The following is a 72,089-nucleotide window of genomic DNA, read 5'->3' on the forward strand; positions in this document are numbered from 1 at the left end:
TGATTTCCAGTAGCCTTACAAAATATATGCATTTTAAATTTTTATTTACTTTATGTAATAAACAGATATGGCTGCTCATCTCATATGCATGGCTCTAGGCAACTAACAGTTAAAACAGAATAAAAACAAAGTAAAAACAACCCAGATTAAAACAACATAAATAATACAAAATTGCATAGCAGCCAAGAACGTTTGTGACATCTCATCAATATAATCATGAGCAAGAAATGGTCTCACCTTGTAAATGCCTTGTAAATGCCATTGTTCCTATTGAATTATGTTATAACTCCTTATTAAGTATACCATATTTACATAAAGTATAAAGTTGCAATTTTCAGCGGTGATCATTGTTAACTAAAGCAGTAAAGATTGAATGCATAATATCTATATTCAGTAACATTCATATAGAACATCTATAAGTCATAATTCTATTCCCCCATAGATACTCAATGAACATTTAAACAATATATAACACCAATTCAGACAATATGATTTACTCAGTGGGAGCAAAGATTCATCAATGAAAAATTAAGTCAGATCTCAGTAACATTTACTGTATATTTGTCAAGAGAGTGAAAAAATTATGTCAAGAAAAGAGATTTGAATAAATACAAAGTTGTGTCCTAATGGATGGTCCCTCACTTTATTTCTGATCACATTGATCACATATTCTGCCTATTTTTTAGCAAACTTTCAACCCATATCCATATGTGGCTTATCCTCTTTTTTGCTCTTCTCCCTCTGTTCTATTTAATCAACAAAATCAGCTCACCACACCACTCTAGGTCTATTGATTTTTGTAACATATTTCACGACAACCTGCAAAAAGAAGCCAAAAATGTGCTGCCTTTTTATTCTTTGAGTGATACTTTCTTTTACCATAGATGACAAAGTGATAGATGTACTTAGTTAACTTCCTACAAAATCATTAATGCCACCCTTACCAGCTGGCTGCCCAGGTATTGGTTAAATCGCTGTCATGCATTTTGTTACATGAAACTCTGCAATACTGAGTAAGCAGACCATTGATTTGCTTTCCGGGGCCATAAAGAATAATAGATATGAAATGTCACAACTAAAGTGGAATGACTGTCCATGTACTGTATTGTATCAGACATTTTACTTATTTGCCATCAGAAGGGAATGAAACAGTAAATTATTACCTTTTTGAGGGCAAGGGCAAGACATGAAAATATGACATTAACCCGTTTTTAATGAAAATCTCCTTGCATTAGAATAGGGCAGGGGAAAAAATACAACTAAGATTCTGCAGATGTAGGAATCTTTGGTCCATATTGCAAATATTTGCAGGAGTGCCATGAAACTATGCAGCTATGAAGGACCCTTGCTTTTTGAAGTCAAATCTTTTCTGCTTCAAAAAGCTGGATCTGTTCCATCAGCTGGCTCAATCTTGCTTCCACTTACTTCCTTATTCTACTGCTCATTTTCTGCTCCATTTAATAACAATACTGACTGAAGACTCAAAGATTTAATACCAGCACTTCACTACATGTGATTAAAAACTTCACAAAGGCTGCCTGTCCCTCTGCCAAGTTGAGTATCTGACACTGCAGTCAGAAGAAAAGGAGCTGGAAAGAAGGGTATGAAGCTTAGGAAAATCTGCTTCCAGATGTTGGACAACCTCGGATGCAAAGTTGAGAGGACTAGGTTCTTCAATCTCCTCACTGATTTTGCTAATGCCCATTTACCTGCTGTTCCTAGCTCTCAATTAGCACTCAAGCACTCAAGACAGAAAAGGGTTATTGATCTTTTTTCTTGGTCTTCTCACTCCTCATTCTGGACACTTCCACAGGAGAATCATACACCTACTGGATTCCCTGACCTCACAGCAGTCATGAGTTGAACTGATTTATTTCTGTCTCCATCCATTTGAAACTGCAGCAAAACTAGCATTGTATTTTCTTTGGTGAGGTTTTAAAATGTTGAGACTGGATGCAAATCTGCCAATTTTTACATTGGTAAAAATTCCTGCCTCATCCCTACTGACTTCTCAATTTTACCCTTCACTTAATTCACCTGGGTTATGCTACACTGAGAAGAGTTCCAAAGATCTGCAGACATTCAGACTAGCTTGAATTAGTAATGGCTATATTTTTCCTTACACTTACTGCAATTTGCTGCTGCTGCTGCAAAAAAAAAAAAAAAACTCTAAAAAGCATATCACTGAAATATTAAAGGTATTGCACAAAATGCCTGAGTGCAAAAACTGCCAGCATGCTCTCCTTTCAGGTTAGTAGCTTGCAGTGGCTTATAAACAAAAAAAGAAAAGAAAGAGATATTGAAATTGTCTATGTATGCATGTTTATGTACAGCATATATTTTAAAAATCTGATTCACCTGTTGCATACTTTCTTTCCTGCCACCGGCAAGAGTAACTCAAAGCTTCATCAACTCAAGACTAGATTACTGTCATGAGTTCTGCTCGGGGCTGCCTTTGAGGACAAACTTCATTCAGTGTAGAATTTAGCTGAAGGGTAAGAGCAATACAGCAATGCTATTCCTGTACTAAGATTCTGCATTGACTGCCCATGTTTCTAAGTTTAATTCAATGAACATGCTTAAACTACAAAGTTGATGGGTATATCTGTGTGTTCATGCTATATTTGATACTGTTTTTTCAAAATAATATTTGTCATTTTGTGCAATCCATCCTTGTGATGTTAGAGAGTAGGAATCAGATCTTTTCCTTTTAGTTTTAAGGAAGGTGACAAAGATTATGATCTTTGGAATCTAATGTTAATGCACAATTTTGCACTGAACTCAGTGAAAAAATTAATGCACTTAATTGTGTGTATTATTTATTGTTGATATATTTACATATATTTATTGAATTCATATGGCATACCCATGAGCATGCCGCAAGTATACATTATATTATCACACAAATGTTCTGACCAGTGCATCTGCGTCAGATGTCAATATTCAAGAGGGTAATGATGAGCTTTATGTGATGACATCAACATGCTCATGTTGCCATTTGGCATCATAAAGATTTGCTGAAACTACCTGGAGTCATTTGAATGGTATAATATAAATATAATACATATATACACCAGAGGTGGGTTTCAGCAGGTTCTGACCAGTTCTGGAAAACCGGTAGCAGACATTTTGAGTAGTTCAGAGAACCAGTAGTAAAAATTCTGACTGGCCCCGCCCCCATCTATTCTCTGCCTCCCAAATTCCAGCTGATCGGGATGAAATGGGGATTTTGCAGTAACCTTCCCCTGGATTGGGGACAGAATGAAGATTTTACAGTATTTATTTATTTATTTATTAGTTCAATTTATATGCCACCCTCCTCCGAAGACTCAGGGTGGCTTACAATGCACTTATAGCAATAGCCTTCATTCTTTTGTATATACCTGCTTATTAGGGCTTTTGGCCCCCCATAAGCAGTGTTTCTACAAAGTCATCTTATTGCCCCCACAATCCGGGTCCTCAATTTACATACCTCAGAAGGATGGAGGGCTGAGTCAACCTTGAGCCTGGTGAGATTTGAACTCACACTAATTGCAGGTAGCTGGCAGCTAAGTGCTACATAACAGCACTTAGTCTGCTGCACCACCAAGGCTCTTTTAGTATCCTTCCCCTGCCATGCCCACCATGCCACGCCCACCAAGCCATGCCACGCCCACTAAGCCATACCCACAGAACCGGTAATAAAAAATTTTGAAACCCACCACTGATACACACACACATATACAAACATACAAAGAAGGAATAGCAATTTTTGTATGTAGATGGGATGTCCTTGTAGCAACCATTCATTGTTATTGATATTGCAAATGGCTAGAGAAATATACAAAACGTGCTTTAAAATAAGGATGGTCCACTAATAGATTTTCTTTCCCTTCTAATTAGCATTGGGCAAGCATTTTGGTGTGTGTTGTTCTCTGTTTTTCTCATTTCGAAAATTTGGCTGTTTTGGAAAAACTAACTAGGGCTGTTAATAGAACTTCATGAAATTCCAGGGATATAACTAGACTTGAGAAACTGAAAAAAATATATATCCTGAAAGAAGGCAGTGGCAAATCACGTCTATATAGTTGCCAAGAAAACTACCTTGGATATCTCTATGGAGTCATCAGGGGTCAAACATGACTTGAGGGAGTCTTTTTTTTAAAAAAAAATACTGATTGACTCAATACTGTTGTCTCCAGTCTACGCTCAATATTTCCAGCTTGGCAAAAGTAAGGTCAGCTTCTAACAGCATTAGAAGGACTGGGGAATACAAGTGTAGTAGAAGTGCCCTCAAGGGAGAAGCAGATGCAATACAAAAACAGGAAGTACAGATGTGAGAATACAAAAAAAAAAAAAAACCTGTAGAAATATTGGAAAACTGACAAAAACATCAAAAGTGACAAGAATCTTAAGCAAACACAAACAAATTGGGGTGAAATTGTCCTTAATCCCCACCCTCAACAAGGTTTTACATTTTTAGTAGGCATATAGTAGGATCAATTAATAGGATATGCTAGGAATTTAGCAATAGCTCTGAGATCCATGATAGAAGCCCAACAGAACTGACCTCTGATTTGGGGTATGAAATCAAGAGAAGGCAAACAACATGGTTTTAAAAAATTATAATCACCTAAATAAATGTATAATTTTAAGGAGTTAAAGTTATCCAGTTAAAGCTGATGTTTTTTTTATTTAAAAATAACTTCCCATAACAAACACATAATTTGTATTTACCTGGCAGATGAGTGAAATTAGAGCAGATAGGAAGAGAATGGCTCCATCTGTCCATTCAAAGTCCATATTATTGAAAAGAAGGATTAATTAACCCAGAAGGAGATGTGGAAGCAAGATTAAAAATAGGATTTCCTCCCAACCAATTTTCCCATTCTGCAGTCAAACTTTTGCAGCTCCTCATTGTGCTGGGGGTGAGAAATTACAACACAAAAAGCAAGCAGTAAAAGAAGGTTCTTCATTTCATAATTGCATGCTTCTTTTGTATTTTAAATATATACTGGAGTCCTATCTTTGTTTATTATTATTATTATTATTATTATTATTATTATTATTATTAGTCATATTTCTATGCCGCCCACTCTCCAAGGACTCTGGGCAGCTCACACCAAAGACAGTATACTAAATAGCATATTGCCCCCAACAATTTGGGTCCTCATTTTACCCACCTCGGAAGGATGGAAGGCTGAGTCAACCTTGAGCCCGTGAGACTTGATCTGCTGATCTGCTGAACTAGCAGTCAGCTGAAGTAGCTGCATTTATTTGATTGTGGTGACATTGTAATAGTCGTCTGACATTTTTGCTTAGGACTGCAAGCTCAAACTTCTTACCTCAGCAGTAAACATAGCAGCACAAGCCACTGGAAATCTTTAGAAAGCTGGAAATGATCACTGTGAACTGTCCAAGTTTAGGGGGAAGTAAATTCATTAATACAAGAAGGCAATTGTTTACTATTAAAGTCTGCTTAAAATTATGGCCACAGAGGATGCTTTTGGCTGATGAACTAACATGTATTCATGGCCCACAAAGATCAGAACCTTAATTTCTTCTATAAAACAATAATCATTCATTCTGTGGTAGATCTGTGGCTACATCTGAAGCAAATGTCCCTTACTTTCATTGAGCTTTAAAAAAAATAGAAAGGGAGAAGAAAATAATCAAAAAGTGAAATAGGGATCACCTTCAAAGTGTCTCATGTAGCTAGAAATAAAATAATTTTGTTTCATGGAGTGATCTATTTTAATGCTTTATCTCCCTTCAGACTTAACAGCTTTCGGGAAAGAAATTTAAAATCTCAGTGAAAGGGGAAGAAGAGGGATGTTTGTACTCTTTCTGAATGGGGTTGAGGGAAGAGGCAATATAAGGCAAAGCCCAATAAAAAGGGAGCACAAAAGGCAAGGTATCATGGCTTATTTTGATCTTCCTCCTTCTATAATTCATCAAATATGAATCAGCCAAACAAAAAAGAGTCCCAATCCTTATTAATTTATTTATTTGTTCACCCAAACAAGTTACAGAAAAGCTTGTGGAACACCATTTTTAAAATTGTTCCTAAAAGCCAAAGGAGGCATCTGTGCTTTCTTTTATATAATGTGTTGTGTCTGTGTGGTTGTTTCTGCACTCCATATGGGTCTGACCAGAGGTGAGCGTCACATACTGTAACAACCGGTTCACCCAGCAACCAGACATGTGAGAGTGTGCGCGAACCTGCGTGCAGCATCAAAAAGCATGGCAATCTGCTCGTACTCGCCTTCCGCACATGCGTGCGGCATCAAAAACACAGCGATATAGCACGGGATTGCACCCAGGCGGGTAGGCAGCCACCCGCAGGTCGCAACTACTCGTTCACTCAAACCTGTTTGAACCGGCAGCAGCCCACCACTGACCATTTTAATTTTGTTTGTTTGTTTGACCCATTTCTAGCAGCTAAGACTCTTAGCAGCTCACTTGCTAGATATGTTGATGAGGGTCTAATGTCTTTTACTTACTTTACTTCAGGGGTGAAATCCAGCAGGTTCTGACAGATTCTGGAGAACCGGTAGTGGAAATTTTGAGTAGTTCGGAGAACCAGAAAATACCACCTCTGGCTGGCCGCAGAGTGGGGTGGGAATGGAGATTTTGCAATATCCTTCCCGCAGGAGTGGGGAGGGAATGGAGATTTTGCAGTATCCTTCCCACAGGAGCGGAGAGGGAATGGAGATTTTGCAGTATCCTTCACCTGCCATGCCCACCAAGCCACTCTCACAGAACCAGTAGTAAAAAACTTTGGATTTCACCACTGCTTTACTTGCATGCTTGGAAAGAATGGAAAGGTAAAGATATTCAAAAATTAAACTTCATTCCTGTTGACTGCATCCATGCCATTTTCTTAGCTATGTGATGAAAATGCTTCAGGGATGATGTTTGTTTTTTATTTGTTTTGTTTTAGTTCTCAATAGCCCACAACTCTAAAATTTCTGGGTGGTCTCCCATCCAAACACTAGCCTGGAATGACCTTTCTTAAGTTGCAAGTTCAGAAAAGATGAACCAGGTGCTGCCACCTGCTTGTGCCTTTTTTTACATATTTGTCTTAAATTTATTTTTTTTAAAAAAGAGTTAATTTGTCCTGCCTTTGTAACAGGATTAAGTCTTCCAGGTGACTCATAAAAGTGAATTTTAAAAAGAATACAGTACAAATAATATCCATATTTACCTAAAAGGAAAAGCAGCTTAAATTTAAATTGGCCTTACCTGAATCCCCACCCGAACTCCCAAAAACAATGCTAAACAGAAGAGAAAATGTACTTCCATTAGACAGCAAACCTAAGATCACCTTTTTGGATTAAAAATCGGTTAGACCAATTTATTGACATGGGAATCAATGGCAACATGACTGCCCCTGGGAGATTAGTGGGCTTCCCTATGCTTTTTTATTGGACAACAGACTCGTAGTTTAGATGGGCCAGGTGTTTGATCTAGCAGGACATTGCTTAGATCATTATACTCCATTTAAAAAATGGATTTATCACAAACAAATGTTCATCATTTAATATTACTGTTGTAGTAGCATGAAGCAGAATAAAATAGGAGTGAGAATTTTAAAAAAGGAAAGATTTTCATCAAGTCAAGCTTGCTTTCTGATGACAATGTGGATGTGGTGTAACCATGTTTCTTTCTTAGCAAACATGCAGAAAGAGTTTGCCTTCTTGCAGGATTTTTTTTAAACTTCCCATATAATATACAGCCCTAGTAGTCTCTCATCCAGCCCTGCTTTGATTTTCCTAGGCTGGTGAAGTTAAATCAATCCCCGTGGTTGAAACGTTGCATTTGGCAGGAGAAATTTTTAAAAAAATATCAAACTAATTTGATCTGTGGTAGCCATAGACTAGCCTGTACTTTTTACCAATCATATTCAGCATTAGTGAATTATATAGTTGCAGTCCTTAAACAACAAACTTCCAAATACTTATTGTGAACTTCTAATCTAGAATTTCTCACAATTTCTCAAGAAGAAAGAGAGATGGCTAATGGGATATACTCAGGTGGAACCGCATTGCAGTTGGATCTCAAAACCAATTTAATTTGGGGCAAAGAAATATGGAAGGACCGTAGTATTCAATTTCTCCAGTAGGAAAGAAAAGCATCATTAGAACATTTTACAGTACTAGAATCTATTTATTTCCTCTCTGCAAACTGCAGCTTCAACTATACTGGCTGCCAAACCACAATTTGCAGCTCATAGACTTTGCATTAATATTCTTAATATGAACTGTGCAGGGGTCAAATGCATCTTCTTATTTATTTATTAGATTTATTAGATTTCTATCCTACCTTTCATTCAGGAATCATGTACAAAACACTGCCGTTTTTGAAATCTGTCAAGGAAATTGAATTTAGAAGACTACTGACCCAAAAAGGGCTCAATGAGCATCTGTGGTGAAGAATCTGGGTCTTTCCACTCTTAATCCAACACCTCAACCTTCCTATCTTTGGGCTTGAAGCAACGTCCAAAGTGTTCTCTCCTCTTCTCTCCTCCAATGTCCCACACAATAACTATTCTGTTAGGTTCCCCCATTACCTGATGAATATCAGTAGCAGTGGACATACTCAGATATCAGTTTTGCAAGCACCTTAATCACTGTATCACACCGACTTATCGTTTGCAATTATCTGGCTCAAGATAGATTTTTGCCAAACTGCCAAACTACTTTGCTCTATTAAAAAGTGGATTTTTACCTAATGCAAATTTTATGGAGCTTTAAGAGCATACTGACTCCCAAATATAGCAGTAATTAAGGGAAGACTGATTGAATAGGGCAGGGGTGGGCAATTGTGGCTCTTTTACAACCTGTGGACTTCAACAGCTGTCTCAGGAATTCTGGGAGTTGAAGTCCACAGGCTGTAAAAGAGCCACAATTGCCCACCCCTGGATTAGGGGAAGACTGTGATACTATGAATGGTGGGTCCATTATTTGAAGTTTACATATATAAAAGCTTCCATCCATTTAAATCCCATATTTCCAGATTCTGTTTCAGCCTTTGATACAAAAAAGAAGCAAAACTGGAATCAGTACTTTGGTGATATAAAGGATGGCATTATTTAGGCCATCTTGCAGAGCTAAAAGGATTGATCATGGCTAGATTTGGATGGAAGGAGAAGATTTAAAGAAAAAACCTCAGAGGTTTGATCTACACTTGGAAAATCATCATCATCATTATCATCCTGGAGACAAACCTTTTCTAAATTGTTGCCAGAAAAACTAAATGGAGATGTCCTTAAACATGTCAAGAGTTGATTAGTAAGACTTGCAGAAAACTTACCTTAATGTTGCACACCTGTTAAAGTCCCCCTCTGATATAAGCACTGGAGAAGAACTAATTAGACACTTCATGTTGATTCAGCTACAGAACATCGCACAGAAAACTTGATGTTCTACAGATGTGTGAATTGTACTTTTTTAATGTTAAATTCCTCAATGTTGTGATTATCTTTGATTACTATTGATGATATGGCCTGCCTTCTCCTGCTTTTATTTGATGAGCATTATTTTCTTCGAAATAAATTCCTTCAACAGGTATTTGGTGTCTATGACAGGCTGAAAATCCTTCTTGTATGTATGTATAGTAGTAGGGGACAGTAAATTAAATTATAATAAATGATCTTAAATTCTGAGACCTCCAGTTCTAGAAGGTAATAAGTTAAGGTGCATGGACAATGACGTCAGATACTATTTTTATGTCTACATAAACATTACAAATCAGGACACAAATCCTAGAAAGCTTGCTTTTTCTTTATACTGAATACTCACTAAAAGGCTCATGAACACAAGGCCAATTTTTTTACTTAAGATTATCTATCTTTACATCTGACTATTTCTCTATAGGCATACAGTAGATGGTGCTTTTCAATTGCATCTTGTAAGAATGCTGTTGAGTTCATGGCCTTTGACATTGAGAAGCTTCATTTGTACTAGAATGTTTATTGGGTCAAACATCACTTCCTCCTCATGGAACTATTGCAGTGTAAATCCTTGTTCAGATGTCTGAATCAGCCCTACATTTTCCTCAGCTGAGCTATATACAAAACAATTTTTATGGAGTGGGATTTTAAACCTGCATTTAATGTTTGATAGAGTAGTTATCATGGCTGTTATGCTTGCTTTAGAAAATCCTCTTTTCAAATTACTCTGAATTTTCCAGAGTAATTGAAAAAAGAGTAATGGCTTAACACCATTGGATGACCTTCTCACTACAATTAGGAGAACATAAGTCAGTTCTGATAATAAGAAATAATGAACCAAATGTTCTGTTCAAAACACAAAGCAGATGTAGTCCAGCTGGGACTTATCAAAATATAAGACACACAAAGGCTTTGAATGAAAGGTTATTTTTGTTCAAAGAATAAGCAAAAATTGTTCACCCCTTTATTTAAGAATAAATTAGATTGAGATTATTTTTTGTCACACTGAGAATGGTTGTGTCAAGCATAGCTTCTTGACTACCCAAAGCTTCATATGACATTTCCAACCCACATTTTGGGACCTTTTATTTATCTTAGATGGTCTTCCTTAAACTACTCAAGTATACTACTACTCCCATAACTCTCTCCAAACTTCCTTGATTTTTCCTTCTCTTAAACTAACCTACCACTGGGTTGCCTAAGGAAATTAATACAGCTAATGGGCCATTGGGGATAGGAGGAAAGGTCAAAATTGTTCTTTCTTGTGAAGAAACAGCAGTAATAGTTTTGAAGGGAAAAACATAAGCAAAGAGAATGAAATGATGATATGCTTTTCTACAGTGTAAAGAAGTATGGTATCTGTTAAATATCAACAATACTTGATAAAGGAGGATGCTATCTGTGAGGGAAGCAGCTCATTGTGTGAAGTAAGGAGATTGGGGGGAAAGAATATTGGGACCATGCTAGATATTTTGTGGAACACATTTTTTGTAATCACATTTCACTTTTAAAAATTAAAATAGCAACTATGGACATTCTTGTTCAGAATAATAATGATACATGCGTAATTTAAACTTTAATCATGTGCTACCGTTCTGATGAAAAATGTCCACCATGGTATCGCAAAAAACAATTTCTAGAGAGCAAATTTATGAGGATCGTTTTGTGACTGGAAAGTCTAATTTCAGCCAAGGCACTAACTTTCTCTTCCCTCACTGAATATCTCTCATCATTAAGATTTTCCCCAAGGATTAGCCAAAATCTACTTCCATTAAAAGCATAGTTTTGTCTCCTGTTTTCTGGAACAACTCGAAACAATTGTACTTCATTTTCCACATGACAGCCCTTCATACTTGAAGGCTATACTGTATCATGTTATCATCATCAACCCACACTCACTTCCCTCAGGTTTTCTCTTCTCCAAGTTAAACATATGAGAAATGGTTGGAGGTGTTTTGGAATTTTTTTTCTTCCATTTTTGCCGTCCAAACTCTTTATCATCTTGATTGTCTAGGATTGCTTTAATTATTTTGTAGTAGTTTTGCACTAGTAGTTCATATCCCATGTTGAACTACCAAGAAACCCAGATCCTTACCATTAGTACTGCAGCTCACTCTGGTGTCCCCACGCCCCCATTAAACTGTTTCATTTTTCTAACCCAATGTGAGAGTTTGCAGTTGTCCTGGATGAAATTTATCTTGCTGGTTTATGCCCATTGTTCCATCTTAACTCTCCTTTAAATTGTTTGCTATTCCCTGTCTGCAAATTGTTCTAACCTTCATCCACGTTATTTATGGATATTTGAACATCCCAGGACATAGAAAAAAAGTCCTAGGTACAGTCACTCAACACTTTCCTATAGCTAGATGCAAAATCATTGACTCATAATGGTTTGGTATAATTGTTCCACCTGCTCTGGATTCAAATAACAATAGCTTAGTTTTTAATTTTGTTTATGACTATGTTATGGAGACTTTGTAAAATGTTTTGCTGAAGTCAAATGGCATTTTTATGGTCCACTAAACTAATCATTTATCAGAAAGGAAATCAGATTGCTTTGGCATGGTTTATTCTCAACAGATTCACACTAGCTTCCAATAAGCAATAGCTTCTTTACCAAGGGCTTACAAAATATATTTTTTCTAAATATTTAGTCAAATAAATCCCCATTTGTCATTTCCAATATTATAATTTAGAACTTAATTGCTACCACACGAAGCAAGTAAAAAAGAGTGTTCTCTATTATCTGTGAAGCCTCCCTTTAAATATCTGAAGATGATATCTTACTACTTTTTAATTATCTCCTCTTCAAGTTAAATGCTTCTAACTCATTCAATTTAACTTTGTAGAACTTGGTTTCCTGATCTCTTCCTTCCCCAGAACTTCTGATGAAGTTAAAAAAAACTTCAATTTTTCTGACCATCTGATTCATATGGCAAACCATTGTTTTTCAATATTAAAGTCTTACTGCAGTACCTAAATGATATAGCTATTTTATCTTCAATATAGAAAGAATAAAGAGAGCAGAACATGTTTCCCCGAGGATGCACAAATGAAGGATTTTTAAAATATCAATAGAGCCTTTGAGTTCTTATCTATAGCCCTAATACTACAATCTAAATACAAATAAATCTGACTTTTTAAGCCTCTTGAGATTAGCCAAGGATGTGTAAGTGCTGCTAGTTAAATTTGCCTACTGCAAGTAGCAGGCCAAAAATTCAGTGAAAAACATGGGCTGACATTTACCACTCATAATGCTTTTCCACTGGCTGCAAACTGGACAATATTTTATTTTCCTGCTGCTGCCCTAAAAATATTGTGCATGTAATTCAAAAGAGATATCATAGGTATATAGACAATGTTCACACGTAAGATATTTTTTTAATATTGTTTGGGTCACACAGTGTGGTTCACATGCATAATAAGCCATAAATCATGTTAAGGAATTTGCAGAGTAACCCTTGAATAGCAAGGGTGTGCACATGAAAGCGATTGAGAGTAGTTACGAATAAACACAGTCAACACACAGATACACTGAGTTGTGTTTACTTTCTGGAAATAGTAAGGCACAGTCCAATAAACAGTCCAGGTCATACAGATATAAAGCAGGAGATAGCAAAACGACAGTCCAGGGATAATCCAATAACAAAGTCTTCTTACCAGTCATCGTAGTCATTCACAATAAACAATTCTTCTGGATTTGCAAACAGTACCATACAGAGATATCAGAGAGTAAGAACAGCAAAGAGAACAAACCATGTTTCTAGCTCCCTCTTAAGGAGATTGGCTACAGAGCTAACCAATCAGGACACAGTATGATGCAATACAGCAGTCTTAGAAGTAACAGTGTTAGAAGCAACCAGTTGCACAACGCTTTCCTTTTACTTTTGATGGATAAACAGTTGGAGAAAAAAACATGGGACTTTGTCTAGTTTTGTTTCTATGTGGAAACCTCTTTTAGACTTTTTGTTAGAATGCTATATTAATTTGGAGATTTTACAATTAAAATTGTTCATGATTATAAGAATATTGTGTAACCCTGAATTTTAGATTAAAGTTTAACGCATTTCATATTTATAATTTTATTTATTTATTAATAAATATATTCCCTTTCTCCATTTGCTTCCTTTTTAATTCTTTTTTCTTTCTTGTTTTATTTTATGAGAAATTTAATAAATATATATTTTAAAAAAACTAGTCAAACCACATAATGGGTTTGTGCAATGAATGAACTTTGACACAATGTAAGATACTCAACTATACATTGTGGTATATTTGTAATAGATAATAAATTGCACAATACATTTCTCTCCTTTTATCTGGTAATGAAAAGGCATTAATTCTTCATTTCTTGTTTCAGGCAACATGGGTGTTTAATATGTCCAAGTAGAGGAGGCATATCATAAGGGCTTTTTTTTTTAATACCGTAAAGAGTTGCAAAGAAAATATACAGGTAGTCCTCAACTTACAACAGTTCATTTAGTGACCGTTCAAAGTTACAAGAGCACTGAAAAAAGTTTTCACACTTATGACCGTTGCAGTATCCCAATGGTCACATGATCAAAATTCAGATGCTTGGCAACTGACTCATATTTATGACAGTTGCAGTATCCTGGGGTTATGTGATCACCTTTTGCAACCTTCTGACAAATAAAATCAATGGGAAATCCAGATTCACTTAACTGGGTCACTACCTTAATAACTGCAGTGATTCACTTGACAACTGTGGCACGAAAGGTCATAAAATGGGACAAAATTCTCTTCACAAATGTTTCACTTAGGAACAAATATTTTGGGCTCAATTGTGGTCATAAGTCAAGGACTACCGTACTTTCCGATTTCCTAATTAATTCATGTTGTTCTGCTTGTTCTGCTTTTCATTCATTTAAATTATCCTTCTGTCTATTTCTCTCTCTCTCTCTCTCTCTCTCTCTCTCTCTCTCTCTCTCTCTCTCTCTCTCCTTTTTCTTCTCCTCCTCTTTCATTTCTAGCTAGATTTGCAGGAAATGTTTCTTTTTCATGCCTTTTTTACCAAGACCTGTCCTCTTCATTTTTTAATGGACATAAGAATCTACATTTTTGCCCTGTGAAAAAAAATCCTGAGGAAGAGTCCATTTCTACTGCTGCAAAAAAAAAAAAAAAAAAAAAAAAGTTTAGGATGGGAACCAAATCCTGGATGCAGTTATCCTGATAAGGTTTTTGCTTCATAGAATGAAAATTGTACAACTGCATAGGAGCTGGGTCTTTATCCCTTTCTTCTTTAGCTCTTAGCAATTTCTCATTCTGTAATTTGTTTCCCTTATCTTTTCCCTGCAAGCTTTAACTCACTTTCTGTAGTTTTATTTGGCTCCTTCCCCTCATCTCCATTTCCATTAGGTCTTTGAACAGTCCCTTCTGAAACCCCATATTTCACCACTAATTGATTGCACTTTCTATTTCAGTGAAACTGGCGCTTGCTACACATTAAATTAGTGCCCTTTAGGATTCTCCTGGCTGCATCAACTTCTCCCCTCTGAGAAAAGTTCTAATGAACTTAAGAAAAAGAAAAGTCTGGTCTGACTTTTGTTGACCCCTGCTTCTACTCCTGACTAGGCACATCAACTATCTTGGAAATGTGTTCTGGCTTTTGCAATTAAATCCTCTTTGAATGAAAGAATTAGTACATTCAACATACTAAATGGAAGCCACACTCTTATTGGGAAAACACAAAACACTTTCAAAAAGTATATCCCTTTCACACATACACACAAAGGGTAAGCATACAGAGAGAATACACCACTTGAATTTTCATGACAGGAGGTCTGTGTAAACAATATTAATACCTAGTTGAATGAGAATTGATTTCTTTTTTCCTTTCACAAAACAAACAGTACATTAATGTAACATTAAAAAAAAAAACAGCTAGCATACTCACAAACAACAAAGACTGTATTTTTAATGTGTTTAATCTTCCAGAAACACAATCAAAATCAGGTTCATAATGTTGTCTAACAATATAATCTTGCATCAGAAGGAGTGGTTCCTATAGATATGTATGATTTTTTTTTAATTTAAGATTTTCCTCCTCAAATATCTGTATCATTCTGTAATCTGATGGTAAAAATAAATGAGGATCCATGTTGGCATTAGCATATTCCAGACTTAAATTTATGTCATAGTCTGAAGCCACCAATATAAATGTCAATGTGAAGATGGCTTGTAAAAAACCATGTAAATTAATGAGCATCCCTTTAGGGTGATTAGCATATTTCCTTGGCCTGCTATAACTAGCTATGCTGTTATGATAGCTGTTTTGTAACTATTGCAATGTCCTTAATTCTCTAAATTCCAAAAGAACACCTAGGATAAAATGGCTGGAGATTCCTGGCCTGTAGGCCCATCTGTTCATGTGAATTGGCATGCTTGTGACCTGGATGTCCATGTTCCACCTAGATCCTGGGTGTCCATGTTCTCAAACAGAGTTTTTCTCTGTCAGTCTGTTAAATACTATTGTGTCAGATTTGACTCTTGGGGTTATGTGGATCAATGTTCACCATCTTGATATATCTTTAATCAAGATGATATACAAGGCTTCAGTATATAGAATGCATGATGGGTAAAATATCGGTTTATTTATGATTTCATTTTGATTTATTTTTAGGGAAAAATAAAAATTCTCAGGGAAAAAAGGATGAGAAGTTTAAAATCAGCATTGTCCACTGAAGCTCGTGCACATCAGAGTTCAAATTGCTGTCAGAGAACTGAGATTTTGTTTTAGAAATTTTCATAATTTTAGAAATGTCTTTGTTAATAAACAAGCGATGAAATGCCCTTGCTGAAGAGGAAAAAGCATTTTGCAATTATATTCTTGACTTATTTTATATTTTCTTTTTTGAACTGATGAATCCATCAATCATTCTTAGGAAATAACCACAATGGTTAGCTGTAATGGGAAAATTGGCAGGTTGTTACTTTCAAGTTATTAATTTTTTATTTATTTTTTATTTATTAAGCCTTTGTGTTACATTTAGTTCCCTTTTATAGTCTCTACAGGCAGTGATGACAATCTCTTACTTCTGTCATTAAGAACTACATTAATTTCAGTCAAAACATTATAAAAATGGTTTGGGGATAAAAAATCCCTAAATTTCAGTTAATGTATTTTAAAGTTGATAATTATCTTTCCCAGAGAAATATTGAAATAGATTTTAAAAGAATCAGAAATCAAATTTCCATAATTCACAAAGGCAGCGTATTTTCTCTCTCTCCTTCCAGATTGATGCTATTCATGTCTTGGGAAAAGAAGAAAAAAATCAGTGCCATTTCTTTTTTTGCAACTTAGTGAAAAAACAAAATGAGAACTACTTGATAGATCTGGTTTTCAGTGGATATTAGATAGAGATAAATATAAATATATGAATTTCTATTTATGAGATAAGGGAAAGGAAGAACCACCTTGACAGTTATGGGAAAAGGGAACAGAACAGAACAGAACAGAACAGAACAGAATAGAATAGAATAACAGAGTTGGAAGGGACCTTGGAGGTCTTCTAGTCCAACCCCCTGCTTAGGCAAGAAACCCTACACCACTTCAGACAAATGGCTACCCAACATCTTCTTAAAAATTTCCAATGTTGGAGCATTCACAACTTCTGCAGGCAGGTTGTTCAACTGATTAATTGTTCTAGCTGTCAGAAAATTCCTCCTTAGTTCTAGGTTGCTTCTCTCCTTGATTAGTTTCCACCCATTGCTTCTTGTCCTGCCTTCAGGTGCTTTGGAGAATAGCTTGACTCCCTCTTCTTTGTGGCAGCCCCTGAGATATTGGAACACTGCTATCATATCTCCCCTAGTCCTTCTCTTCATTAAACTAGACATACCCAGTTCCTGCAACTGTTCTTCATATGTTTTAGCCTCCAGTCCCCTAGTCATCTTTGTTGCTCTTTGTTGGCGTAGTGGGAGGTATAGTGGGAACCCAAGAGTGGACTACTGACAGGGATAATGGCTCTGCTTGAAAGCAGCCTACTGTTTAGCCCACAGAACCTACCTTCTACCTTCAGAACCTGGTGCGTCATCTTTGGTGATCCTGGAATAGAGATGTTGCTTTTGAATGCCAGGTCAGTGTGTTACAAAGCTGCCTTCATCCATGATTTTATCTTAGAGGAGGGCATCAGCCTTGCATGACTTACTGAGACCCTGTTGAGCCCAAGTACAGGGATTCCCCCTTTAGAAATGTAACCACTTAGATTTCAGGTTCTGCATCAGCCAAGTGCCAAGGAGACCAGGTGTAGTGACTCACTGTAGGTTTTCAGATGCTTTGCTTCACAGATAACCAGATGTGAGGCACTCTGGTTGAAGTTGGGTTAAGGGAACAGTTAGGACTGTTACTGGTCCACCCTCCGTGGAGGCAACCAGCTGATTTCTCATGTTGATTTAGCCATATAGATACCAAGATTATTGGTGGTTGGGATGTCAATGTACCACCCAGTGATGTTCAATCCAGGGCAGCTCAGAAGTACATGGCCTCTATGGACCTGCCCAAGCTATTTATGGTCCAATGAATACCAGTGGTCACAGGTTGAATCTGGGTTTTTTTTCTTGGGGTGGTTGACCTGGATGATTGGGAATCTCCATAGACCTTAATATCAGTCCATTACCAGACAGGTCACTATCTGATTGATTTTCAACTCAGTATCACATCTCTCTGCAGAGCGACAGGACCCATTTGATCAATCTACATCAAATGATTGATGGAACCAATGAGGTTCCAAAAAAAGCTTGGTTTTTTTTCCCAATGAGCAATTCAGCTGAGACACTAGTCGCTGTTTGCAATGGGAGCAAGGCTGGGGCCTTAGAGCATATTGTTCCTATGCAGCATCTTCCCCATACTGACCCCAGGTTGCCCTTTAGTTTACTGATGATCTCTGGCACATGAGTCAGAGATTCCTGGAGTGCTGTTGGAAGAGTCAAAGCAAGTCTAACCAGACATACATTAGGTAAGAGACCATTTTTTTTAAATTTGATTTATATGCCGCCCTTCTCCGGAGACTCAGGGCGTCTTACAATGCGCTAAGCAATAGCCTTCATTCTTTTGTATATTTATACAAAGTCAGCTTATTGCCCCCACAACTGGGTCCTCAATTTACCTACCTTAGAAAGGATGGAAGGCTGAGTCAACCTTGAGCCTGGTAAGATTCGAACCTGCAGAAATTGCAGGCAGCTGTTCTTAATAACAGGGTGCTTTAGACCACTGTACTACCAAGGCTCTTTTTGGGGATTACCTTATGGTGATAAGGGTAGCAAAACATCAAAATTCACTGTTACCTCAATAAGATATCCTCGACCCAATAGTTTTCAATAACTATCAGCCAAGCTCCAACATTACCATTTTGGGGGAGATTGTTGAGAAGATAGTCTGCAGAGGTAATACTATAAAGATCCAATTCAATCAGGTTTCAAGCCAGCTGAGACAGCTTTGATTGCACTTGTTGAATGGTGATAGTGCATCCATCCTTGTATTCCTTGATTTCTCAGCAGCTTTTGATGCTGTCAATTATGCTGTTGTCCTGAGTTGGCTCCATAAATTGGGGACTGGATACATTATTTTATGCTGGTTCTCTTCCTTTTTCTGGGGCCAGTTTCACGTGATGTTGTTTTCATTTTTTTTCCCCATCCAGTTTTGTCATTCTGACATCTTTACTTTTCTTTTCAATTAAACAATGCCATCTACCAGGATTCTGGAAGCAGACCTGCTCTCTGGCATGAGATTCCTTATGAGGTCTGATCTAGATTTTTGGTGATGATGAATAAAGCCTTCTTTTAGACTATGGGTTGCTTTTCTTTGTCCTCATCTAATTTTGTATGGAGCATGGTGGCTTTAATGGTTAGGATGCCATCTTGACAGGCAGCAAGCCCATGTTCAAGATTTGAGTGCTGCCTTGGGGCTGGGTGAGTTCCAGTTCTTTGCTCCAGGTCCTGCCAAGGACATGAAAGGAGCTCCCAACTGAGCATCCCCTGGGCAACATTGAAGCGAATATGGAAGTTGTAGGCCAATCTATATGTACAGAGATTACTACATATATGTATTTGTAATCCAGCTTCAAAATGTGCTGAAAAGATACTGAGTGTATGAGAAGATTCACTATGAACAAAGCATGATGTTACTTTATTTCTTGGATATTTTTCTCTTTTTTAAAGGAGGTTGTTGTAATGAAATAAAGAACTGGTTATATGGTGGTATATATGGTATTAATATTAGTCAAGTTCATGAATTTGTCTGAACATATAAAGGTTTTCCAATACTGAAGTTTTCTGTTGGCTCAGGCCCTTACTGTGGTAGAAAGACAATTCGACATTGTTGACCATGAAACTTTATAGTACAGATTTATGGATTCCAATTTTAGTTTGAAGTTTTGCTCTTCACTGTATTGATGCACCCCCATAAACAAAGATGCATGGTTTATTACTCTTCAGCCAAGGTCCTAAAACACTCACAACATTCTCTTAAGAGTCCTATATTTTTCCCCTTTGGTTTCCTAAGCTAAAATTGGAGAGCAGTGTTTGTGATGAAGGCTGGTTTGGAAATGCCATATCACATTTATTGAATTGTTATTATTTTTCTCTTCCTTTTGCTTTCAAATTCAGAGGGGGAGAAGTTAAATATGTTTTAAAAAATTGTAACTATGTATCTACAATTAGCAATTCTATTATCTTCTCTATCCTAAATCCTTAATTTTAGAAGTCTATGGAGATTCTCAGTCATCCAGGTCATGGTTGTCCCAAAGGTGCTTTTTTCAAGAGGCAACTTGACTTTCTGGTTTTTATTTGAAGATATTTCTCATCTAAGAAGCTTCTTCAGCTCTGACAATTCTTTACTTTAGAACTAAAGTTAAGTATGGTTAAATACTGATGTGCTATGCCAATGTTTCTCAACCTTGGCAACTTTAAGATAGCTGGACTTCAACCCCCAGAATTCCCCAGCCAGGGGAGCATAGCTGGCTTCAGAATTCTGGGAGTTGAAATCCAGACATCTTAAAGTTACTAAAGTTGAGAAACACTGGACTGTACTAATGTCATTAGAACGGCTACCTGGAGGGATGTACTTCAATTAGTAATTTTCAATCATTTCAAAAAAATAAAACATTGGGTCCAAAAGAGCCTATTCAATCTGCAAAAGTAGATATCAGATATGAATGGAATGTCCCATTGTTTTACTTCCATTCTTACAGATTCCTACTATTGAAAATATTTATCTGATTCCAGCAGAAGGAAAGTTTGGCATTTTGCTCTCCTCTGAACATTATGCCAATTTGGGACATGTTGAAGGGGAAAATGGCAGCAATGCCATATCAAATAGAAGGACCCCTAATGACTGCCATGATTTTTGTCAACTACCATATAGTTTTACAAAAACCCACTGGGATTTTTCATTTTCTTAAGGCAAGAAAAGAAAGGAAAATGAAAGAATTGCTCTTTCATGAATTAACAATCAAATTTATTTTTATGTATTTTATTTAGTATTTTATTTATACTTCTAGGACAGACTTGCAAAAATGTTATGCCATGGGGTACTGCTAGCACATTTTCTGCAGATGGCAGAATCTGGAACAAAAACCGTGGAAGAGTTTTATGGGGCTAGAAAATAGACATGTATATTGCTTTATATTCTCCTTTTATTCAAAATGTCACTAAGGAAGACCCCAGGCTGGTCCAAAATGCTTCCTGTCTATTTGTCTTTAGGGACTGAAGCTTGCCTATCTGTTGTAGACAGTTGTCAGTTTGAGGCAGCTTTTTACTCAAGAGTTGGAAATACCATATTCTATTCAGATCACTCTTATTTTTTTCCCTGTTGTCTCTTGCTTTTAAGCCTCATGACACAACGGCAAGGAGAAATTGATGTTTCTCTGAATAGCTTTCTGTTGTGTTGATCTATACTTAAAACTTGGTGCCTGCCTTCATTTGAGACTTTCTGAAATGCAAGTTGCAAGCTTAAAATTTATTCATTCATATTGAAACATGCAAATATGTCAGGGTGAGAAAACTCTGCCTTTATTTTGAGTATACCATATCTTCAACACACAATCCTTCTACTAAAAAATAATCGGTGCCCTTGTTAAGTTGTTGACCAAGTTTAACTTCACTGCTTTGTTTTACTCCTTGGAAAACCTTGCAACACCCCAAATGTGTTGCTGGTTTCATAGATGCAGAGAGAGAATTTCAAGCTTGGATGAATTATGTGTATATAATAAAAGACTTTTGTAGCAATCCAACAAAGCAGATTTATGTGCAAAAGGTTGTTTGGATGCATTCATTGAATCAGATATACATTCTGAAGTAGACTAGATAAACATGCTTCATCAGGGACCATGAATTATTGCTTGCAGATAAATCATGAACTGAGCCCACAGGCTTCAAAGGAAGACTTTACTATGTGTCTCGAGACCAAATTCAAGTCAGAGCTAAATTAGTACTCTATATGCAACTAATATATTCATTTATCATTTATTATTACAGCTGTACCTGCTGTAATCAACCGAAATCTCAACAGTTTTACATATATGGTATACAACTGCAGCAGCTGGAACATTAACATTATAAATAATAAATTTGGAGTCACAACTGTCTTCTACTCACTTTCAGCTAGGATTATATAAATGCAAAATCACAGTTCTAGGAGTATGCCCATGACAATCATTGCACCCCATCAAATACGTGGTCCATCTATCTCAATAAGTATGGTTATTTGTCAATATCCTGATGGGTAATAGCAATTCCAGCTTTCAGACTACATTTTTTTTTCCCCAAGGGCCAAGCTAAAAACACAGGACAATTGAACCTGCCTTCTTTTGTGCAATAAAAATTCCTTCTATGACCAGGCTCGGTCTATCCATAGCTGAAAGGAGATTTGCATATAAACAGCCAAATGAATGCTATGTAGGATATTCATTTCAATCCAGCGTTATGAACTATGCATACAAAACTCTTTAAGCATAGTCATAGCAACCATAATCATGCATATGAAGAGTGTGAGAAGAGTTGGGAGTTGTATATTTTCCTCACCCCTCCTTTTTAAACAACAGATGGGATTAGTGCTATCTTATATTTTGCACTAGCACTTTTATCATAGAAAGCTGGATTCCTAGTAGCAACTGTGGCCAGTCATAATGGGCGTTTCTATGACAAACAACACACACCAAGGCTTCTGTCTCTCCCCCCTCCCCCCCCAAATGCATAGGAAAACACATCTTGAGAATGTCAGATGAGGGAAGGCTGATTTACCAGAATGGGGTTTCAACATAGCAAAGTTAAGTAAGATTTTTTTAAAGTGCTGCAACATAATTTTTCAGTAATTAATCTTTGAAGAATGGACTACCCAGGAATCTGCAAAAGCTACTGATTCATTTGTAAAACAGAAAATGTTCCTCATACTGAAAAAACTCATAATTAATTCTATTTAAAGGTACTTCAAGTATAAGGATAAGAGAAACCATGAACTTTTCTGTAGCAATGGTAGTAAAACATAACAAAGAATAACAATATGATTTCCAATGTTTTGGCATAATGGCTCGTGTCTTTTTTTTTAACCATGCATAAAATAGTATAACTGTATACTACACTCATTCTAAAATGCACCAAGAAGAACAATTTTGTTTAACCTGTAGTCATATTCCTTTGTTTTTTTTTTTCACATCATTTTGTTAAGGTTTGTTGCTTTGAAGCAGTAAAATCTGGAAGAATATTTTCTAATTGAATGACTATCATGAAAGATTCTTTGTAGTTTAAAAAGAACAAAACAAGAAACAACCCAATTGGTGGCGTAGTGGTTAGAATGCAGTATTGCGGGCTAATTCTGCCGAGTGCCAGCCATTCAATTCTCACGGGTTCAAGATTGAGCCCAACCTTTCTAAGTCAGCAAAATGAGGAGCCAGATTGTTGGGAGCAATATGCTGATTCTGTAAACCGCTTAGAGAAGGCTGTAAAGCACTATGAAGTGGTATCTAAATCAGTGGCGGGTTGACCCCGTTCAGATCAGTTCGCAAGAACTGGCAGTAAAACTGGTGGGAGGCCCCGCCCACTGCCCTGGATGTCATCATTAGTGATCTGCGCATGCGCAGAAGCAAGGCCCGTGATTCTGTTGCGAACTGGTGGTAAAGGTAAGTAGAACCCACCCCTGATCTAAGTGCTATTGTTATTGCTAATCCTTGCTTCTTCTATAGATCTACTGCAAATGCTACTGTGCATATATATAATCCACTTAAAATAATTCACTACCTATAACTGAGAAATAATTAAATAGCAGGAATTTAAAATAATAAAATAGATTAAAAACCCTTCTAGGTAATGTGATAAAAATAATTCAAGTCAGATTATAGAAATAACAAACTTTTCAGATCTTAAATTACTTACTGAAATAGTTGTGCAATATAAAAATGCTCCTGCTATAGTTTCTATGGACTCCTAAAATTTTTAATAAACAGAATAACTCCACTCATTAACAGAAAAAGGCCAGAGGATGGTTCCAGAAAATATTATCTCACTCCACATGTTTAGAAACATTAATATGATTTGTTTGCAGACTTAAATTGTCTCAAATATTTCTCAAAGCAGTGATGGAGCAGAAATGATATAGTACCAATCAAATCATCATTCATCCAGGATAATTATATTATTAACTGTGTGCCACATTATTCTGCAGGTTGCTTCTTGTTCTCCCTATCTATCTAACCAGTGGAACATGTTTGCTTCAATCTCTCCAGTTGAAAAATAATGTCCTCCCATATATACCATCTGGATTTTGCGACCTGATTCAAAAGTCCTCTTCTGTATGCCATTTTCACAAATTATTGGGTAAATGAAAAGCAGGTTATTCTAAGACTGTGCCAAAATCTGTTTTCCAACTTTCTGAAATATTTATATTCCTTCAAAAAAAAAAAGGTATGTTTTTCCACTTAATGCTTCAGAATATTTAAAAAATTGTTAGAACCTTCTCTGATGGTGCTAATGAGCTCATTTTACTATAGAAGAAGCTACTGTTGTAGCTTTCTGTTATATACACACACCAGTGGTGGGTTTCAATTTTTTTTACTACCAGTTCTGTGGGTGTGGCTTGGTGGGCGTGGCTTGGGCATGGCAAGGGAAGGGAAGGATACTGTAAAATCTCCATTTCCTCCCCAATCCAGGGGAAGGATACTGCAAAATCCCCATTTCCTCCCAATCAGCTGGGACTTGAGAGGCAGAGAATAGATGGGGTCGGGCTAGTCAGAATTTTTACTACCGGTTCTCTGAACTACTCAAAATTTCCGCTACCGGTTCTCCAGAACTGGTCAGAACCTGCTGAAACCCACCTCTGACACACACACATCCCAATCTCTCTGAAACTTTCATTGTGGTTCATGTTTTCCAATCTGAGAAAGCCTTCAAGACGTCTTGTTGGCAGAAAAGTATAGTGGCATCAATTGCACTGTCAACATAGCTGAGTTGCATTGTGCCACAGCAAAAAAAAAGCCAGTTATTCTTAAAGATTTAATAAGGGATATGTTTTGGGCAGGAACCAGTGGACAACATGGCTCCCTAGCCCTTTCCACCCAACTTCACCTGCTAGCAAGGATCACAACCATCATTAGCCACAAAAGTGTAAAACAGCACTAGTCATTTGAAGAGCTCCATCCCATTTTATTCCATCTCCATGGTATAACCACTAACCATTCAGCTGGATTGGGGCTGGCATACCAGGACTATCAACCTTTTGGGCAATTAAATGATTGTTTTCATGGATCAATATATCACATTAGTGGAGTGGTGTGGTGGCCTAAGGTGGAGCTCTTGCCTCACAATCAGGAGGCTGTGAGTTCTATCGTAGTTACAGGCAGATATTTCTCTCTCTGGGCAAAAACTCCAAAACTCCACATTGGCAACAGGAAGGGCATCCAACCATTAAAACATTCTGCTAGCTCCATTCAGTTGCCCAGAGTCCACCCCGCAAGGGATTAAGGGGTCGTTAAAAGACGATGATGAATATATCACATTAGTAATTTATTTATGCAAGACCTAATTCATGCCATTATGTCACCATCAATAAGTAACTCAGTTTCTCTTGTCCATCCATGTCTTTGCTCTTCCTTCTTCTTTCCCCACAAATTATGTTTATAATATGTATCCAATGAACCAGACTATCATTGCCCAAAATTTAGGCAATAATACATGTATTATTTTTTAAGAAATCATTTTACATGAATTTTTTTAACTCTAAGTTGGACTGTTCAGAAAGCTACATCTATTACTGCTTTCCATGCCACAAAATTAATTTAAATCTGCTTGTGGTCTGTGGTCTTGATTAGCCTGATCAGTCCACAAAGTTAAGTTTGCAACTTTCTATGAATAAGTATAGTGGGGAAAAAGTATACAAGATTTATGGAAGTAATAATGATTAAAAACAGATGCCAATATTTATGGTAGAAATACAGAGCACCTTGTCATGGTAACCACTATTTACAACAAGATTTTAGGAAACAGGATGTAACAGTCATCTGAAAATCAATAGAAAAGTCATTACTAACAGGATTTTTAAAACTGACATGAATTGCTTAAGGGCTCTGTAAATAAATAAAAACAGGTATGAAACAGGAAAGAGACAGATTGCATTTGTTCAAAAAATAGTGTTTATTTCAATGCAATTTTGGAAATTAAGAGACACACAAAAGCATTTGTGCTATGGTTTAGTGCCCATTAGCCTGTGAGAGAGAATGAATGATCAGATTTGGGCTTGTTTCTTCAAATCTGCTCTTCAGCTGAAGGAGAAAGAAATGAGAAAAATACATGGACAAGGGTAATGCAGTGTATTCTAGAAAGAGGTGCCCTGGAACACCAAACAAAAGCACTGCATTTCATCTGCCAGAAGATCAATATCTTCTGATATTTGTATGGCTTCAACATAACCTTTTCTATACAAATGCAAACTTTAGAGCCCTCATGACCATAAGGATAATTTAGCTTGGTTTAACCAACACTTGATTATACACTTTAAACCTTATAGTGAGGGACAAATCTTAGATTTTTACCCTTACATTCCTTTGCCCCACACTAAAGCACCATTTGCACAGATAGGGCAAACTGAGATAAATTCACTTCAAGATCGTTACAATGCAATCAACAAAATAAAACCAGTTATCATTAATTCTATATTTGTTTTCTAACATCAACAATCCATTGGACAGGCTCAGGAAAGGTCAGGTAGGTTTGAAGGGAGACCAGCATCAGTCAGAAATCAGGATAATATCCAAATTATGTCACATATGCAATGACATCATACAAATGGTAATATATCATAACTGATGCAAATATGTTTTTGATTAATTTATGTATTGGAAGGTGTTGACACCGAGCAATGCCTGGACAAGTTTCTACAGGTTAGTTTGTTTTTTGCAAGTTTTCAAAAGTGCTTTGACATTGCCTGCTAAGAATGAGAATGTGTGATTGGCTCAAGGTCATCTAGCTGGCCTTGTGCCAGTTTTTGCTTTCCCTTGTACTAGTTCAAGTCAACTATTGCAAGGTTGGCCACCATGAGGTTTGTGACCAAGTGTCTTGGAGAATTACATTTGGTTTTTTATATTGCCATTTGTGATTTGTGTCCATTTATTCTTTTCAGTTGATAGCTGCCACTTCATCTAATGAAAAGTGTTGGAGACATTGGTGATAGATGATGAGCATGTGCTACGTTGGATGATGATATATCTCCTAGAGTAATCTACTTCAAGACAAACTTAGAACAGAATAGAATTCTACTTGTTATCACAGACAGTTCCCCGATAAAATCATTCAAGTGTGGTTTAACTGCTATTAATAAACATGGAAAATAACTGTCATATATCATTTATGTTCTCCAGATCATTGTAGATGATAACAGAATCTTTTGTTTAGAATCTGTTTTTGCTTATTATAATCACTCATTCTAAAATTACTCAGAGAGCTGATATCTCTTTTTCATGGGATGTATTCATGCAAAGGTTTGAGTCACCCTTGAGTCACATCTGGGGTGCTTTAAGTTGGACTTCTGCACTGAACAAGAGAACATGCCTGAAGAACCAATAGTGTAATTCAAGGATACTATAAACAGCTCCTAAGTAGCAACAACAGACCAACAGAGTAGTGATATCAATAAGTGGAATCAAACCCTGAGGGAGACTCAATATCAATTCTGTCCTATCTATTCTGGCAACATTATTATATGAGTTAATAATATTACCCTCAATGATAGGGTTGTGTTCTCTAGACAGCAGGAAAATTGCCTATGGAATAAGCTTTATGGTTCTCCTTATGGTATTAAACAGTAATAAATGTTATACAACCTGCATTAATCTGAAGTCAAGTGCTTTACATCTTGTTTGAAGATATGGTGCCATTTTTTTTTTTTAATTTGATTTATATGCCGCCCTTCTCCGGAGACTCAGGGCGGCTTACAATGCGTTAAGCAATAGCCTTCATTCTTTTGTATATTTTATACAAAGTCAGCTTATTGCCCCCACAAACTGGGTCCTCATTTCACCTACCTTAGAAAGGATGGAAGGCTGAGTCAACCTTGAGCCTTGGAGAGATTCGAACCAGCAGAAATTGCAGGCAGCTGTGTTAATAACAGGGTGCACTAAACCACTGTACTATCAAGGCTCTTAATTCCAATCCTATTAGATTATCTTTTGAAATGTACAGGTATATGTCTGCAGATATTTAATTAGCATTTTGTATGAATTTTACTTAACCCTCTTCTTTAGTCCAAAATAAATATTATCTTAAGACCTTGTTTATCTTCAACATAGACCTCAGAATACCACAAGATGTACTCATTTTCTAGTACATCTTATTCTGTTCTGTTGAAAAGCAAAAGAGATTGTAGGTAATCCTATAACCCAGTTTGAAAAATAATGTAATTCAACACCTTGATTTCTCTGACTGTTCCCATAAAGTACTTATTAACAGCTCCCCTACAGCTTAGAGGGAACTTTCAAGGAGAAATCCACAGGGCTGCCTGGGGTCTGTGATATTTTACATTATCAGTGACTAGATGAATGAAATTTATATAGACTGCAGATGAGGAGCGCTCATATTTTAGATGAAAAGAAGCGATTCAAAAAGATCTAGAGAGGGATTCAAGGTGGACGACTTCTTATGCTCACGGTTGTTTAGCTTTCCTGCCAGTGGAAGTGGAATGTAAAGATTTAAGATAAGGAACAGAAATTGACCATAATGGGAGATTTGGCCATCCCAAATTATGCTTCCTAATTGAAAACTGCATTGTAATATCTTTAGTAAATATAGATTCCTTGAAGCCCACAAGAACTTTTGGAGTAATTCTTGATCTTTGGCCATTCTGCCACATTTATAGGACAATACTTCACTCTTCCTGAACACATTGACTGAAGCCCAAAAAAATTGCATGCTGATGTTTGTGGAAGTATTGTTTTGGGGCACCAAGAGATTGTTTGGTTTTTATGTTTTCTTGATATTTATGAGCTGCCCAGGATTATAGTGCATAAAATAGGGGTGGAGGCATATACATATTTTAAATAAAAAAATAACAGGCAACTGTTGGTGACCTCAGCATTAATTATGAGAAAGTAACTCTTTAAAGTTGCCTCTACTATTTATTTATTTTTATTTATTCATATATTTCAAAGTTCTTAACCACTCATCTTCCTCATAAGATCCCTATCGAAGCTTTTCAAGTGGCTACTACAATTCTGTTTCCGTGGTACTATATTTTTTCTCTGTTTAATACCTAACACACTCTGCTCTGTTGATTTCTTAGAAACTGCTGAATGGGATGTATTGCCTCTAAAGAATTGATTCCTTGAGGAAATGGGGGAAAGAGATCTTTATTTGCAATAGTCTTGGTTACCTCATCCAGGTTAGGCCTCTCCCATCTTTGAGGAATAGGAGAGAGGAGGAAAAAAATAAATGAAGAGAATCAGTTGCCTGACTTGTTATGTCTAAAGATTGCTTGTGGGAATTGTGAGATTCCTAAATTGAGCAATCACGTGCATCCCAGAAGGGAATGAATTGCAGGAGATACAGTGGTTATCTTGAGTTCATTATTTCTTCATGAAGATCTTTGGCTCATTTGTTTGCTTGCAACTAACTAGCTATCTGCGGCGACTGCCAAGATATAAGGCATATCTTTTTAATGAGCATTTTAGTACTAGAAGTATGCAAGATGTTCCAAACTCAAAATACGCCAACCTCAATATTTTGTCTAAGCCTATATATCTCTATATTTGTCACTTTTTTCATGAGCCTGGGACAAAATCAGTTATTCCATTCCATTTTGTTTCAAGTCAAGTGCTCCAATGACTGTTTTTGTTCTTTTAATAAGTCTTCCAATTCATAAAGACGTGGGTAATACTTTAGTAAATAAAACAACTGCTCCTTTCTTGCTGCTATAAAGTGAAGCTAATTAAGATAGGAGGAGCAGAGAGAGAGAGAGGAAGAGATAGTTAAGTGCATATTTAGAAACTGAGAACTATCTGAGAATAACAAAAAGCTTGATACTAGCCTTCTAAGTAAATTTGACACTGCATTTAAATTCACTATTATGTGGAAGTTAGTGTTCATGAATTTTAATGGTACATTGTGGCTCCTGTGTGCAGCATGAATTTGGGGCTTTTGTTTTCCGGGAGACTTCCAATTGCAGAATGATGTTCTATGGAAGTGCATAACTGATAAGTTGGTCATACGTTGCCAAATACAAAAACTGTACTGCTTTGTTCTGCTGAAGAAATATGGTCAGGCGTTCACATCTTCTCTTTTTGAAAAAAGAACTGCAGAGGAACTATGATAGAGCCATTTTTTATAGCTGATTTTCCTAGCTTCACCTTTTTGTTTTGTTTTTTGGCACATAATTTTATTAACAATTTTGGTTTATAATAGTAAAATCTAATACAAACTAAAGTTAAAGAAAAGAAAATAGAAAGAAGGAATAAAAAGTACAGTAAAAAGTAAGAATATAAAGAAAGAAAAAATAAATATATAAAGAAGTGACTTCCAACCTTCATCCCAAAGTTAGTGACTTTTCAACCACTCTATGATTACCAACATTTATCTCGTCATCCATATTCCATTTTTTATCTATGAAAAAAAAAGCAGTCATCTTTTCTGCTGACCCTACTGGAGTCAGCAGAAACTCCATTAAAGGTGCCAAAACTAACAATATATCTTATTTCAACCTTGATCAAATAAACCAATTTTATATTCCTTCTTTTCACTTCTAACAGTCTTAATTTTTAATTCATTCATATATGTCATAGGATTTATTTCTCACTTATTTATTGTTCCATTGCATAAAGTTCTACATCTTAGCCAGTTTCTTTTGTAAAACCAGTGCCACTTTCTTTTATAAGTCATTCTCTTAGCTTGCTTGTCAGTTGTAAATCCACTTTCAATACCATCTCTATCTTGTCAAATGACATTTGTTCTACAACTCATTTTTTCAAAACCATCTTTTGAACATAGCCTGTCCATAGAAGTGAACATCATTAATGACATTAGGTTAGGCTCAAGACACATGGTGAATCTTCCAAGTGGAATTCTTTATTGTTCCACAGCTATAGAAAGAATCCTGCCAAACTGAAGCTTTCTACTATGCTGACTCTGTAAACTGCTTAGAAAGGGCTGTAAAGCACTATGAAGCGATATATAAGTCTAAGTGCTATTGCTATCCAATCAAGCATTTGCTCTGGGAACTATTTGGGAACTATTCATCACCCTCTTTCTCTCACACAAAATAAGTGGACTTAGTTACCTCTTCCTCCTCTGGAAAGAATCATCTTTTCCTGGGAATTCACCCTACTATATTCTATCACACATTGTTGATATTGTGGCTACTTATTTCTGACTCCATTTTTCAAAAGTCTTCTTTAGTATTTTCATTGTTATAATATTTTTGCAATATTTTTCAGGCTTGTAAACCTTTCCTCCACCTAAAAACTTTAGTCCCCTTTGGTGTCCAGTTTTTGAAATCATGAAATTGCTTATCTTTGTTTTATCTTGTAAAAACCAAAATAGAACTTATTTTCCATAAATTTATAATTAATTCCAAAATCTTATTGTAAAAGATTCAGTATCCCAATTTTATTTCAATCTCCTTATCTGTTTACAATTTTCTAAGATCAAAATCTTTGCTGCTTATTTCAAGTATGCTAAATTCTTAAATTTGTTATTAAAATTCTTTTTCATTCGGGATTGAAAGCAGACTTAACTGGCATTTTTAAACTTGTTATTCCAAACTTAATAAGCAATTTCCACAAGTGATTAGAAAGTGAGGTTTGTGAACTCAGTGTCCTTTAAAATTTGGTTGTGGTTGCAAGCAAGATGTTTAATCTTATCACCTCCTTGTACCTCCTTGTGCCTGTGAAAAACCACTTTTCTATGGTCTCCTCATGAGAAGCAGCTATTCAGAGCACATGAGGATGACCTCCTGTCCTCTCTTTATCTGAAGGGATTCCAAGGATCTGGTCTACTCACCAGTTGCTTCATCTTTACCAAGGTTGTTAACTCCACATTCACAGAGCCACCTTCACTTCTGGAAGTCATAAGGATCATTTTGTTGTTCTGACATATTCCCAGCCAGGAAAAGTTTTTATTCTCAACTCCCTTAGTTCTAACTATATCTGCAATGAACACATTTGAAATGTATTTATTTGGTTTGTATTGAGTCTTTAATTTAGAACCTCAAGATGGTGTGTTTAGCACTCTCTCTTCCCATTTTTATTTCACCTTCCCCATTTTAAATGCAAATCTTATTCTGTTTTAGCCATTGTTCTTGCTATAAAAATTCTGCATATTTTTACAGTCTCATATTTTTTGCTTGCTTGTTTGTTGGACCCAGCCTTTCACTCACGGTTCACAAAAATGCTAACTGACAAATGTTGTTCATCCATCTGTCTTTTGATTAAGTTCTTACGTGACAGCAAAAAAGAAGTCATAAATTAAACAAAAATCTACTTTTTTAGCATTTCTCACAGACAATTTTTGTAAATATATTCAGAAGTTAAATAGATAATTGAATTGTGGAGATAAATTATTTTTTATCCAAAGTAATTATTACTACATGGACAGGAATGTATTTAATATATCATTTTGTATCAGATGCAGATAGTGTAATACTCCTTGTTAGCACAAATATCTGTGATCAGACTCCTTCAGATATAGTTTTGTACTATTGCACAAAAATTCAGCATTCCTATTTTTTTCTTTCTTTTCAATACATTAAATGACTGCATTTTGAACTATTCTGTATTTCAGTCAATAAACTGTTTAGTTATCCTCATAATTCTCTCCAAGAAGCAGAAGGGAGTAAAGGAGTACTGGCTTTTTTCCACTAAAGGACATTGTAACAGATGGAATTCCTTTTCTTTGGCTAATGAATGAAGTTCCAGCATGTGCAGACTGATATGTCCTGATGGACATTGGGTAGTAATTGGTTTCAAGATTAGAATTTTTATCTGTTTGCCAATTTTATACAAAGAATCATGTATATTGCAAGACACAATCTCAGATTAATGTACCTTTGAGCAGACATATCCACATTTTACAAAAAAAAATGTAAGAGTCAGATTTTGGGGACAAAGCAAGGGTAAAATGTTCCCGGTTCGAACCGGATCGCCCGATCCGGTAGTGATGGTGGCCAGTGGTTCAGAGAACTGATAGCAAAAATCCCTCCCACCCCCCATGCCTAGCTGAGCCATGCGATCATCAGAGGCTTTTTTTTTTTTACTTTTAAAAACATTTTTTCTAAAACCTCTTCAGCCGAAGAGGTTGTAGAAAAAATGCTTTTAAAAGTAGTAAAAAAAAAAAAGTTTGCCATGCCCACCCAGTCACATTACCCCCCACCAAGCCACACCCACAGAACCAGTAGTAACAAATTTTACATTTCACCATTGGGACAAAGGAGACCAATATGTTTGTGCCATGTGGACTGGAGATGATGCATGAGCCAAGGAGCATGGACTAAAACTACTGGAAGAAACCAACCAAAGTTGGATAGATGATCCCTGGAGGAAAGAAGAATCCATAACTGAAGACTCAACAGGAGCAGGCAGGATTAGAAAGAGAGATCTGAAAAACAGACTGTGCCTAGGGGGCAAAAATATTGAAGTTGACTTGGAAAGGACAGTCCAGGAGTCAGAAACAAAAAGTATGATCAAGGTTTAGTCCTCCTCGGTAAGCTAAAATGAAACTATCTACAAAAGAAGATAACCAAACAAAATACTAATTAAATAAAGGAGGAAGGGATACTGTTGAACTACAAAAAGCTCAGAATTAAGAAATATTTTGCTAAGCCAAGGTCATTGTATAACAGGAATAAGTATAAGTGATGTACTTAAAGAGAGATGATTGTGTGTATGTGTTTAAATTCCCTTCCCTTACGTATGTGTCTTTCTCAAACTCAGATCTTCTACTAGGGGCTCTGGAGTTGAAACCATAAAAACTCTTGAGGTTCTGTGCAGTATCTTAGCTATTCCAAGCATTGAACTCTTCTGGATGTTGTCTCTGGGATCAGTTGCAACAACTCTCCCAGTTTCAGAGTCACAGCCCCAAGTGTTCCTACTACCACTGGGAGCACTTTGGTCTTTACTTTCCACATTCTCTCTAGTTCCTCCTTTAAGCCCTGGTACTTTTCACATACTCATTCTTTCTGATGTTGCTATCATTTAGCACTGCTATATCTATCACAACCAAAATATATAATTTTCAGTGGTGAAATCAATTTTTTTTTTACTGTGAGTGTGGCTTGGTGGGTGTGGTGTGGCTTGATGGGCATGGCAGAGGAAGGATATTGCAAAATCTCCATTCCCACCCCACTCTGGGGCCAGCCAGAGGTGGTATTTGCTGGTTCTCCAAACTACTCAAAATTTCTGCTGCCTGTTCTCCGAACTGCTTAAAATTTCCACTACTGGTTCTCCAGAACCTGTCAGAACCTGCTGGATTTCACCCCTGATAATTTTCCATCTCTTTCCCACCTTCCACTGTAGCAAAAATTCCAAATTGTACTATAGTTTGTGGCAGATTACCAAAGAGATTTTTTTAAAAAAACACTATTAGCTAGCTGCCCTATGATTCTGGTCATTTTGATTTGCTCTGCTCTACAGTATATTGCTATTCTTAGGCAAGTGTATGAATGAAATGCAGCAACAAGCATATGCACATATGTACTGTATATGGAAGGCACACTGTGATTGTGGAGTGTAGAAAATGAAGTTTGCTTGAGATCACTACTCAATTGTGTATTCAAATAAGGAAGCAGAGAAAGACAGTTTGAAACACTGAGTGAGAATCAAAGCAAAGCAAGATGGAATTGTGATGACTCAAGATGGGGGGGAGAAAGAGAGAGTCATCAAAACCAACATTTCAATCAGCATCTGAAAGCTTTGTTACTATTCACATTCATCTATAGAAGCATGCATATGATCTTTGCTGAAATTGGGAATCAGTATTTAGCTGAATAAGGAAGCCTTTTGATTTTTTTTATTTGAAAAGAATACAATCTGAAGATGGGAAGCCTCCATCACTGCAAAAGTTGACATTTCATTCTGCAGATATTAAAACAAACACACACACACACACACACACACACACACACACACACACAAGTTTTGGTGTATTCGGGTCTTTTCCCGTGTAAGATTGAGAGTATCTTGGCAACATTTCGACGAGGCCTGCCACAGAAGTGCAAATAAGGCAGTTGATCTTCCTCCCATCTCAAATGACAAGAGCTGTTTGTTTAATCATTTAAAAAGCAATGTAACTATAAGAGGAACCCTAAGTTTATTGAAAGGGGAATAGTTTGGCCTTTCAGACATGCATTTTGTCTTGTAATCAAAACAAAATCCAATCACCTGCTGGGGTTTCTGTGTCATTTCTTTGATGGTTAAGCCATACCAGATAAAGATGATCTTCGTAAATGGGCAACTTACTGTCAAGATCTTACACAGCATATGCAAGCTACAAGCTTGTAAGACACAACTATCCCCAATATCCTACAATAGTCAAGGGGGATTAAGAAGACAGCCATATAATTCACTACTACTGGATGATGGCTACTGTTCTTAAGACCTCTCAGCTCTTTTTGTAATTTCCTTTGCACAACTGAGAGTTAAGGGAACTTCTGGGGGAGGCATCCTGCAAGATTAATAGTTAGGACAATGTATGCTAACTGAAAGACAGGGTCTTAACCAGGAATCCTCAAACTTTTTAAACAGGGGGGCAATTCATGTTCCCTCAGACTGTTGGAGGGCTGGACCTGCTGGTTGAGCGTGGCTAGTTGGTCATGTGACTGGGTGGGTGTGGCTAGTTGGTCATGTGACTGGGTGGGTGTGGCTAGGTGGTCATGTGACTGGGTGGACAATTTAGCAGTCCATTAAACAATACACACAAATTAAACTTTAATTTGTTATGCTCCTGGAGGTGGAAAGCAGGTTAGTGAAGGGATGTGGTTGCCTTGGGTTCTGTTTGTTTGTGTGTGTCTCTCTCCCTCCCCCCTCTCTTTCTGGAGGCTGGGGAGGCCAAAATTGGGGGGGGGGCGTTTTTGACTTCTTGGGGCCTCCGCAAATCCCATTTTTGGCCTCCTTAGACTTCAGAAGGCAGGTGGAGGCTGGCAGGTAGGTGGGACAATGTGGGTGGGGCAGCCTTGTGGTACTGTGCAGGCCGGATTAATGGCTTCAGTGGGTCGTATCCGGCCCATGGGCCATAGTTTGAGGACCCCTGGTCTTAACCATCAAACTTGCATTTTGAGAATGCCTTCCACAATAATTTCCCCATTCTTATGGTTCTCCCTCAAATGAGGGAGAACTCATTTAATTCACTCCTTCCCTTTTTCTACTTGAAAGGGACATACTTTTTTTGCATAAATCATAGAATGCAGAAGTTCTTCACAGATTACAGATTACAAGATCTTATGTCTGTTGATGATTGGCCATATTTGGCACAGCTGATGAGAATTATAGACCTGAAGCAATTGTTTTTATAAATTTACCTTATAAGCCAGAACTCTATATTACTGCCTCATATTAAATTAAGAGAGAGAGAAGCTGTGCATAGATAATATATAATAACATTTTTCATTTGCAATGAGCCAGTTAATGTAAATAGATCTTTTGAACCTGGTATTCCACTTCTCGTTCATATCCTTGGATTAAACTGCCTTTTAAAGCACTGCTGAATTTTTCATGAGTGGAAGAATTTCTGGTTTATGAGCTGTATATGTTTTTTAAAACCATTAAGATTTGCATATCAATATAAAAATATAATAACCATTTTTCCTTGGGGAATGTTGTTCTATGTGGAGATTTTTTCTTCAATAGGTTGCCTATTGAAAAAACAAAACAAAACAAATCCCAAAGTTGGAGCAGGCAGGTTCTGTAATAAAGTTATATGAGTTGTTAGATGAATTTGAGTTTTGCTTATTAAATGGGGGGAGAGAGTTTTCAGCATGATTGCGCCTTTGAAATTAAAAAAACAAAAAGCGAATTAAGAACACCCCTAGCACAAAGATAAAGCTAACAGCATCTGTGCCAACTATTTAAAGAACTGCCATTCTACCAGATACATATTCATATCTGCCTGGACCTCTTTTCCTATCATGGTATTTAAAGATTAGTGAAACATCTGGAAACAAACAAGGACACAGATAGGAACAGGAAAACAAGGCTGAACACCAAGAAAAATAGTCTGAGATTGTAAATCTGATGTCAAGAAAAAAAATGTGCTGAGTCACTGAAAACTACGGAAACAGCTTTCTTGAGATTATGTTGAAAATAAATAGAAAAGAATACTTGCTCAATGAACAATGGTGGTAAAGAAAGGCAATACTTTTGATCAAGCTTTGTCCTGCGGGTGGGCATCTTGTTTTCCATTGAAATGAAAATGGGAGGGGGAGAGCAGGACTGCAGCTTGAAACTGACATAAGTGGAATAGAAATTGATTAATTAATTGATTCAATTTATATGGCTTGCCCAAATATACAAACCAAAGCAATTTTTTTTAAAAAAAAAACAGTTTATAATCCTATGATTTAAACAGGCAACCACAAAATCAGATTCATATCTATCTCTACTTGGGAAGCTCCATTTACCCTGTTATCAAAACACAAGAAAAATCCAAATTTGTACTACTTTCTGAAGACTATCAGGAACCCAGCCAGCTGTATTCCAGGAATCAGGCACTGCAATGGGAAAAGCTGGATCCTACCAGATGACATTGTTCAGAAAAGCATATCCCACTCCATTAGAGAGTATAGAAAAGCAGATACCTTTGGGAAGAGTCAGTCCCCAAGTAACCCAGTCTTGTAACATGTAAGACTTTATAGGTGTTAACCAGCACTTTGAATTGCATTCAGAAATATTTTTTTTTCTATTTACGTTGAATCAGCTTAAACCAGTTAAGCCCAAAAAAGAATTGTCTCCTAGAGCCTTAAAGGAAATTGTTAACAGTAGGCCAGACTTTTATGTATTAATTTTTGAGAAATCCCTCCCAAAATGGGTAAATTGTCTGATGGCTGGAACAAGGCAAATCACCAAAAAGCAGGAAAGAAAGACGCAGGAAACTGCAAGCTATGCAGCATAACAATAGGCAAATCATAAAGAGATTAATCTATAAGAATCCCGAGAAAGCTCTGAGAGTTACACGAACTCAGCACAGTGTTTAGAGATAAAACTGGGCTTGAAGACGTCACTGGATCATGTAAAACCTCAACAAATAAAACTTCCAGAATGGAAATTATGTAAGTAATAACATGTAATGTACTCTACATGTGACTGATCTTGAAAAGCATCCAGAAACTTTGTGTGATGCTGAATAGGGTTGCTTGGACAGTTATGTGTGCCTCTGAGATGGCACATGATACACTTCTGCTTCACAAGATGAATTGATTGCCAATCTATCTCAGAGTACAATTCAGGATACTGGTTTTGACTTTTAAAGCCTCACATGGCATGGGACCAAGTTATCTGAGGGCCTCTTCCCAATTATATCTATCCATCCCTTCAGACCCAACCAGAGAGTTATTTTTGCTAAGGAAATCCATCTGGTGGGACCCAAGAGACACACTTTTTCTATTATAGCCCTTACAATTATTATTCCACCTAAAGTGTAAGGTAAAGGTAAACGTTCCCCTTGCACATATGTGCTAGTCATTCCCGACTCTAGCACTCATCTCCATTTCAAAGCCAAAGAGCCAGTGCTGTCCGAAGATGTCTCCGTGGTCATGTGGCTAGCATGACTAAATGCCAAAGGCACATGGAACATTGTTACCTTCCCACCAAAGATGGTCCCTATTTTTCTACTTGCATTTTTTACGTGCTTTCGAACTGCTAGGTTAGCAGAAGCTGAGACAAGTAACAAGCTCACCCCATTACGCGGCACTAGGGATTTGAACCGCTGAGCTGCCGACCTTTCGATTGACAAGCTCAGCTTCTTAGCCACTGAGCCACCGCATCCCACTGAGCCACCACATCCCGCTTAATCTCCCACCTAAGGTGAGATTAACCCTATTTCTGTTAGCCTTCCAGAAAATCTTGAAAATGTGGTTTTTCCATTAAGCCCGGGGATCTCATGGAGAGCAGGCAAAATGATTGAATGAAGCTAAAAGATAGCTGTCCTGTTGCTATCTTGGGGTTCCTTTAAGTTTTCATTCCTTTGTTTTTGTTTTTCATTTTGTTGTTATTTATATCTGATGTGGGGGTTATATTATGATATTGCTTTGACTATTATTCTGCTTGTAAATTTTCAGTTACTTTTTATGAGATGGGCAGCTATGTGAATTTGCTAAATAAATACATGCATGCATTCCTGTTCGTAGTAGCAAAACATTTCCTAAATTTGTTTTGACTGCTCTTCAGACTCATATCTTTTCAGATTTGTGAGTATGCTTGTTGGGGGGGGGGAAGAACTGCATTTAGTCCTGCACCCCAATATCTATATTAAGGAAGCTTCTACGTTTATGAAGTTTGGTTGGGTGCAACTAGACAATGTCAGAATGTTCTCTGGGGGCACCAGGAAGCTTGCCTTTTCTACAATAACTGCTCTGGAACATCCTCTCTCCTGAAATTAGGATGGCACCAACCTTGCTTGCCTTTCAGAAGACTTTGAAAATCTGGCTATGTACCTGGGCCTCCAGTCTTTAGTGTGTGAAGGGTCCCATTTCTAGTTATACTGACACTGACAATTATATTTTCTCGTGACTGTTATTTGATTGCCCAGAGTCACTGGTTTGAACTATATACGTTGAATTAATATATACATGAATAAAATGATACATTTTATTATATTCACCCACAGAGTAAACATTTAATTTCATAATTAGTCCAGACAGATTAGGTCAAGGGAGGGAATAATTCAAACAGAGATACTTAGTCAGAACCAGCATTTGAAAACTAATTTCCACTGTGGTTCCTCAGATCCAGAAAATCACAAGCAAATTTCTTTGCTATACCATTGCTATTTAAAGCTGAAAAAGAGGCTTAATTCAGTGATGCACATAATTATTTGAAGCTTGCTTTCCTGCAGTGTTTATACATGGCATGTGCACATTGGTAGTATCAGAATGAGTGTGTGAGTAAGGGATGAGAGAGATACATATGAGGAGAAAAAGTTGGCAGACTGAATATCTAGAATGCCAAAAACTACATTTGGGGAAACCAGGCAAGGTTTACTGGGCATCTGAATGGAATCAAAAACAGGAAATCAAAAGATCCAACATTTTTGATATGGAGGAGCTTGAGTGCCCTGAAATGTTCTGTTATTAGATAAATTCTTTAACCAGGTGCCTTTTCCCAACAATTTAGATCTTGATCCTGTTAGCTAGTAATGAGATTTGTAATCTGATACATCTGGAGAGATTGCTTACTGTGGAATGATCATCTGGTTCCAAATAATGAAAATGGAACAAGGCACTGTATCTTCTTAGTTTTGCCCAAAGGTTGGAAACAATCAAGCTCATCCTGCATGACATTTCCAGCACCTTCTTACTCTGATAAACTATATCCAGGCAAAAACAATTAATTTCCAAACTGAAACCGAACTGAAGATTTTTTTTAATATTAGGAATATATGACACCTTTCTTATTTATAAGCAGATAATATTGAATAATATGGTGTACTAAACACAAGTCAATCCTATAATTATTTATAGGTACTCTGTGCCTGCACACACACGTGTGTGTGTGTGTGTGTGTTTGTTTATGTGGAAGAGAAAAAATGAGAGTTCTAGGAAATGATTTTGCTCCCGCACAGCTATTTTGTTTTGTAGCAAATGAAGAACAGAACAAGATAATGGCCCTGCTGTCAGATTAATGATCCATCTCTCCCAACACTTTCTCTACTGGTGCTGGACAGCCAGATGCTTCAGGCAAGTTCAGAAGGAGAATGGATAGTGAGATGGATCTCCTGTTGTTAATTCTCATCATTTCTGTTCAGGTGTACTGCCTTTGCATGCAAAAATGAACATTCCCCTTTTTGGCAATCATGTTTTATTGTGCGTGTAGACAGAAATCCCTGAATTAAAGAAAGGCCACACATTTCTCCCTAAATCTGCCGCACTTTAGAACTTTAAACTATGTTTGTATTCCACTCCAGTGAAGAGATAAAAGCCCATTGAAACCATTAGGTGGGGAAACTCTGGTTCTTCAGATGTTATTGTCATGACACTTGTCATGTCTGGCCATATGCTTTATATACTTTTATCCAATCTCACCATCCTACATTTTCCCATTCACATCCCAGCATGGGTACACTTAGGGTCAGTTTCCAATACCAGCTCCTCACATTCTATACATCAAAAATTATACCGATGGGAATCTAGTTGAATCACCACCTCTTCAGCCAATGAAAGGTTTGTGAGGAAGCAGGTTCCTAGAGTACTGATTCCTCAATCCATAGAATCTCAAAGCCCTGAAGGAAAAATTTCAGGTGACATAAGCAATTTGCTAAAATATCTAGTTAATCATACTACACTGATGTTGCGTTCAGTGAAATATAAATTACCAAACAACTTTCAATTCTATAAGACAAAATCTTTTAAGCATCTCCCCAAAAAAATAACATGGATCCACATTTACAGTGTTATTGGAGTGAGTGGCAACTTCAGAAGAGACAATGAACCACATTTTCTGGGAAAATCCCAGAAGAAATAGGATGCCCATTAGATTTGATATCCAGTGATCCATCTGCCTAGACAGAATCAGCTCAAAGCCTGAGAATGCTTCAGAGCTACAGAAATATTGAATCACTGAATTGGAAGGGACTCTTGATATCATCTAGTGCAGTGTTTCTCAACCTTGACAACTTTAAAACATGTGGGTTTCAAGACCTAGAATTTCCCAGCCGGCATGTTATTTGGGGAATTCTCAGAGTCCACATATCCTCAAGTTGCCAAGGTTGAGAAACATTGATCTAATCCAATCCATCATTTATTGCAAAATCTGCATTGCAAGCCATGGCAAATGAGTCTCCAGCCATTGTTTAAATATGCCAAGAGAAGTGGAGGCTTTTCCCACCTAAACCCATAAGGTACTCTGTTCTATTGCTGAGCTAGTTCTGTCTAAACTTAGACAGTTTATCTTAATATTTAACCAAAATGTTTTCTTGCAGTTCCTGTCTATTGATTCTAGTTCCATTCCCTGAAGTGATAGAAAAGAGCTCTACTTCATCTTCCACATGACAGTTTTTTAAATACCTTAAGAAAGCTATTAATCTTCACTTCTCCAGGCTAACAAGGTCTTTCAGCTCTTTCTTGTAGGACTGAGATAGACAACCTGAAGCTTATGTGCTTCATGATATGTCCTGGTACTCAAACTTGCTTACCATCATTCCAAGACTGTGCTGCCAGAACTCAGTGACTATTTGGATAGTATTTTCAAAATCAAAGCTTGCTTGTTCCACAGATTCTGCAATATGGTGTAGACCTGGCTTCTTTTATGGCCTGAAATTGTCTGAAATTTGGCCATTTCGTGATGAAAATCAGTGCTGCAATTTTCATGTTTTACAAACTGAAAGGTGAGAATAAAGAGCCAAAATTAGCCCCTGCTGATGATGTCATCACAACTTCCTGTAGCCTTCTGAAAGATTCTAAAACAATCACATCCCCTGACTTTTTGAATTTTGCCCACTGCTGCCACAGGATTTGGTTTTGAATTTCTCAGAATTATTCTTTGGATGCAGTTCAGTTTGGTAGCACTCTGTTTTGTTTTGTTTTTAATTTGATTTATATGCCGCCCTTCTCTGGAGACTCAGGGCGGCTTACAATGTGCTCAGCAATAAGTTTAAAATATAGCGCCTTGAATTGGACACAAGACTGCAAATGCAGACCAATCTAGATTATGGAAGAACTTGGGTACTTTTGCTTTCAAGACTTTGCTTTTTTTATATTGATGGCCTCTCAACATAAATGGCTCATCTGCACATTTCATGAGAAACGCTTCAATTCCCTCCTGCAGGTCCTTTATAAAAATGTTGATGGTTTCAGGGGTAAAGATAATATCCTATAGCCCTTTTCTGAAAATTTCCTTCCAGACTATTGTGGAGCTATTAAGTAACATTATGAACCAGTTTCTGATGGACACCAATGGACATGGTCACCCAGCTTTTCAACAATGAAGTCAACCAACACAACCAAGAGCTAAATTGTACTAAGATTACATCAAGAGTATATTCTCTCTCATACTTACCTGGCAGGGGAGACACCATGATCACGAAGGTGGTTTTCCAAGGGTGAGGCTCATCCATTGCACTCCGGGTGTGCTGACCCCTGCGATTTCCCCAAAATGCGGGAAACTCGACTGCATAATTTGTCCTAGTGGGGGACTGCGTTCGCGCTTTCCCCTCAAAAACTTTTTTTAAAAAAAGAGTATATTCTCTCCTGCATTCCTTTTGCTGTCTGGAAAACTAGGGAGTACCCCTTCTGAAACAGTTCCCATGCCTCTGTGCTTCTGTGAACTACATGCCAGTTGTGCAGTCTGCATCTCCATCTGCATGGATAGGATAGGATAAGATAGGATAGGATAGAATTAGAATAGAATAGAATAGAATAGAATAGAATAGAATAGAATAGAATAGAATAGAATAGAATAGAATAGAATAGAATAGAATAGTTCTGACCTAGGCTTCCTGAGCCAGTAAAAAGCACATGATTAGTCCCCAAAACCCTCTTTTTATTTCAATCGCTGTGAATTCTGTTCATTCACAGCCCGTAATGAGTCACAAATAGTTTGTAAAGAGTCCGACGGAAGTCTGCCACAGTCTTTCAGGATAAGCACCCACCTTTATCTCCCTTGACATGCTGCCAAAGACCTAACTGGCAATTAGCTTTGCAAGTTTTGACATGGAGCACAGAGCACAGTTAAAATGGAGCTTCAGAATTTAAACCGACCAGGACGAATAAAGTTGCTTCCTGCAAAGGTTCATGACCCTTTGCTCCACCTTTATGTCTTATGGAAGGGGCCAATCATCTCCAAGCCTTACTCCTGAGTTGCCACTTTTGTCTTAATTATTCTTGCCTTCTGGTAGCTCTACACATGCGCGCACTGGGAACAGGCTCCCCCTGTTCCTCTGATGTCAGACTCTGGAGGCTCTGGAATCAGCACATAACTCGTAGATGGCCCTGGCCCCATCTCTGCCTCCGATGCACAGCCCTCGTCTGAGCCTTCCCCAGACTCCAGAACTGGCCCATGCTCCTCCCCAGCCTCCTCACTGTCCGACTCTGCTGCCAGCTCCGTAGGCCACTGGTGGACCACAACAAGAATAGAATAGAATAGAATAGAATAGAATAGAATAGAATAGAATAGAATAGAATAGAATAGAATAGAATAGAATAGAACTTTATTCTATTCTAGAATAAATGTACACTGATCAGCATACTTTAAAATGAAATTTCATTGAATCCAGCTCTCAAAGGATAATCATTATGCATATAACCACATACACACATATCTATGACACAGAAACATCTGCAAGCATAATAGGCACTAATAACTTTACTTTCCTTCAACTCTTTCTTCTAATGATCTCGTTGTGTACATTGCAGTCCCAAGATGTTCTGGAAAAGGAAATGCATGTAATGCAGAAAGTAGTAATAGTAGTACCTGGTTTGACATTCAGTCTGTTGCATCTCTGTTTCAGTGAGTGATTGGAATTGACAAGAGTGAATAACTTTCCCAGTTCATTTTGTCTCTATCACCCAAGGTTCTATACATTTGTATAAATGCCACTAGTTTTTTTCTACATTAATGGTGATTCATCCCGTTCATAGAGAAAAGATCCCATTACATGATCGGATATGTTTGCACATGCTATCTGTACATCTAACTGTGAGATTACAGGAAATCTTTATTTACATTGAACTGTTGTCCAACAGCCACAAAGGAACAATATAAACCGGTCTGAAATATACAAAATGGGTTTCCTTAGTCAGCCCTTCTTGTCAATTTTCTGGTCAGTTTCACTTCAATCACTGATAGAAAAATCTTTCCTTACAAACTTTGCCACTTCAACTGTATATTATACATGTAATGTAATAAGGAAACTCTTGAATTCTTCCCAAGTGAATAATTCAGTGGAATCCATAAAATTCACAAAGTCTCCGGCCAAAACTAAATGAGCAATTAAATACTTAGCATTTGTCTTACCTTGAACAAGTGTTTGGTGGTCTAATCTAGACCAAATGACTACCGTATGGACTTCTACAATGACTACTGTAATGTATACTGTACATAGTATCCATTTGGATCCACACATCCATTGCAGTCAAGTTTCATTTACTTTTTTAGTAGCTGTAATAAAGGATTAGAAACCAGTTTGGTGTCATGGTTAAAGACACTTGGCTAGAAACCAGGAGATGCAAGTCCTAGGCATTAAGTGATTTTGCTTCACTTGCTCTCTCTCAACCCTAGGAAGAAGGCAAACTGAATGAACCCTGAATAGCAGTAAAGAGGTTTAGAAAATGTTCTTTCCTACTCTTTATAACCATGAAGATTTTTCCATTTTAATAATGTTCTGTGGCTGAAATGTTATCCATGATCATGGCTTTCAAACACCATCTTCTTCTCCCTTTATCTTCGTGGGCCATTAAATTTGATTTTTGATGTATTGTTTATCCCATTACAGTCTATTTTTATTCTGTTTGATAAATGTTAACACTAGGGCATTTGTATATTGGCTCACAGCACAACAGGGGATGGGGTAAGAGTTGTGTCAGTGGTTTCTCAGGCAGAGAAGAAACAATGAAGGAAATTCTGGCAAAGTCAGAAAAGTCAGTGGCAAAATGCTTATGGATTAAATGAAGCTGAAATCCCCTTTTTTATATCCTTATTCATCTGAATAAGTAACACCCCTTATTTGGTGCCAGCTTGTTTTACACCTAAATGTCATCTTTCCAAACACATCACATAAAAGCTTCTCAATTGCAGCCCATTCTTTTTGGTGGACTCTAAGCTCAAAAAAGCCCAACTGAGAGGAAACTGTTCTGTTTGAGCATCACAGATTACCAATTCTGCTTGTAATTCTGCTGTGTGAAAATATTTTAAATGGTTTTGTCATTCCTTTGGATCTTTTTAGGCCAACCACTAAAACAATTGACCAAGATGATGAGAGGACAGTAAACTGTTCTAAGAGGAACAACTCAACAAGAGTTGGACATGTTTGGCCTGTAGCAGAGAATATTAAAGGATACACATGGATGATTTCCAAAAACTTATAATGTAGAAGATACAAAATTTACTTTTGTTCGGCATGGAGGCATATCAGTAGCAATTGTAGAAAGAAGGCTTTTAAATCTTCACAAAAAGAAGCTTACTAATAATAAGAGTTATTCAATAATGAAAGAGTCAGCTTAGAAAGAAGTAGGCCATACTTTATGGGAAGTATTTAAGCAAGGGCAGGATGATCACCTTTCAAGATATTTTATCTGCCTTCTTCATTGTAGACTCTGCATTAAGTACTATATGATTTCAAAAGCCTTTTGTAATGCTACAGTTCCAACTATCTTGTCAAAGTTGTGAAAGAAAACCTGCAGAAATATTAAATTAGGGCCTTCCAGATCATAAACAATATAACTGAAAAAGCAGCTGCTTGTTATAAGTTTTATTCACAAACCAGAATAATCAAACTTCATAATCTATAACTGGTAACGTAATTGGAAAAACGTAAACAATTTGCTTCATGCTGGCTTTTATATTTGCCTCCATTAATGGGTTGGTCTAAAAAGCATTAGGAACATATTAGTTTAGAAGCCTGCATTTGCTTATTGTCAGTATTCAATCAAGATTAAAAACACAATACCAAGAGCCTTGGTAGCACAGTGGTTAAAGCACCCTGTTATTAAGAACAGCTGCCTGCAATTACTGCAGGTTCGAATCTCGCCAGGCTCAAGGTTGACTCAGCCTTCCATCCTTTCTAAGGTAGGTAAATTGAGGACCCAGTTGTGGGGGCAATAAGCTGACTTTGTATAAATATACAAAAGGATGAAGGCTATTGCTTAGCACATTGTAAACCGCCCTGAGTCTCCGGAGAAGGGTGGCATATAAATCAAATTAAAAAAAAAAATATGAAAGGAATAAATGGATAACATGTATATGGAATTGAAACAACAATTCAATACAATAACTTCAACAAAGAATTTGCCAAAATATTCAATGATGTTTTGATTAGCAAGTGAATTAAATAATGGCCTGACAATTAAATAGATATATAAGTAGCTCAAAAATTGTATTTAAAAAGTTCTCATCGATTGACTCCTCGTTAAACTGGAGTGGGTTTCTAAGTAGATGCTGGGTCTTCTACTTTTTATTTGAAAGATTTTCAGATTACACAAAACTAGGTGAGATGAGTAATATTCTAAAATATAGAAATAAAATTTAAAACCATATTGATAGGTTAGAGAAATGGATTAAATAACAAAATGAAAAAGCAAATTTATATTTCTGCATTAACTAAATGGTCCCTTCCAACTTTCTGATTCTCTTAGAAGAGCAATAAAGATAATTAGGGGACTGGAGGCTAAAACCTATGAAGAACGGTTCCAGGAACTGCGTATGTCTAGTTTGATTAAAAGAAGGACTAGGGGTGACATGATAACAGTGATCCAATATCTCAGGGGTTGCCACAAAGAAGAGGGAGTCAACCTATTCTACAAAGCACCTGAAGTCAGGACAAGAAGCAATGGATGAAAACTAATCAAGGAGAGAAGCAACCTGGTACACCAACTGCAACCCTACTTAGATCAGGAGCTCTCCTCACAGTCACTCATGCCCTTGTCACTTCATGGTTGGATTATTGCAACACGCTCTACATGGGGCTACCCTTGAAAAGTGTTCGGAGACTACAGTTGGTCCAGAATGCAGCCGCGCGAGCTATTGTGGGTGCACCTAGATACACCCACATTATACCAAATTCTCTGCAAGCTGCACTGGCTCCCTATCGGTCTCCGGACACAATTCAAGGTGTTGGTTATTATCTTTAAAGCCCTACATGGCTTAGGGCCAGGCGGTATCTTCAAGACCGCCTTCTACCGCATAGCTCCCAATAACTGGTAAGATCCCACAGAGTTGGTCTCCTCCGGGTCCCTTCAGCTAAACAATGTTGGCTGGCGGGCCCACGGGGGAGGGCCTTCTCTGTGGCTGCCCCGGCTCTCTGGAACCAATTACCTCCTAAGGTCCGTACCGCCTCCACCCTATTGGCCTTCCGGAAAGCGGTGAAGACCTGGCTTTTCCAGCAGGCCTGGGGCCATTGATCTCGCTGCTGCAATCTTGCGAGACCCGGCCATGAATGGAGTGTATGGGTTTTTAATGTTTTTTAAAAACAACTTTTATGCTATATTGTTCACATTATTTTTTGTTGTTAGCCACCCAGAGTCCCCAGGGAGTTGGGCAGCATAGAAATGCGACAAATAAATAAAATAAACCTAGAACTAATGAGAAATTTCCTGACGGTTAGAACAATTAATCAGTGGAACACTATGCCTCCAGAAATTGTAAGTGCTCCAACACTGGAGGTTTTTAAGAAAAGATTGGACAACCATTTGTCTAAAATGTTATAGGATTTCTTGCTTGAACAAGGGGCTGGACTAGAAGACCTCCAAGCCCCCTTCCAACTCTGTTATTCTGTTATTTTTGTTATTTCTATTATTTTAGATCTAACTTGATCTATTTATTGTTCTCAATTTGTGCAATAATGATTATGTGCCATCAAGTCCCTGTCGACTTTAAATGACCACATTGATATATTTTTCAAGTTTGTTGTGTGAAACAGTTAGAACATAAATGTAAAACTACAACCAAATAGGAATATGTTTGAAAAATGTGTTACAATGTGATCTTAAAATTAGAGCATGAAAATCAAAATACTAAGAAATATAGGAATAAGAACCAGGCAAGAGCCAATCAAATGAGCAAATGGAAGCAAACTTTGAGTGATAAAGAGATGATGAAATTAAGGGTTTGTAGTGCCTTATAGAAAGAAAATAGGCAGAAATTATAGCTATATATTGTGCAATACTTTTCTATTTGCATTACTTAGCCAGCCTTTGAAAATTACCTAGATAATATAAATTCATTTGACGCCATTTGACGTGATTTGGGTATCTGCAAATACTGGTTTATATCAGATTTCATTGAGTCCCACTGTAGGAACAGCTGCATATGAATTTCTTATTTATGCGAGTGCAAACACTGGAGTATGCACGGAAATGCAATGTCATGGAAGAATCAAACAGCATTTCCTGATGTCTCTATACATATGCCCATGCACACAACCAAGGGATGCATAGTCTTCTTGACAAGTAAGCTTTCACACACAAACAGATGTTGCTATAAGTTCTTGTTCAACAAATAAATTCCTTCTGTGCATATAGAGGGCTTATTACCAGCTGCAAGATTTGAAAACATTCTACTCCTGAACATTTGAAACAATATTAATGGTGATCCTAGAAGAATCACAAGGTAGCCAAAGGCAGCAGCATTGCACTGTAAAGTCAAATTATTTTAATACTGGTCCTTTGTTAAAATATTGCTGTAGTATCACTGATATCTATTTCCTCATTATATTCATTAAGGAGAACAATATTGATAATTTAGATTGATAGACTCTGGAAAGCAATATTCATTATCCTCCTAAATAAGAATAAGATTAATGCTTTTCCTAGTAAAGTGCAAGTGAGACAGAGGAAACAACTGAAGTCTGTACTGAGTACCATTTAACAATAAAATGAAAAAAATTAAAGAAATGTTTGCGAGACATGTCATAAAGATTATTTGTGGGCAGCAGTAATTAACAACAGAATTCTCATTTGATAGCAGAACTAAGAAATGCAATATTTATGAGATTTTATACACTACCCCTCATTCCCCATTATATGGCTGTCATGTTCTAATGGTCCTTAATCAGCTTTATAGAATAAGTTTTTTAAAATGAAGAAAATAGGAATTTGGGACTCTTTGGAGGATAGTTGGGTGATGTTTGTGATCTATTCCAAAGACAAGAGGCAATTAATCCTTTTTTAACCACTGTATTTTGATTATTCCTTGTAATTTCTGCATCTACTATATATTTCCTTTGGCTTCTTGTGTCTGCCTGTCAACACATAGTCAGAATGGTGCAATTATTCATGTGCTAGATTCAGCTTGGAAAGCTCCAAGTTCAGATTTTGCTCAGACATTAATAACATTGGGTAGAATCAAGATCATGTGAAGTGTTGGTACTGCTTTATACTGTCTTAGTAAGACCACACTTTGAATACTGCATCCAGGTTTGGTCACCACATGAGAAAAAAGATTCTGAGACTCTAGGAAGAGTGCAGAGAAGAGCAATAGCAACTTATATAGACAGATACACCACTCCATTGTACTTTACAGCATTCTCTGGGCCGCTTACAATGTCACCATATTGCCCCCAATAATCTGGTTCCTCATTTTACTGACCTTGGGAGGATGGAAGGCTGAGTTAATTTCAAGCCCATCAGGATTAAACTACAGGCTGTGGGCAGAATTGGCCTGCAATACTGTATTCTAACCACTGTGCCACCAGGAACTTTAAATTAAGGGACTGGAGGCTAGAACATATGATGAATATGATTGCAGGAACTGGGTATGTCTAGTCTGACAAAGAGAAGGACTAAGGGTGACATAATAGCAGTCATCTAATATTTGAGGGGCTGTCACAGAGAAGAGGGGATCAACCTATTTGCCAAAGCACCTGGGAGCAGGACAAGAAGTAACAGATGGAAACTTATCAAGGAGAGATCCAATCTAGAACGGAAGAGGAATTTCCTGTCAGTGAAAATAATTAATGAGTGGAATAACTTGTCTCCAGAAGTTGTGAATGCTCCATCAGTAGAGGTTTTTAAGCAGAGATTGGACAGTCATTTCCCTGAATGGTATAGAGTCTCCTGCTTGAGCAGAGGGTTGGACCAGAAGACCTCCAAGGTCCCTTTCAATTCTGTTATTCTGTAATTATAATGTTAAAATTGTCCCACTTATTATTATTTTTCAATTCCCCCTTCCTCCCTTTTTAAATGGAACCTGTTGTCTCATTTGGGTTGAGTAAAAGGATGGAAAAATACTTGATGAATATATGATGGATAGAAGCTCACTCACATATCAGTTGCATTGATTATCTGGACACTGAAGCAACAATAATCAGAGTTTGTTGTGTGTAGAATTCAGTGTTGAAGTGAAATAGACTAAATAAGTCCTTTGCTGTAAATACACACATCACCACTCACATCCGCAGACATATAAGATGTGCCACCGATAACTAGGCAGCACCTATACGTAACTCTAATTAGATCTGCACCTTGGATGACCCTCGCTTTTATATTGTTAAGGTTGTAAAAGAAATTAGCCATTAGCTTGCACCCTTTGCAGTGATCTCTTGCCATTGTTTTCCAGCAGTGCCATTATTTCCCTGAAGAGATTACTCAGAGCCATAATGTTATGTTTATAAAAGGGTACTTAAAATGTTCACTTTAATTGGGGAGGAAAAGTCACTCTCCGGCAGCCCAGCTCTGGAAACTGGTTTTCTGTCCAAAAATGACCATGATTTAATTTGCCTCTGGTTACTTTTTTTAAATTGGAAAGAGCATGTTGGGAGAGATGAAATACAACGGAAATGGTAGTGGTGGAATTGTCCTTGGTGCCTGATTAGCCTTAAGGTTCTATATAGCTTCTCTTCTTTCAGAATGAAAATGGCATTTCTGAGCTATATTTTTTTTAGTTATTTCCCCCAAACCACATAAAACATAGGAGTTGGGAGAAGTTTATTGTTCTTTGTTTTTCTTTTAGCAAGGAAAGAGGGATCAGCCTGACACACAGGCAAAACATATGCATGAAATGTGGGACCACAGTACTATGGATTTCTTGGCAAGTAACCAACTTAATTCAATGGAATTTCCTACTAGTAGTTATAAGTAAACTGCTGCGGGTAGTCAGTCTGGTTTTCTCTGAATTATTTGGACTTAAATTCTCATCAGCTCTAAACAACATGGCCAGCGGCAAAGGATTCTGATAGTTGTAGCTGTTAGTCCATAACACATTGAGGTCTGCAGGTTTCTTGTCAGAACTACTTGTAAATGAATGTATGATTGACAAATATTTCTTAAATTAGGCAACAGAACTTAACTGCCACTAGGGATACCTTTCTGTTTTCAAATTTAAGGGGAGATCAAAAGGTGCATGATTCAGTTAAGGTAAAATACCCCAAGTGTTAATTTATTACGTATGATGGACTTCTCCATTCTTCTCACCCATTTCCTATTTCCAGGGAAGGAGAAGTCATAAGCAGAAGTTTGTGGGTAATATCAACAATAATTGATGAATTATGTGGCATCTGTTAGATTAAGTGTAAGTACCCATCTCTCAAATAGCTGCCAAGAGTCATGATTCTGAGATGGGCAGCCATATAAATTGAAATAAATGAACAAATAATAAGAAAATCTGGAGCTAGCTTCTATGACCTTCAGTTCTGAAGCATTCTTTCCTCACTTGCATCTAACTGTGAAACAAACATGTATCAGTAACCTCTTTATTCTGACACATTCTCCTGATGTTGTCTTTATTTGATATCCAGTTCCTGGCAGTCTTAAATTGTTCTTTACTGTACATTATATATTATATGTGCTTCATTGGCAATTCTGTTGATGGTGGAGTCAGGTGTTCCCTGGGGTTCTGATACTGATTGAGTTAAACTAACTCAGGCCAGTTTGTCAGAACTCTTCTTTAGGGCCATTCTACTTTGAGCAACAGAAGAATCCACACCAGGCTTTTCCCCTGAACTTGCTACATTGCCCAATCAATGCCAACTTACCTGCAACTTCTTGAACAGCAGTTGACCAGTGGTGGAAACAGAAGGTGCATGGTGAGATAGGAAAGAAAGTACTATACATAGTTCTTTTCTCTTACACCATGATAGAACTCCATCATGCCCTGTCAGCTATTTAGAGTTATTCTGCAATGGTACTAAACCAATGTCCAGAAGGATTAGTGAGGGAAAAGAAATTTGTGCACCTGATACAGCCTGGAACAAAGCATAATAAAAACAAGAAATTTCTAAGATATTATATATTTTTAAGATATTATATTTTACCATGACTTTTTCTAGTATGGAGTGCTTAATATCAGCTTTGTAACCAATAGTCTGTAAATTGAAAATATAGCCTGAATTGGGAGGTGGGAAAGTCTTTCAATTTAGAAGCATGGCTAATGTGTCCTTTATGTTACTCAGCATGCTCTGCACATCTTTACAAATAAACCATTTGGAGACTGATTATTTGGTTTCTGGCCTTGATTGAGTAAATGAATAGACTGGGGTCAGCCTCACTATAATAACAGCTGAGAAGGGAGAGGTAGCTATGGTACTCATTAGTTTTTTCTTCAACATTATTACCTGATATTAGGTGTTTAGCAGGAGTGAAATCCAAAAAAATTCCCTACCAGTTCTGTGGGCATGGCTTGGTGGGCAGGTGAAGGATATTGCAAAATCTCCATTCCCACTCAACTCCAGGGGAAGGATACTGCAAAATCTACATTCCCTCCCCTCCTGGGGGAAGGATATTGCAAAATTTCCATTCCCACCCCACTCTGGGGCCAGCCAGAGGTGGTATGTGCCGGTTCTCTGAACTACTCAAAATTTCCGCTACCGGTTCTGCAGAATCTGTTAGAACCTGCTGGATTTCAACCCTGATGTTTAGTCAAGTTCTTTTTCAGCACACATGCACAAATGAAGTCCTTTCACAAAACTGGAACAAGTTTTGACGGATGATCAAACATGCCAGAACAGCCTTTTGTCATAACTTGCTTCCTTCTGCACTCTATCACATGTTAAAAAGAGTGGCACTACAAATCCTTATCCTTAACATGGTGTCAGACACCATTAATACGGACATGAGATAGGAATCATAGTGTGGGCAGTAAACTTCATGTTGGATTAGGTTTCTGCTGACTCAAGCAATGGTAGTTAGTGCTTAGCCACAAGAAAAAGCTCTAAACTTATAATAAATCATATCTGAACTACGTAACAAGTGGTTTCCTTTGACATTGGAAACTATGTTAAGTAAATCCTGCTGAATGGCATTTCAAACTTTATCAGTTACATTGGTAAGTGATTTAATACTGTCTACAATGAAATATTAAGAAGTCAATGAAAAATATCTGCTGTTGACTTTCCATTCTATGAGATGGAAAGAGTTAGGAACAGAAATATGCTGGAATCATTGAGGTATGTCATGCATGAAATGATTTTTTTTCCCCTTTCAGTTAAACTTTACATGGCAGACAATTCTAAGCTATATAGCATTTAGTCTACTCGATGGTGACACTAGGAGTAGGTGATAGCATCAATAGGAGCTTCTGTCAAAGCGCTCTTCCTTCCATTTCTTATCCAAATCATCCTGTACTTATTTCTGTATCAATTAGAAATGTGAAAAAACCAAGTTTATATTAAAAAGTTGCATATTATGAACTGCTTTCCTATTACAGTTTTACACAGATATTTGTTTTCAAAAAATATACTTCTCATATAAGCTTTTCTTCAAACATTTTTGCAAGCATCTTTTTGTTGGTAGAGCAGATCATAAAATAAGGAGAAATGTGAATTTTAGAAATGGAAATTTCATGTTAAGTCCTTGACTTATGACCACAATTGAGCCCAAAATTTCTGTTGCTAAGTGAGTCTTGCCCCATTTTACAGCTTTTTTTTTTTGCCACATTTCTTAAGTGTATCACTGCAGTTGTTAAATTAGTAACACGGTTGTTAAGTGAATCTGGCTTCCACGTCGTCTTTGCTTCGTCGGAATGCTGCAACAGATGATCAAATGAAGCCGGGATTCTGCAACAGGCATAAATATGATCCAGTTGTCAAGTATCCAAATGTATATCATGTGACCATGGGGATGCTGCAATGGTCATAAGTGTGAAAAATGGTCATAAGTCACGTTTTCTGTGCTGTTGTAACTTCGAATGTTCACTAAATGAACTGTTGTAAATTGAAGATTACCTGTACCTGAAACCTTCTTAGCTACCATGAACTCTTACAGGCAATGCCAGTGGCTGACATAATATAACCTTGAATACGCTAACAGGCCCCCTACACTTGTTCATGGGATGTACATTGGATGTACATACAATGGACATCTTTTGTCAATAGGAGCATAGATATGCTTTTCTAACTTTATTGTTACCATGTTACTTTCAAATCCCTTGGCACTCTCTCTTGCAGCAAGATTGCAATCATTAGCAACTATTTTAAACGTTGCTCACGTTGATATGCTCTTGTTGCAACCTTCTGCAGGGTGTCTTTGCTGTCTGTCAATAATGCCAGATTTGTTTTCTAACAAACCATATGTTAAAGCCTTAGGGTAGTTAAAGGCAGTAACCTAGCTGCCAATGGTGTGCAACGATATTCTAAAATTGCACAGCCAAATTGTGCTAATTAAAAGAGTGGGGAAGGAAACCTGGGGGGGGGGAAGAGAGCAATCATCGTTTCTAAACAAATACTGTAAAGGATGCTAAGCTCTGAGGGCAAATCCAACTGCCCAACTGTCTTCAAATGTTTCTAATGGTGTAAACAGAACCTGTCTTTATCTTCCCTGCGTTCACAGCCTTGTACAAAGCAAGCATGCTAAGAGATTAAGGGTGTTGCTTACACTCCTCAATTTGATAAGACATTTGAGGGGCAACACTATCAGAATTTTACTTCTTGTTGGAAGAGAAGGGAGAATGGAGATTTGTCTTACATGTGCAGCTTTCTCCCCCCCCCCCACCGCCCCACTTTTTTAATATTTAATTCAACAATATGCCTATAAATCAGGAAAGGGATTGCCAAGAAAACAATTGGCAAGTGAAAAATTAGCTGATTGGTCACATAGCCAACTTAGCCAATGGGGAAAGTGTCCTACAGCAATTTTTTCCAACCAGTTGAGCCAGGTAACCATACCCAGATTGCTGGCTTAATCTGACCGTGATTAGCAGAGAGAAGCCAGCAATGTGCAATGGGCTATATGGAAGGAAGAAGGAAGGTTCACTGTGTCCTCCTTGAAGTTTTTATTTATTGTTTTCATTGAACTATGGTTAACAAATATAAGTACATTAACATACATTCAAAATGCATGAGAAGAAAAGAAATGTAGAAAATACAAACTTCTGGTGTTGTTCATCCATCCTCATTGATGAAGCCCTCAACACCATTTTCTAAAATCAAGTTAAGACTAGATATGGCATATCCAAAGATGATTAATCAGGTCAATTTGGACATAGAATGTTATTGCACATTTTGGACAAACATGTATAGCTCTGCAGTTGTTACACTAGTGGTTCTGGTCTTATGCAGCTCACGCTTATGCTTATTTATTTCTTCAATTTCTATAGCTACCCAATTCAACCAAGTGATTCTGAACATCTTACCATCATAAAGTTATAAAACAATTTTTAAAAACATTAAAACAGTAAAAACATCCACAAAATAAATACATGCAAACAGCATCCTTGATGATGAATTATTTATGTTGTGCTTCAGAAGTGTGCCTTCCTTTATAAACTCTTTGTGTATGAGGCTATACCAGATAGGGCAGTTTTGTGCCCACATTTCGCAGGTGGCTGAATCTATATCAAGTAACTTCATGAAGGCCTTTAATGTGTTTTTGTAATGTTTCTTCTGCCCTCCATGCAAGCTTCATTCAACAGAAAGTTTCCCAAAAAAGGAGCTATTTAGATTCTGTAGAGATTCTCAGTCATCCAGATCATGGTTGTCCCAAAGGTGCTTTTTCAGGAGGCAACTGGACTTTCTCGTTTCTTTTTTCTTTTGAAGACAGTTCTAGATTACCAGACGAATCTAGATTACCAGCTGTCTGAAAGGAATATAAATCCTTCCATTCCCCACTATCCTGTCAGAGCTGAAGAAGCTTCTTGGATGAGAAGTGAAACGTCTTCAAAAGAAAAAAAGAAAAAAAAACCCAAGGAAGTCCAGTTGCCTCTTGAAAAAGCATCTTTTGGAAAACCATGATCTGGATGACTGAGAATCTCTACAGACTTTTAGCTATACAATTTGGGATGAACACCCTTTGAATGGTGTGGGAGTAGGAATGGATTTCCAGAGGAAAAATTGCAGGACACAGATAAACCTGCAAGTGCTTCAACAACCCACTGAAAGGATGCAGATTACCAGCTTTCTGCAAGGAATATAAATCCTTCCATTCCCCACTATCCTGTCAGAGCTGAAGAAGCTTCTTGTATGAGAAGCTAAATGTCTTCAAAAGAAAAGAAAAAACAAGAAAGTCCAGTTGCCTCCTAAAAAAGCACCTTTGGTAGCTACTTAGATATGCACTCATCTAGCATATGAGTGACATGACCTGCCCATCAGGTCTGTGCTCTCATCACCAGCGTGTGGACTGATGAAAGATGTGCTCTAGATAAAGCTTCGGTGTCAGATACTATAGATGTTTTGCCATCTGATGCCTAATATCCTGCAAAAGCAAGCCATGTGAAAATAATATAGGCTGTCTTGCATGCCTTCAATACACAGTCTACATTTCACAGATCTACAGAAGGATAATGAGCACCAGGCCTCTGTAGACCTTCAATGTTGTTACTGAGATGATTCCTTAATGTTCTCTATACAGCGAAGTGCAGTCTACTGAAAGCAGAGCTTGTCTTTGCTATTCTGCAGTTAGCTTCTTCGTCAATAGTCACTTTTTGGGAAAGGGTGCTACCAAGATAATTAAACTGATTACAGATTACAGATTAACAGAGTTGGAAGGGACCTTGTAGGTCATCTAGTCCAACCCCCTGCCCAAGCAGGAGACCCTACACCATTTCTGACAAATGGTAGTCCAATATTTTCTTGAAAGTCTCAAGTGATGAAGCTCCCACAACTTCCAAAGGCAAGCTGTTCCACTGGTTGATTGTTCTCACTATCAGAAAATTTCTCCTTATTTCCAGGTTAAATCTCTCCTTGTTCAGTTTCCATCCATTATTCCTTGTGTGGCCTACACAAGGTGCTTTAGAAAATAGCTTGATCCCTTCTTCTCTGTGGCAGCCCCTCAAATATTGGAAGACTGCTATCATGTCTCCCCTGGTCCTTCTCTTCACTAGACTAGCCAGTTCCTGTAACCGTTCTTCATAAGTTTTAGTCTCCAGTCCCCTAAACATCCTGGTTGCTCTTTTCTGGACTTTTTCTAGAGTCTCAACATCTTTTTTATAGTGTGGTGACCAAAACTGGGTGCAGTACTCTAGATGTGGTCTTATTAAGGCTTTATAGAGTGGTATTAGTACCTCACTTGATCTTGATTGGATCCCTCTGTTAATGCAATTTAGGATTGCATTGGCTCTTTTGGCTGCCACTGCACACTGCTGGCTCATGTTTAGTTGGTTGTCCACTAAGACTCCAAGATTCCTCTCACAGTTACTGCTATTAAGCCTGGTTTCCCCCAGTTTATGTGTGTAACTGGTTCAGTGCCTATAGTTTCTGCCCTTTGATTATGATTTGGGGTTCTATGTACAGTGAATAAGGTTCAGATTATTGCAGGACTACAGTTTTTTAGATATTGATAGTAAGTCTAAAGCTGACATAAGACATGGAAAATGTATCCACACTAACTTGTATCTCTGGTTCTGAGCCAGCATTCAAGGGCCAATCATCAGCAAAGAGGAAGCCTCTCAAAACAGTTCCCTTCACTTTGATGGTAGCTTGAAATCTCCTTAGGTTGAAGAGTTTCCCATCCAATTGTACCTGTATCTGATTTCAGCATCATTATCCTCGACAGCATCATTCAAAAAAGCAGTAAATGTCATGCTGAAAGTGTGGGTGTGAGCACACAACCCTGTTTGATGCCATTAGTGACTGGAAATGGTTACAGGAGTCTCTGCTGTCCAACTCTCTGGCCATTATGGAACTGGCATACCATCTGAGTGAATTTGACTGGATCCAAATTAAAACTATGTAAGAACCAAATAATGTTATAAATCAATGCTTTTTCACCTAAAGTATTTTTTCTAGAATAAAACAGATTGGAAATGTTTTTCACTAAAATGGTGCTTCAAATTTGGAAGAGTACATACCTAGCCTTCATAAGGGATATTTCTCCTTTAATTCCTTTAATAACTGGTCAAGATAATCATTAAGGTTTCACTAAAATTGAATTTTAGTGAATATGATCGTTATATATTAAAGGATTTTTACATCCTAGGAGCCTCATCAATAAAGATCAGATGGAACCATAAATAGATGATAAATTACCATAGCTTCAACCATATAGAAATATTAGAACTTCAGCAAAACAGCCTTATACCAATTTTAAGAATTTAATAATTTACTATTTAGGACAGCCCAAAGGAACAATCTCAAAAATTTATAGAATATTACTGCAATTAGAAATATGGCTTAAAGGAAGCTTGGAATACTGGTGTCAGTAATCCCATATGGGAGATAAATTGGCAGAAATTATGGAAACCAGATGGATTCATTTCAGCTTCAGGAACTGCAGCAGAAGATTATACATTGCTGACATGTGACGCCCTTTCACTTGGCACATATATACATCATAACTATGCTTCCAAATGTTGAAAAGGATGTTGAAAAGGGTCTTTGTGGTGGTCGTGTGATAAAGCTATAGTTTTTGGCATAAATTTTTGGAGAGATACAGTAAGTAAAATCACTTAACAAAGAATTGAATGTTCAGAAACAAACCTCAAGCTTAAAAATAAAGAACTTACTATCTATTTAATGTTGGCAGCCAAAATAATAATTGCACAACATTGAAAAATCTACATGACACAACATTGCTATGTAGATTAACAAGGGGACTTCAGTTTCCACATTAGAAAAATAAATCACAGATAAAGTTAAAATAATGAGACATCAGAGGCAAGAACCACAATTTTATCAAATCTGGATGGATTTTATGATTTACCTCAATAGCAACAGAGTTTAATATGGCATATTTTGTGGTCAATTTGTAGTTGAGAAAGCAAGTGTTTGGAAGAAGAGAGCCTCATTATTTTCCTTCCTTTCCAGAAATCTGATCAGACTCTCTTGAGGCCAATGGACAAGATTGCTCACTCACCGGTGACCATGCTTGTCCTAAGTAGAAACCCAACAGTTTGCAAGGAGGACACTAGGAATCGAGAAACCTCATTATGTCCATCTCACTTTCAGTAATATGTTCTAAATTACTAGGTTGGAGAAATGAGGAAATGATGCATCTGGGAGAAAAGTGAGTATTGAACATGTAATTGTGTGTGTGTGTGTGTGTGTGTGTGTGTGTGTGTGTGTGTGTGTGTGTAAAAGAACATGTTCTTTTAGATGTCTAAGAACACCTGGCCCAGGTACCTCTTATGGTAAAGTGTTGGCCCAACCATGCTATGATGCATAAGAAGACCAAAATAAGAATTAGAGTACCTAGCAAGAAATACTCATGTTACCCCTTAGTTATCTGAATTTCCTTGGATTCTTCTGCATTAAAACTCTCTCACTTAACCTGGTTTATCCTTGTTAAGTTATCATGTGCTTTGCTTGGGTTTTGTTTAAAGAAGCTTTCTTAGAAAATCCTGAAAATGATACCTAAGGAAGAATGTGTTTGGTAGGGAATCATATAATTCATAATATTGGGAATCAGACATCTACCACATTTCTCTCATTAGGGCTCCTATATTTGAGCTGCCAAAATCCATAACCACTAGGGCATAATTAAGAGATATAGGACACAGTAACTCCTTGCTGCCATCTAGCATATGTCTGAATTTTGACAGTTCAAATACAGTAGTTCTATTCACTATTCACTAGGTTGTCTATTCACTAGGTTGTCCTTTTTCTGTTCCTTCAGACTTAGAAAAAAAAATGAACTATTTTGCAGTGCAGAGATGCTATGATATGCTTCACTTCTTTTTTTATTACCAGTGCTCTAGGCATCACTTCTGCCACTTCCCTGGCACCAGGGCTGGTGTGACCTAGGCTTCCTGAGTCATTAAAATACACAAGTAATCCCCAAAACCTCTTTTATTGCAACAGCTGTGGATTACGATCATTCACAACTGAGTCCCAATTAGTTGCAAAAAGTCCTTCAGGAGAAGTCCTTCAAGATAATCACCAACTTGACAAGGGATATCTCCCTTGACACTCTGCCAAAGACCTACTTTGCAAAGCCACACGGATTCCAGAATCAAACAGAGATGCCGACTGGGAACAGAATTAACAATGTTGCTTTCCTGCAAAGTGCCCACGTGCCTTTGCTCTTTTGAGCCTTATGGGAGGGGCCAATCATCCCCAGGCCTTACTCCCGAGGTCGTCCCTTTTGTTTTAACTGTTCGTACCTTCTGGCAGCTCTGCGCATGCGTGCACTAGGAACAGGCTCCTCCTGTTCCTCTGCCTCTCTGCTGTCTGACTCTGGAGGCTCCGGAGTCCACGCATCATCCCAGATGGCCCTGGCCCCATCTCTGCCTCCAACACAGAGCCTTCGTCCGGGCCTTCCCCAGACTCCAGAACTGGCCCATGTTCCTCCCCAGCCTCCTCACTGTCTGACTCCACTGCCAGCTCCACAGGCTGCTGGCAGACCACAATAAGAGCTAAGCAATGAAGGCCATGCAGTTTGTGCTAGCACAATCCCAAATCAGGGATAAGAAAAATGCCCATTTGGGCATGGCGGGGCTGGAGAGGAGAATATAAGAAATTCCAAGTATAAATCTGTGAATGACTTAAAGTCAGATGTTTGAAGTTGAATATCTGTGACAGATAAACAACACCAGAAAACCAAGGCCTTGATCCACTTTTCTCTGAAACTAGGAAAAGAAAAGAAAACTGCAGGGGGAAATGCAAGTTTTTACTCACAGACATTTTGAGCTTTTATTAACAGTATGAAGAAATTATTGCCTACTTAAATGAAACAAGCAGAAATTCCTCTGAGGGCTGAGGTGTTGACAGCTCCTTAAGTGATTATGATTACTCACCTCTTAGATTTGAGTAAATGTATTTTCATGTACCATTAGTTACCGCTACTTTAAAACCAGGGCATTAGTCTCCATTTGAGCTGAAAATCAAATACTCAATTAATGAATTAGACTAAATCATTGCTGGAAGAAAAATGAAATACCCCTGATAGATAGGATACTGGTGCCTTAGATAACAGATCCTTCATGAAAATCTGCAAACCTGGGGTTCTCTTTTTCTGACTTGTTAACTGTGTTTTGGTATGGAAGGGAAGCATTTGCATGCTAGGTTGTCGTCCTTTCTAAGTGACTACTCTACTACAGTTATTGATCCAACTTATTTCTTTGCATGGTAGCTTACTAACACTCTACCTTTCATGGTTGGCCACATTCTTTCTTCTGTAGTCTTATCTTTGTAGTCCATGTCTGTGTGTGTTCTGCAGTGATGCACGCAACAGTAGATTGGTTTTAGACATCTACACAAAGGTTTAAACCAGTGGTGGGATTCAAGTAATTTAACAACCAGTTCTCTTCCCTAATGATTTCTTCCAACAACCACTTTGCCAAACTGCTGAGGAAGTTAACAACTGGTTCTCCCGAAGTGGTGCAAACTGGCTGAATTCCACCACTGGTTTAAACCCAAGGGAAGACTCAAATGTCTGTACCAGCTTACCTAGGAAGTGATTAAGTTTTCATTAAGATGGACCATGTTTTACATATTTGGGAAGATAAGAACAATTCTGGAGGAGATGATGTAACATGGAGGGACAGAATATTTTTATTTTCATAGATCTATGGTGAGAAGCTGGGGGATATTTTTAAAATGAATCCTATTGTTTTAAGGATTACATTATGGTTTTTCACAATGGTTCTGAACTCAAAGTTCCAGAAAGCTATTCTGAGTTTGAAGGCATTTGGCTCTTGATAGCCAACCCCTACTTTAAAACATCCAACCCTGCTAGTCCTTCAATCAGCATAGAAGTACAATATTATCAGGAAAGCAAATTCTGCTTCATTTCAAAGTGTTTCTGTTTTATATGTTGACTACATAAGTTCCCATACTCCTTGAAAAATAGAAGTTGGATAGATCTGATTTCATTACAATCTAAATATTTACTACTACAGACAGGGATAAGGGAAAATAAAAGCTGCAAAGAAATAATAAGAATCACACAGAACATACTGCTGTTAAACATTTACTTAACTTCCTTCTATATTTCCTTACTGTTTTCCAAACCAAGTCTTGACCTTATCTTAAACTTTGGTTATTATCTAGATAGTTTAGTCTAGTCCAGGTTAACTGATTGTTAATTTTGTTTTCTAAGAACTTGCCCTGCCGGTATTGGTGGGAGTGGTCTTAGAGGGCTGTTTACCATTAGCTTGTCAGTTCCTTGACTGGGCATTGTTTACTTCTTGATTGTTGGTCTGATGGTAAACTTGGTGTTAATCTATGCTCATCTGGGTATTGATTCCTGGTGGGGAGATGTTTTAATCTTTTTGTTTCCTTTTTGGCTTGCTGATTGTCTCTTTTGCACAGTATGTAATGTTGTTTATGTCTATAAATTTATTGATGGCCAATTTGTCAGATTTCTAGGAATTATCTAGGGTTTTTGGACTTTCCTTCAGTGGTGGGTTCCAAAAATTTTTACTACCAGTTCTTGGGTGTGGCTTGGTGGGTGTGGCATGGCTTAGTGGGCGTGGCATGGGAAGGATACTGTAAAATCTCCATTCCCACCCCACTTCAAGGGAAGGTTACTGCAAAATCCCCATTTCCTCCCGATCAGCTGGGACTCAGGAGGTAGAGAATAGATGGGGGTGCGGCCAGGCAGAGCTAGTATTTACTGGTTCTCCGAACTACTCAAAATTTCCGCTATCGGTTCTCCAGAACTGGTCAGAACCTGCTGAAACCCACCTCTGCTTGGCTTGGTTTAGGATGGTCATGATTTCCCAGTTGAAACTATGGGTTAAATCTGTCCTTATGTTGTGAACTTAAAGAATTTTCTTCATGTTTTCTGACTGCTAGTTGGTGTTCATGGATGTGTTCTGCCTGTTTGTCCTATGTAGTGGCTTTTGCAATCTTTACACTGTATGTTGTAGATGATTCCTGGGTTTGGTGGGAGATAGCTACTGGATCTTTTGTTTTACTTAGGATATTTTGGAGGGCTTTAGTTGGTTTGTGTGCTACGTTGATTCTGTGTGGTTGTAATAATCCGTTGGTGGTTTTTGAGATGTTTTTGATGTATAGTGGTGTTAACCTTCTTACAGCAAGAAAACCAAGCTCAGAGAGCATGAAGAACCACTCAAAGAAAACTGTTTTTATTAAAAAAATAACATTCAAGAAATGTTATTTCCCACTATACTAGGGAAAACCATTTGTATAAGTGTATATTAAAAAAAATGACAAAAATATGTACATTTAGAAGAATGCAAACTGAAAATGTTTGTGAATATTTATGCAGACATTTTTACGATAGCAAATCTCTGAAATTTAGAGTGGTTCTGTTGAGATATAGTAAACAAGCTGCATAGAGCATTTTCATTGTAGTGACATCATAGTTTTATATAAAGGCATATTTTTAATGGTATAATATTCAAATACTTCCTTTTTTTAAAGCGTCAAACTGAGTCATTGTTTCATTGAGCCAGCCACCCTGACCATGAGATATTAATTTTTGTTAATGACATCAGGCCGGAGACTGCATTATTATGCTGCAATGCATATTTTGTCATTTTCTCAGCATTGTGGTTTATATCCAATGCCTATTTTGGCTCACTGAAAGATTCACAATGCTAATGAGTAATATCATGAGTATTATGGGAAAATTATTATTATATAGTGTGTGTGTGTGTGTGTGTGTGTGTGTGTGTGTATAACAACTATATAATAATAATTTTAATTATTTTAGTTCCAGAGTTTGCAGAATGTCTGTTTCTTTCTTTACAAGTATACCTGGAACTCATATTTTTAGAATAGTTTGTAATATAAACCATATATATATATATATATATATATATATATATATATATAGGTCTTTGGTTATTCGGGTCTTCTCCCACGTAAAATTGGAAGTGTCTTGGCGACACTTCATTCGTCATCTTCAGGCTGGTGTTCTCGGCTTCGTGCTTCCAGGAGCACGAAGCCGAGAACACCAGCCTGAAGATGACGAATGAGACTTCGTCGAAACGTCACCAAGACACTTCCAATTTTACGTGGGAGAAGACCCGAATAACCAAAGACCTACATACAAACACCCGCGAAAACCTGAGAAAATATATATATATATATATATATATATATATATATATATATATATATATATATGTTACATATATCCTTCTTTTCTATCAATTATAGTAACCAGTAAAGCTGACAGAAAAAATAAATAAAATTGCAATGTAAAAAATTAAAACTGAATTCTTGTCACAACGTATATCTGTAATGGTGTAAATCACCAACTAAAACCCACCTCAGTACTAAACCTTATCAGCATGGAGGGACATTACAGTGTGTTCTGTTCATTTTTTTGTTTGTTTACTTGCTTGTTTGATATCTTTGTATACTGCTTTCTGTTATGACAAATCTGGGCATCTGACCAAAATGTTGCTATGGCGAGAAAGAAAGTATATGACACCTCAGCAATCCCATTCACATAAACCCCTCTCAATTAATGTCCTCCTAATTAGACATCTATCTCTACTATAATATTTGTTCATACTGTAGATGATCACCAAGATCTCCTAGGAAACATCTCTGTTCTAATTTAATCACTAGAAGAATGGTTAGATCAATATTATACTCCCCTGTAACTCACCTCCGTATTAAACCTGACAATATTTGTGATTTTCTTCCAGATTCATCACTTGATATAGAAGGCCTCAGGCCTTCATGGAAAATTAGAAAATACGTATCCTTTATGACTGAATTGAGGATAGGTGCCAACTCAGAGATCAGTATTTTTCTGATATGAAACATTCATTTTCCACCTATGAAGTAGTAAAAACTAATCAAGTGTGGGTAAGATATTTCAAGATTCCTAGCTGTTTTTCTTCGAATTCTCATTTCTTTCAACTGCAGATGGGAATGACTTCACATAGAAGAAGGAAGAAAAGGGAAAGTGAAAAAATGAAATTGTACTCTAGAAACAATCAAATCATGTAAGCTACTAGCCAAGATTTCTCAACATGTTTTCTTTTGTCATCATTTGTATCATAGATTGACTGTCCCTCTACAGATGTTAAGATTGTCCTCTTAACTTTGAAAAAGAAGAAAAACAGTAGCCAATGCCTGAAATCCACTAGATAGTTAGCAGTTTCTGTTGTTTTTATACTTAGAGTTTATGTTTCAATGTAATGAAGTGAGGAGAGAAGATTTCTTTTCAATCCTAAACATGTTTAATTAAAAGACAGTAATTATTGTAGGGCTGAATTTGAGCAGACTATACAGTTGCAGCAATTATCTATAATTATACAGCTCCAATCACAGAATAATAGAGGTTTTGATGTCACTAAGCACAATAAGGATAATTACCCTTTCCATTATTCTGATGGGCACATAATTAACGTTTCCCCCTCCAAAAATATTCATGGAGCTATAATAATCACACTTTAATTAAAGTGTGGTTGTGAATGAACAAGGTAAGTTTTGGATGTCAGGCATAACATCCGAGGGAATACCAGGATCCACTTGAACTGACATGGCCATATGGCTATAGGCAATCTGTCATTACCTATAGCCATTCGACTTTTCAGAAGTTTCTGATGACTACTTTAGTCATCTTTAGACTACTTTTTCAGGAAGGACAGGCAATCCCATCCATGGATGTCTACTAAGCAGGGCATGCTGCCCTTCTATCGTTTGCTGAATCAGGCAATAAATCTATAGCTGCTTATTCATCTCACTCAATCTTAAGAAATTTACATCAAGAAATTCAGAAAGGCAGTCCTAGAGTGAAAACTGTTCACATGACAGATCATGGCTTCACTACAATTATCTACAAGTTCTAGTTGTCAGACGTTTATTCAGGAGATCGCAATACTTGGTCAGGTTTGTCATGCATTAAGAAGCTTAGAACAGAAACCTAAAAGTACTGTAATTCCAAGACTGTAAATTAGATTGGGACCTTTAAAAAAATTACAGAAAAGACAGTGACAAACCATGCATGCACTATTATCTTAAAATCTGTATGGCTATATCCAGTCTATATCTCCTTCACTCAAAGGAGACTTTACTTTTCAAAGGTTTACCCAGCAAAACTCATTTAGACTATTCATGGTTTTTATGCAAAACATCGACCTTTGCCCAGCCCATTATATCTGGCTGACTCATATTACCTAAATCTTGCCTAATTAATCTAAATATGCAGCTAAGAGCAGACTATTCTACTAAAATTAGATAATCTCTACCTTGATCAGACCGCCAAATGACTCTGGTTTTCTTATGAACCTTGGTAATGAGGAATGGATATACTCAGGATTAATTACTTAATCCATGGGGAAGGCAGTTGATGACTTTGTTGGCCAAGAGGAAAGTAGAGCAATGCAACAACAACAACAACAACAACAAAATTACAAAAGAGTTGCAGGTGATTGTTTCTTTGCTTTTTTTTTTAATTTTAATAGCTATAGTATTAGATTTTTACCACTTTTCTCTTTATATCTTGGTTGCTCTCTCTTTATGCTTCAATGAATTTGTATAAATGTCCCCACAAATTCTTTCTCCATTTTATGGAAAGGTTTGGTTTCGATGGAAGAAGTTTGGGTCCGTCAACAGCTTTTCATTTGATATTCCATTTGACAACTAGTCTCGTGGTGTGACCAGAACAACCTGGAACTGAACACACTCAAAACCGTAGAAATGGTGGTAGACTTTCGGAGAAACTCTTCCATACTTCCACCTCTCACAATACTAGACAATATAGTATCAACAGTAGAGACCTTCAAATTTCTAGGTTCTACCATATTGCAAGATCTAAAATGGACAGCTAACATCAAAAACATCAAAAAGAGCCTTGGTAGTACAGGGGTTTAAGGCACCCTGTTATTAAGCTTATTAAGACCAGCTGCCTGCAATTATTGCAGGGTTCGAATCTCGCCAAGGCTCAAGGTTGACTCAGCCTTCCATCCTTTCTAAGGTAGGTGAAATGAGGATCCAGTTTGTGGGGGCAATAAGCTGACTTTGTATAAATATACAAAAGGATGAAGGCTATTGCTGAGCACATTGTAAGCCGCCCTGAGTCTTCGGAGAAGGGCGGCATATAAATCAAATTAAAAAAAAAAACATGATAAAAAAAGCACAACAAAGAATGTTCTTTCTGCACCAACTCAGAAAGCTCAAATTGCCCAAGGAACTGTTGATACAGTCCTACAGAGGAATTATTAAGTCTGTCATCTGCACCTCTATAACTGTCTGGTTTGGCTCTGCAACCCAACAAGACAGACATAGACTTCAGAGGATAATTCGAACTGCAGAAAAAACAATTGCTACCAACCTGCCTTCCATTGAGGACCTGTATACTGCACGAGTCAAAAAGTGGGCTGTGAAAATATTTATAGACACCTCGCATCCTGGACATAAACTGTTTCAACTCCTATCCTCAAAACAACGTTATAGAGCACTGCGCATCAGAACAACTAGACACAAGAACATTTTTCCCCCAAATGCCATCACTCTGCTAAACAAATAATTCCCTCAACACTGTCAAACTATTTACTAAGTCTGCACTACTATTAATCTTCCCATTGTTTCCACCACCCATCTCCTTCCATTTATGACTGTATGACTGTAACTTTGTTGCTTGTATCTTTACGATTTATATTGATATTGTTTCCTGATTGCTTATTTGTACCCTATGATTGTACCTTATGATTCTTGATGAACGTATCTTTTCTTTTATGTACACTGAGAGCATATGCACCAAGACAAATTCCTTGTGTGTCCAATCACACTTGGCCAATAAAAATTCTATTCTATTCTATTTTACACAGCCAGTTTAGTGGTTAAGGCACAGACTAAAAACTGGGACACTGTGAGTTCTAACCTCACCTTAGGCATGAAAGCCAGCTGGGTGACCTTGGAACAGTCACTTTCTCTCAGCCCACTTCACAGCATTGTTGTTATGGAGAAAATTGGAGGTGGAAAGAGTATTAGATATGTTTGCCACATTGAGTTGCTTATAAAAATAAAAAGGTAGGATATAAATAAAATAAATAAATACATTTTCTAACTGGGAAAGATCACTCATTAAATATCCTATGTGCATTATGGCAAGAATGAACTGCACAGATGATTCCTCAGATCACAGATCTGCAAAATATTTTAAAATATTAATTCCATTTTTCTTAGCAACATTTAAAATGAATGAACCCTGCTGAGAAATTCTGCCCACAGCCTGGGAGTTCTATCCTGATGGGACACAAGGCTAACTCAGTCTTCCATCCTTCCAGGTCGGTAAAATGAGGACCTAGATTGTTAGGGATAATATGCTGAGATTGTAAACCACCCAGAAAGTGCTATAAAACACTTTGGGGCAGTATGTAAGTCTAAGAGCTATTGCTCACTCATGCCTTAGTCATTTCCTGGTTGGACTGCTGTAATGCACTTTACATGGGACTGCCCTTGGAGATCATCCAGAAATTACAGCTCAAGTCAACACAGAACTTTATGCAATATAGGGCACTTCCTGGTTTCCTCATGTTATACCATCGCTATATCAGCTTCACTGGCTCCCAGTTTCCTTCTGGGTACAACTTAAGTTGGTGCTTATTACCTTTAAAGCTCTACATGGAATATTGCTAGGTCAAACACAGGACCACCTTTCCCTGTAGATATCAACCCATCCACTAGTTTGGGTAGTGATACCCTGAAAGTGCTTTCCTTTAAATATTGCCATCTATAGGGGCGGGAAGGGTGTCCTTTTCATAGTAGCCCCTGCTGTGTGGAGCTCCAGTACCCTCCCACCCTCTTAGCTTTCTAAAAGCCATTAAGACTTGGCTTTTCCCTGAGGCATTGGAAAAGCAAGGTTGAAGCCTGCAGCAATGTATAATTGAGTGGATGTAGTTGGGGGCAGGTTTTTTTCTGGTGTGTTGGATTTTTTTTTTTACTGTTGAGTTTTACCTTTGCTGCTAGCTAACCAGAGTGATGTCTCATGAGATGGGCAGCTTTATAAATATTTTATAATATTTGTTGCTGTTGCATGCCAACACCCAAATCCAAAGGGAACCCCAACATGAAGTTATCTTTATGCATGGATGGCTGCCCATGTAGCCTTTTGAACCTCTTAAATGTTTCATTTATTTTGGCTAAAAGTGGCTTTACTTCCACTCACAAGATCTTGTACAGCTTCATAGCTCAGCAATTAAAGTCAGTATAACAACTGCAAGGCCAGGGTCTCACCCCAAGAGTATACTCACATCAATGTATACAAACACATAAGCAGCATCATAAATATTTCATAATATCCAATTTATTAGGTTTAGTATGATTGAAACTCTATGCACTGTTATGTGGGAGAAACTGCCAATGAAATTATTAATGTGTGCTTGTGCATAGATCCACCTTGTGAACCATAACAGGTGTCAATAAGATATTCTCAGTTAGCAGAAATGCAACATTAAGTAGAAAATCTGTTTGTTTGTTTGTTTGTTTGTTTGTTTGTTTGTTTGTTTGTTTGTTTTAAAAAAGTGGGATAGCATCTAGAATGCTAGGGAAAATAGAAGGCTTATGAAGGTCTTATCAGGAAAATAAGATGATTAGAAAAATTATGGAGTGTGTGGAAATGGATAAACTCACAAAGGAGATACAAGAAAAAGATGAAACAGAATATTACTTAGTCTGGGAGAAATGGTATAAATGGTTGGAGGAGAAAGGAAGAAAAAAGGGGGGGACAAATGAAAACTAAACAATGGTTAAATTAGATGGAGGAATATGGGAACAAATGGGAAGATACAAATTGTGGAAAGGAAATTAGGTACCTGTTTATGTTAAATATAAATAAAATATTTAGATTAAGAGGATATATTATAATGGTATATATATGATATACTAGAAATATATGTATAAAAGATATATTAAGATAAGAAAGAGAAAATGTATAAATATGGATTACTGATGCGAAGATGTTGAAAAGAAGATTTTTATCTGTTTTTGTTTGTTTTTTGTTTGTTTGTTTGTTTTTTAAAAACTGTTTAATAAAAATTATTTTTTAAAAAAAAACTGGCTTCTCTTTATTTTTCCCCCCACATAGGTTTACTCCTTCTATACCAATCCAATATAAACTATAGTCAAATCAGAAAATCTTATATTCATTTAAATCAACAAAATTATTTCAATTATAACCTTGGCAACTTCAAGAGCTGTGGACTTTTTGAACTCTTAGAATTCCTCAACCAGTCTGCTGGTTTGGGAATTCTGAGAGTTGAAATATAGACCTCTTAAAGTTGTCAAGCTAGAGAAACACTGATCTAAATACTCTACAAAAGGGTCTCAGAATCACATCTTTGAAAAATATACTTCCCTTCCATCCCTGTGAAGTAATCTAATTTATACAGTGTCTTCAGTTTAAACATGGCTTCTTCATTTGTTTCTTTGCAAGGACAGAAATGCATGAGCAAAGATTGGGTGAAGGAAGGGATGTATGTACATTTTGCTACAAAAGCAAAATCTAATAATTGCTCTGGAAGGCCCATACTAGTTTTCCAACAGTTTTTGTGGTAAGCATCAAGAGAACTTCTGTTCCCATCCTAAAAGTTGCTGCTGTATTTCTGTTCCTATGTTTCTCTAAATTGCTGTCAGGATCATCATGAGGAGATACACTAGCTTGATTGTTTACTGCTTTTGAGCCAGGGCATTCATAAATGTTTGCAATGAAACAAGCACGGAAACTGGATGCTACATTGTGGGATTCTTTGGTAGACATGTTCTTACCAAGTAGCCTAAACCTCTACCCTGTTATCCAACAGTTATTTGATAGTCCACTACAAAACTTCTCAAGGGAAACATAAGGAGCAGACCAAATTTTCACTAGAGCTGGCTTTCACTTTCTGAGCCACTCATTCATGGTTTTTCTAATGCCTTCTCAGGTTCTGACATGAGATTGCTTCTAGTTTATTACACTGGTTATTGGTCGAGTGCTTTTCTCAGAGAATAGATGATTGTTTTTCCCTTTCCTATAGACTTTCTTGATAGCATTACAGCACGTTTGTGAATTACCACTCTGGTTCTTTTGACCATGATCACACTGCTT

General features: G+C 37.3%; 1 non-coding gene across 1 annotated transcript; it reads left to right on the forward strand.

The window, feature by feature from the left end:
* The first annotated feature begins 43,108 nt into the window (after positions 1-43,108).
* LOC139309164 (U1 spliceosomal RNA) lies at positions 43,109-43,273 on the forward strand. Its single transcript, XR_011599821.1, has one exon. It is a non-coding gene; the product is annotated as a U1 spliceosomal RNA (small nuclear RNA).
* Positions 43,274-72,089: the final 28,816 nt, after the last annotated feature.

Source organism: Pituophis catenifer, unplaced genomic scaffold (genome assembly GCF_029215685.1).
Source record: "Pituophis catenifer annectens isolate HBS135680 unplaced genomic scaffold, rPitCat1.0.hap2 SCAF_1, whole genome shotgun sequence".
Taxonomy (NCBI): Eukaryota; Metazoa; Chordata; class Lepidosauria; order Squamata; family Colubridae; genus Pituophis; species Pituophis catenifer.